This window comes from Cricetulus griseus, chromosome X (assembly GCF_003668045.3).
Source record: "Cricetulus griseus strain 17A/GY chromosome X, alternate assembly CriGri-PICRH-1.0, whole genome shotgun sequence".
Classification (NCBI taxonomy): domain Eukaryota; kingdom Metazoa; phylum Chordata; class Mammalia; order Rodentia; family Cricetidae; genus Cricetulus; species Cricetulus griseus.
This window is the reverse complement of record NC_048604.1, coordinates 105,781,442-105,853,530: the sequence shown is the minus strand read 5'-3', so window position 1 is coordinate 105,853,530 and position 72,089 is coordinate 105,781,442. Positions and strand designations below refer to the sequence as shown.

At 39.2% G+C, this 72,089-nt stretch overlaps 1 pseudogene; it reads left to right on the top strand.

Annotated features, from left to right (window-relative positions):
- Nucleotides 1-34,031: 34,031 nt before the first annotated feature.
- On the top strand, nt 34,032-67,855 carry LOC100751308 (annotated as a pseudogene).
- Nucleotides 67,856-72,089: the final 4,234 nt, after the last annotated feature.

The window sequence follows — 72,089 nt, the reverse complement described above, 5'->3', positions numbered from 1 at the left end:
TGAAGGCGGAAGTCCAAAGACTCTTGACACCAAACATCAATAACAGATGATGTTCTCAAGCAGACTCCAACTCTGTAGATATTCTCTCAACATAGTCCAAGCTGCGCAGCACAATATTTTATTCCATGGATCTGAAGGTCTTGCAGAATGCTGGGGCATATGTTTGATTGCATTGTTTGAAGAGGTTCATAGTATTTTCTTTTCATATTGCATCAGAGGCACCTAAGAGTAAGAAGAGATTATGTGATTATCTCCATATTTTCTATCTATCCCAAGCCCTGTGAGATAGCTAAAATTTGGCCCACTGCATCAAATTTCATCAAGACATAAGGTTGTCCTCCATGTTCTCCTGTAACCTACTTTCTGAATTGCATCTTACTCTTCCACTGCATGATGGCTCTGCACATTCCCTTTCCAGCACTGGGAAGAAGCCTATTTTTATTTTTATTTTTATTTTTATTTTTATTTATTGTTTTATTAGTATCTGTGTTGCATTATCAACAAGCTTGTTTTACATGTGAATCAAATCTCCCTCTGCCTCCCCTCCTCCCCTGCTCCCTACCTACCAAATATCTCATTCCCTTTCTGGCTCTACATGGAGGTTGAGGACTTCCATGGGGATCTTCAAAGTCTGTCATACCATTTGGAGAATGGCCTAGATCCTCCCCCATGTTTCTAGACTAAAAGAGTATCCCTTAGGTGGAGTGGCCTCCTAAAGTCCATTTTTTGCACTTGGGATAAATACTGATCCACTACCAGAGGCTCCATAGATCACCCAGACCTCCAACTGCAATCCACTTTTAGTGAGTCTGGAAGAGTTCTATGCTGGATTCCCTGCTATCAGTATGGAGTTCATAAGCTCCCCTTGTTCAGGTCAGATGTTTTTGTGGGTCTTTCCAGCCTGGTCTTGACCCCTTTGCTCATTGTTCACCGCTCTCTGTAACTAGATTCCAGGAGTTCAGCTCAGTGTTTAGCTGTGGGTGTCTGCTTCTGCTTCCATTGGCTACTGAATGAAGGCTCTATAATGGCATATAAGGTAGTCATCAATCTCATTATTGGAGGAGGGCATTTTAGGTATTCTCCCCACTATTGCTTAGAATGTTAGTTTGGGTCATCCTAGTAGATCTCTGAACATTTCCCTAGTGCCATATTTCTCTTCAAACCTATAATAACTCCCTCTATTGTGGTATCTCTTATCTTGCTCACCTCTATTCTTCCCCGACTCAATCTTCCTGCTCCCTCATGTCTGCATTTTTTATTTTATAATTAACTTTATTCATTTAAATTAAAAAATCTTATTTTACATACCAATTCCAATTCCCTCTCTATACCTTCCTCCCATTCCCCCCATCAACCCATCATCCCCCCATCCCAACTCCATCCACTCCTCTAGGAGTTTGAAGCCTCCCACTGGGAACCATCACAGTCTGTCACAATATTTGGAGCAGGACCTAAGCCCTCCCCAATGTATACAGGCAGAGAGAGTATCCCTTTATGTGGTGTGGGCCCAAAGTCCATTCTTGTGCTAGGGATAAATACTGGTTCAACTTCTAGAGGCCCCATAGACTTCCCAATCACACCAGCTGACACCCATGGTTACAGGGCCTGGTTCAGTCTTATGCTGATTCCCTGAGCTGTCAGAATTGGGCCTTTGAGCTCCCATTTGCTCAGGCCAGCTGTTTCTGTGGTCTTCCCTGGCATGATTTGACCCCTTTGATCATCACTTCTTGTTCTCTACAGCTGGATTCCAGAAATTTGGCTCAGCACTTGGCTGTGTATCTGTAATTCTGCTTCCATCAGCTATTAGATGAAGGCTCTAGGATGGCATTTAAGGTAGTCATCAATCTCATTATAGGGGAAAGAGTATTTAAGGTAGCCTCTCTATTGTTTCTTAGATTCTTACTTGGGGTAATCCTGGTAGTGTTAGACCTAAAATTGAAGTCCAACTCCAGGAGATGCACCCCACTGAGTCATTCCCTGGACACAAGTTTGATGCAAAAGCAAAAGGATTTTATTCCAATGCGTTGGGGTCGTTCCCTGGGAAGTGAACAACCCCGAGTTTCCAAAGCAGACAGTTTTTATGTCTTTTTGGTCACTGGGCAAGGGTATGACAACATATTGATTGGTTATATTATACATGAGTCATTTACTAATTGGTTGAGAACTGAACTTACAACTTTGCCCACAAGGGGTTTGGAATGTTATTTTGGTTTTTACACCTGCAAGGCCATTGGACAGCTAGTGATTTTTCTGGGAACAGAGTGACTTAAACTTATTTTCAAACTTGGGTGCTCTGGAGCAGGGTAACCCATAACAATTTTTAGAAACCAGACATTTGGTGAAGATAATAGAAACTAGTAATAATAACAATCTCCAGAGACTGGTCATCATGACTGAGCATTTCATGTGTTCTTTGTCCCAGAGCTGTGTGTGGCCAGAATGATTTTTACATACATGCTTGTGGGTATCAGGCTGGGCTTGAGTTGGGGTCTTTCATTCCTCCCTTTTTCTTATGGGCCATGATTTGAATCTTAAAATCATCTAGTAGATTCGGTAACTATAGGCTGGCACTGTTGTTTTAACATCATTAATTGTTCTGTATTTATTTGTTCTCTTATAAAGCCCAGAAAGTGATTTAAAATGCAAGGTCCAAAATTAAGTAAGCAATAGTGTAAAAATAATTATGGTCCAAGAATAGTAGAGATTAAAGTAGTCAGCCAAGTGGAAGAGTTAAACCATCCTTCAAACCAGCCTTGGCTTTGTCTGCGTTCTCTTTCTCTCCTAGCTAGGCCTTTCCACACTTTGGCCATTGAATTCTTTATGGCCCCCAAATGATCTATATAGAAACATCATTCCTCTTTTAAGCTGCACATAATCGTAAACAGAAATTGCCATGAGAATCACAGCCTGATTTCTGGGTAACAATGTGTTTATGGCTATGACTTTAAATTTTAGCCTTTTAATTTAAGTACAATTATTAATTTTATGAACATAAATATCCCATAGACTTATAAATTTAAATATTTAAAAACTGTCTTTTAAAAAAACTTAAAAATCTCTTAATGCCCTTTTCCAATAGCTAAAGTGAAGTACCCTTTATATCTTTAAAACCATTATCACCTGGGTGACTGTAAAGTCATCTCTATGTTTGTAACAAAACTTACAAATTAAACCAGAAAACAGACAAAACTTTTTAACAAGCATACATAGTTTTTGAGAAATAAGCAAAACTTTATAACCAAAATTAACCTAATATGGTCAAAATTTTAACTTATATTGTCAATTTTGAAATTTGTATTTATAAGTATGAGAAACCATAGCAAATATAGTTCACATTTTTCTCTGACTTTTAACAGCTTTTCTTCTGACCTTCAACAATTTTCCTCTGACCTTCTTGACTTTCCTCTGACCTTCGACGACTGTCTTTGACCTGCTATAAGTTTTCTTTAGTTTATTTCTGTGATTCCCTTAGACAGTCTTATTTTAGACAACTTTCTCCTTTCCTTTCCCTCTTTATTATTTTAGTCTCTTAACATTTTCTTTCATTTCTCAGTCAACATGAAAACTCTCACCAAAGTCCTTTTTATGGTTTCAACAAATCTATATTCACAAGAATGTATAGCAAGAAACATATTCTCTGCCAATGGTGGTTTCCCAGTATCAGAGACTACTTGTTGTGCTATCTGGGTGAGTTTCTTCAGCTGTCCCCAAGTAGGTGGATCTGTCTTTGTGGTGGATGACAGCGTAGGAAGGGGGGAGGTGATGAAGCCTGAGGAGGAGAGAGGCCAAGCTTCTTCATTCCCCATTCTGGATTCTCGATAACCTGGCACGTTAAGTCAGAGTTAGAACTGGGAATCATATCAAGGGGAAGCCCCAGCTTAGCTAGCGGGAGTGGGACCCCATAAAGTATTTCGAATGGGGTCAATCCCAACTTAGTAGGAGTGTTATGAGCCCTAAATAGGGCCAGGGGAAGGAGCAACATCCAGTCTGTTCTGCCAATCTCTATGGACAATTTTATTAAAGCCCCTTCTAGTACTCTATTTATTCTTATAACTTCCAACTAATCCCGAAATATTTGGCAATCCCCCTGACTTACCTGGGATATAAAGGCTGGTCCATTGTCGGACTCTATTACCTTGGGGACACCATACTTGGGGAAGATTTCTTCCAGGATCTTCTTTGTTACAACTCGGGATGTTTCTTTCCTGGTAGGAAAAGCGTCTACCCATCCAGAAAAAGTGTCAACAAAAACCAAGAGGTGTCTGTTTTCATATCTTGCTGGCTTAATTTTAGTGAAGTCTATCTCCCAGTGCGCTCCTGACCTACTTCCCCTTAATCTTTTTCCTAGTTGGTCTGAGGGTGGGCTGCATTGACTTGTTGGTGCACTGTGTGTACCTTGCACTGAGGGTGGTCCTCGCCTGGCTGCCTGGTGAATGGCTGCTTAGCTTCTGAAACTGGCCCAGAGGCGCTGGTAACAGAAGTGGTGGGCACACTTGGAGCAGGTACTGCTGTAGGCAAGTTTGGAACTCCGGACACACGGTGTGAGAACCACCAGGCACGGCTGACAGCTGACCATTGTCACCCATCTGCATGTGAGGCTGCACAAATTGGGGCTGCCCAGCTCCAGCAAGCTCCAATCCTGGCTGCACCAGCAGCTGGGGCCACTCCCACCGGCAGTCCAGCCTGGCAGGGTCAGCAGGCCTGAATGAGGATGGAGGGCAGGGCGCAGAAAGGTAGTCTCTGCCTCCCTGCTCAGGATCCTCTGGCCAGGGGCCACAGCTGGGTGCTTCCCGATGGGGCTGGAGGTCTGTAGTGGGAGGCAGCCCTCCATTCCCAGCTCTAGCCAGAGCACAGCCCCGGGGGTGGGGGCAGCGAAGGGCAGCAGTCTGGCCTCCCTCAGGGAGCCCAGCCTCCTCACAGCTCAGGTGTGTAAGGGGGTGGCAACAGCTTCTCCTTGGTAGGGCCGGCTTGTCAAGCCCGGAGAAACTGAAATTCAAACTGCTGAAGAAGTTGCTGCAGCTCCCTCTCCACTGCCAAGATGGGGCTGAAATTTTGCTTCTCCCATAGCCACAGTTTCTGCCCAGCCTTGGGGCAATTTTTGTAATTTAAGAGTCAACACTGATAGGGGGCTTCCGTGCTTGGCTGTTACCTGAGGTCCATCAGGGAGGAAGTAGATCTGGGCTCCAATTTTGGCCAAAATGTCTCTGCCTAACAGTGGGTACAGGCAATCAGGGATGTCTAGGAATGAGTGGGATACCTGGCCCACACAAAGGTCCACCATTCTTCCAGTAGTCCATGAATGATCTTTATTTCCAGTGGACCCTTGCACCCAGGACCTCTTGCCGGACCTGGATCCTACGTCCAATAATAAAAGAAAATGTTGCGTGCCTGTGTCAACTAAGAACTGGACAGTTTTCCCTCCACAGTGGCAGTTACAGTGGGCTTGGGGAGGGCCTCTGAACCCCATCTCCCTATTTGCTGTCTTTATCCAGAGTTAGAAACTTAGTTTTATTCTTTTTCTTGGGGCTTTCTCTTGTCCAGTGTCCCTTCTCTTTGCAGTAAGCACATTAATACCTAATTAAAGGTCCATGCCTGTAGCCTGGTAGTTTCTCTCTGACTGCTCTAGGCTTTCGACTCTTACTACAGTGGCCAAGATCTTAGTTAAATGCCTATCTTGTCTTCTTTCTTTTTGTCTCTCTCTTTCATCTAATTCCTTCTGTTCCCTTTCCTTTTTCTCTTCTTCTGTCTCCCAATGGTAATATACCTTTTCTGCAATTTGCACTAAATCTTTTAAAGACTTACTCTGAAGCTCTTCTAACTTCTGTCACTTTTTCTTAATGTCTCTTACTGACTGATCTATAAAAGCTACTGTTACTCTGGCTTTATGTTCTTCAGCTGTTGAGTCATAGGGGGTGAAGTGGTGATAAGCCTCCATCAGTCTTTCTAGAAAAGCAGACAGGGATTCTTTCAGCCCTGCATGACCTCTTACCTTGGCCAGATTGGTGGGGCACCTCGCTGCTCCTCATAGGCCTGTCATTAGAGCCTGGCGATAGACCTTCAGATGCTCTCTACCTTTGGGTGTGGGGGAAGAAGGGGAGAAGCCTGAGGAGCAGGGTAGGGTGGCGGGAATTCCTGGAGAAGGAGATCCCTGTCTGTAGCCTCCAGGTTTTCATGATCTTCCTCCTGAAGCAGTTACAGCCAGCATGACATTTTCACTTTTGGTTCCTGAAAGAGAAAGAAAGGACCAGACCCACAGGTGGAGATATTACCAAATCCTCCCAGACAATAATATAGGCTATTTGGTCTGGGTAACCATGGGATCCAGGGTTGAAAATCTTTTCTTTCTGATCTTAGACAAGTCAAATGTCCATTTACTGGTTCTTTGCCCTAACACTAACTTCATTCCAGTGGTCAAGCTTCAGAGTCAATGGAGTAGACATAGACTGTCCCATGTTACGTTCCTTCCAGAAAAGCTTCAGTCCAAGACAGAAACCAAAGAGACAAATACACAGAAACACACAGACATGACCAGGCCTGGATTTCCACACCAATTGGACGGACTCCGTCCCAGAATATTGCCTTTCCAAGACTACCCTAGATTGGAAGAGGATCATCTCAGATCCAACATCCCAGAATGATTCTGGAGCATCCTCCAGAATCTGGGGCATGTGGGTCCCAGCACATCAGCCTTCCACCTGGTTTCCCCTTAGATGAGGCCCCTCAAGAATAGGGGACTCGAGACTGCCATGGTATAGTAGTTCAGAAGCTGAACAGAAAACAACACAAAAATAGAGCAACATGAACATAATCCCAACAACCTGATCAAGCATATCTACGAACTTGTTCACTGGTGGGGTCTGAGGGATGCATCGATTCCCGGTCAGGGAACCATATGTTGGACCCAAAAGTGAAGTCCAACTCCAGGAGATGCACCCCACAGAGTCACTCACAGGAGACAACTTCAATGCAAAAGCAAGAGGATTTTATTCCAATGCGTTGGGGTCGTTCCCTGGGAAGTGAACAACCCTGAGTTTCCAAAGCAGACAGTTTTTATGTCTTTTTGGTCACTGGGCAAGGGTATGACAACATATTGATTGGTTATATTATACATGAGTCATTTACTAATTGGTTGAGAACTGAACTTACAACTTTGCCCACAAGGGGTTTGGAATGTTATTTTGGTTTTTACACCTACAAGCCCATTGGACAGCTAGTGATTTTTCTGAGAACAGAGTGACTTAAACTTATTTTCAAACTTGGGTGCTCTGGAGTAGGGTAACCCATAACAATTTTTAGAAACTAGACAGCTGTTGAAGATAATAGAAACTAGTAATAATAACAATTTCCAGAGACTGGTTATCATGACCGACCACTTCATATGTTCTTTGTCCCAGAGCTGTGTATGGCCCGAGTGATTTTTAAATGCATGCTGGTAGGTATCAGGCTGGCCTTGAGTAGATACCTGGAGATTTCTCTAGTGTAAGATTTGTGGTTAAACCCATAATGTGTCACTCTATTTTGGTACTTCTTTCCTTGATTGTCTTCTCTGTTCTTCCCCAACTTGATCTTGGTGATCCCTCATGCTCTCCTCTTCCACCATTCTCCCTTATCTCTTTATTCCCTCCATCACCCTCCCGAAGGCTCCCAATTTTTTCAGGAGATCTTGTTCCTTTACCTTTCCCAGGGGATCATTGTTTAGTGTCTTCCTTGTTTCTTAGCATTTCTGGGCTTTTGGATGGTAGGCTGGTTATCCTTTGCACTATGTCTAAATCCACTTATGAGTGAGTAAATACCATCTTTTTCTTTCTGTGTCTGGGTTACCTCAATCAGGATGGAGAAACCCATTTTTAAACAGAGCATCAGGAGTAGTGTTGGAAAGACATAAGGCAGTGGCTTGTGCCTTGGTTGCTTCCAGATCCAGTAGGCATCTTCAGTCAAATGTGTAGAGTTGTAGATTAATAGGTCCCTTCAGTACTTAGTCCTCTTCTATACTAATCCTCCAAATCAGAGGTATTTATGCTTTCCAAGATATTGATGATAAGCATGTTAAGCTAAATTTTCATACTAATATTTTTGAGATTTCTGCTTTGGATATTATAGTATAAAAACCAATGAGTTATAAAGAAATGTATGAAAGAAAACAGTATCTTCTCCTTTTTCAATTCTCTGATCACTTTATCCATCTGGTTCATTTTACCTATGAGTTTAAGCCATGGGGCATTTTTTCTCAAGTTTTGAATATTGCTAAATAAAATTATTGTTAAACAAAATTGCATTCATTTACAATTTTCTGTGCAAACAATAGGCAGTCATGATTAAATATGCTATAGAAAGCAGAAAGGTAGACTTATTTGTCACTGAAACAATACACACCAGAGGTTCTGCAAAACAGACTTTCAAAATGGAATCTGACTCAGTGTCTCAGATACTAATTGAATTCTAGGTGGGTCAAAATGGTACAAGGAAAGGAAAACACTGTACCTCTATTGTAGAACATCTGTCATCTACTGTGGAATTCCATGTTTAAAAGAAAATCTTCTTTCTTATGACTCTCATAATTTTTAGTGACCACTTGGTGTTAGGCTATCATCCTGAGTAATGTTACATTGGCCTCAAGAGACAAATACTGCATGTTTCCTCTTGCATGTAGATGCTAGATTTTAAGCTTTTTATGTGTGCTTCAATCCAACAACCACAGAATAAGCTAGTAAAAGAACAAAGGGAAAGAGAACACCACCCAAAAAGGGAAATACAGGATCTTGTAGTAAAGTGATAAAGAGGAATCTATGATAGGAGGGGAATGGGAGAACAAGGTAATGAAGTAATATTATAAGGTACAAACAACAATGGATTATAACTGGGCATACTTGTGGCATTCCAGCGCAGTCTCTATGGCCTACAACAGTTGTCCAATGAAAAACTTATGCTATGTGTTGATTTTGCATTTTTGTCTTTCTAGTATTTTATGTTTCTTTCAGAGAGAGAGAGAGAGAGAGCACAGTGGTTGAATGTTTAGAGATGAGAGAAATAAAAGGAATAGAAAACAGTCTAGAAGGGGAAAATATTGATCAAATTATGATGTATGAGAAAACATTTTAAATTAAAAAATAATTAAGTTAATTATTCCTTTAAAACTTTTCACATATGATGGGGATATTAACTAATGTGGTTTTACTAACATTTGAACTTTATAGATGAGACAGAGGCAACTATTTTATGTTATTTATATAGTTTTTATTAATCCCATTCAATTTCACACAAAAAAGAAGGACTAAGATACCACTGATAATAAGATTAATCTCTTCTTTGACGTGATTTGCTTGTGCATTAATCCTGCTGAGTATTGGAAGTGCTGGGAATCCCTGGGAGTCTACAAGTGCTCTTCAGTCTGTACTGACGTGTACACTGTTTTGGGTTCCTGAAGTTGAGCAGGTGAATTAGATTCTTTGTGTTGTTCTCCTATCTATAAAATGGGGTCATGATTGTGTGGATCTCATTGGATTGATGGTAGTATCAGGTGGGATAATATCCTTGGTACAAAGAAGAGGCTTCAATGACTCAAAGCAGAGGAGAGTAAAGGATAGGTTTGTGTGAACCAGGGGTTGGTTGGTGAGATAGTGTTGTGTACTAAAATACATGCCTACTCGAATTTCTGTTGCTGAAGGTGATTTAACTTTTCTGTGACTCCTTGTCTCCTCATTTTTCCTGATATTTATAAGATATTTATGATATCAGCATCTTTCAAATGGATATCCTCACCACCAATGATATACCAAGGTCAAAACTAAAACTGAGATTTATGGCCAGTTTTTTAATTGGATCTCTCTGAAACAAATATATCTCCTACATGGGATTCAGACAAGCACAGAACCAGATCTTTTCAGGCTACCTCATTTGTCTGTCACAACGGCATCCTCTACCCAAATTCTAGTTGTGCTTCAAATGGCACTGCTTTTGTACTCCCTGCCTTAGATCTGCCTTGTCAAGGAAGAATTCGAGGCCAGGGATTACAAAACACCATCAGATGTAAAACTCATCTTGCTGATGTAACTTCCCTAGTAGAAGAGCGCTTCCTTCTCCCTGTTAGGAAGCATATTCCACAGAGACTATAGAGCAGGTAGTAGCTGGTAAGGAAGTTTTCTTGGCAAGGAGTGGCATTATCAGTGACAATGTCATTGTTTACATGTCTTAGACTTCTATCTTTCTGCTCCAGTACCCAATTGTATCCCTCAGGGCATAGATTTTCATTAAGACTGCATCCAAAGATTGAAATAGAAGGTATCTAAACAAGTTTTATAATGCATTAAATTCAGTTTTGATTTTGTGCAAAAGAGTATATTTGTTCAACAAGGCAGGATACTTTAAATATTTCAACCATATGAAGCAAATTTTCTGAAAGTAGAAGTTTGAGTAATTTATGAGAAATGATGGAAATATACATCTGTCCTCATGTTTTCCATATAGATTTTAATTTTATGGTACAGAAAAAAGAACTCAGGTTTTCACATATCTTCATTAATTATACATGCAGAAGCACAACCCTGAACATATATAATATAATTTTGACTTCATGTTACTGGGTGTACAATGTGAAACATTTGCAATTTTGCTTGGTTCTTTCAGTATCTTTCAGCAGACAATATAGTTGAGTTCAGTTTATTTACAATACTTGTTTCCATAGTTTAGAAATGAAATTTTTCTGGGCATTCTGCTACTTATTGCTTTCATATAAGATATTTATCATACTTGTGCAGTGCAAACTTATGCTGAAATAGTCATCACATTAAATATAATATTGAAATCTTTTTACTATTAAATCTAAGCATTAAAATACTTAGGTAACAACAGTGGGCTGGAGAGATGGCTCAGTGTTTGAAAACATTGACTGTTCTTCCAGAGGACTTGGGTTCCATTCCCAGCATCCACATGATAGCTCACAACCGTGTGTAACTCCAGTTCCAGGGGATCCAACACCCTCATGCAGACATGCAGGAAAAACACCAACGCACATAAAATAAAATAAAGTTAAAAACAACCATAGTTGACAGGCATTGGTTGCGTATGCTTTTAATACCAGCACTCGGGAGGCAGAGGCAGCTGGATCTCTGTGAGTTCGAGACCAGCCTGGTCTAAAAGAGTTAGTTCCAGGAAAACCTCCAAAGCCACAGGGAAACCCTGTCTCGAAAAACACCAAAAAATAAACATAGTCATAAGCTTGTAAATTATATATTACTAGAAAATATTATTTTTCATACACCATGGTCTTACACCAAGAGATTTTCACCCTGTCTTGATTAAGTTCAGATCAAAAGATCACCAAAGTTTGGAAGAACTTCTACTCTTTCATGAGTTCTCATAATTTCATAAATATTGACTCCTCTAATGTCTTCAACCTTTTAGGGAAATCTTTTGTAAAGCCCATGTTGTTTCCTACTAAGTTTGACTGTGTAGTCTAGGCAAAGATAAATCTTCCAAGAACTCAAATTTATAAATATTTTCAGAGGAAACAACTGTTTCCAGAAATTTCTTCCTGGAACAAGTCTCTCTTCTATATCGACAAGCTTTTGTTATTGTTCACTAATACTTTGAAACAATTTGAAAATTAATCTATTCCTACATATGTAATAGAAAGCTGTGCCATAAAATATGGTTTAATGTTTATGACTTGGCTAAGTGCCTAGAGACTGTTTATTTGGGTGAGTCTGTGGGGATTTTCATCACAAAAGGCAGACTATTCTTCCTTAGAAAACTCAGGGCAGGGTGGAAAGATGGCTCAGAGTTGAAAAGCACAGGCTGCTCTTCTTGAGGTCCTGAATTCAATTCCCAGCAACAACATGGTGGCTCACAAACATTTATAACAATATCTGGTGCCCTTTCCTGGCATATAGTCAGAACACTGCATACACAGTAACTAAATAAAAATCTAAGAATTCACAGGGCATCAGTCACACGCACAAGGAATAAATAGCATCCAGTGACACAAATATAGATGTGGGCAAACTTGAACTTCACACCTGCATTATATGTTAATTTATTTAAGATCTGAGTTTTTTCTAATAGTCATAATAAATAATCAATTTGTAATTCATAAAAATCCAAGTTTTTCAGTTTGGGAGGCCCTTTTCCTAGATTTGGCTGCAACTGTAAATACTGCATTATCTAGTTTACAATGAACTCTCTGCAAAGCAAGCAGTGTGATTTTCAATGTTTCATTGTAATCCATAAAGATCTAAAAAGCAATGGCTTAGTTGACTGTAGCATATATAAGCAAATGTCTTGATGTTATTTAAGGTTCACTAACTTTTTAATCAAAGTCATAATTTAAGTATGATTGTGTTCTGAACACTCTTGAATGTTTTCTTGGATATTGTTTTGTTAGTTATCTTGTACTTTTAACTGTTAGGAGAAAAAGAATGGGTGTTTTCCTTTTTTTAATCACTGACATTATTTTTTATTTAAATTAGAAACAACTTATTTTTCATGCCAATCCCAGTTCTCTCTCCCTCCCCTCCTCCCCTTCCCCCCTTACACAAATTATTCCCTTACCTTTCTTTTCCCCAGGGAGGGTGAGGCCTTGTATGGAGGATCTTAAATGTCTCTTATACCATTTGGAGCAGGGCTTAGGCCCTCCCCCATGTGTCTAGGCTGAGAGAGTATCCCTCTATGTTAATAGGCACCCAAACTCCATTTATATACTAGGGATAAATACTGATCAAACACCAGAGGACCCATAAGAGTGCACAGGCCTCCTAATTGACACCCATGTTCAGGGAGTCTGGAACAGTCCTATGTGTGTTTCCCAGCAATCATTCTGGTGTTCACAAGGACCCCCTTATTCAGGTCAGCTGTTTCTTTGGGTTTCTTAAGCCTGGTCTTGACGTCTTTGCTAATCACTCATCCCTTTCTGCAACTGCATTCTGGAGATCAGCTCAGTGTTTGGCTGTGAGTGTCTGTGTCTGCTTTCACCAGCTATAGGATGAAGGCTGTTGGACGGCATATAAGGTACTCCTCAACCTCATTGTCAGGGAAGGGCATTTGAGGTAGCCTCTACAGTATTGGTGAGAATGTTAGTTGGAGTCATCCTTGTAGATGCCTGGACATTTCCCCATTACCAGATTTCTCTTTGAACCTATAATGGCTCCCTTTTTATGGTATATCTTTTCTTGCTCTCCTCTTCTTCCCCTGACTCAATCTTCATGCTCCCTCATTTCCTCTTTTCCCCTCCTTTTCTCTCCTTCTGTCTCCTAACTCCTTCTCACATCCCCCATGCTAACAATTATCTCAGGAGATCTTGTCCCTTTCCCCTTCTCTGGGAGAACAAGTATGTCTCTCTTAAGGTCCTCCTTGTTCCTACCTTCTTTGACTGTGTGGAATTGTATGCTGGTACTCCTTTGCTCTATATCTAACATCTATATATGAGTGAGTAAACTCCATGTTTGTCTTTTGTGACTGGGTTACCTCACTCATGGTGGTTTCTTCTAATTCCATATATTTGCCTGAGAATTTCAAGATTCCATTGTATTTTCTTTTTCTGGCTGAGTAGTCTCAATTGTGTAAATCTACCACATTTTTTTATCCATCCTTCTGTCATCTAGGTTGATTCAAGTTTCTGACTAATAAAAATAATGCTGACATGAACATGGTTTAGCAGATGTCCTTATTGCATGAATGAGCTTCTTTTGGGTATATGCCTAAGAGTGGAATTGCTAGGTCTTGTGGTATATTGATTCCAATTTTCCTAAGGAATAGAATACTGATTTCCAAGGTGGCTGTACAAGTTGGCACTCCCACAAGCAGTGCAGGAGTATTCCCCTTTCTCCACATTCTCTACAGCATAAATTGTCATTTGTGTTTTTGATTTTAGCTGTACTAACGGGTGTAAGATGGTATCTCAGAGTAGTTTGATTTGCATTTCCCTGATGGCTAAGGATGTTGATCAGTTTCTTGAGTGTCTTTCATTTATTTTGTATTCCTCTATTGAGAATTATCTATTTAGTTCTGAACCCTACTTTTTAGTTGAAATGTTTGTTGTTTTGATGACTAGCTTCTTGAGTTCATTGTATATTTTGGAAATCAGCCCTCTGTCAGATGTGGGTTTGGTGAATATATTTTCCTATTCTGTCAGCTGCCTTTTTGTCTTGTTGACTGTATCTTTGGCTTTACAGAAGCTTCTCAGTTTTAGGAGGTCCCATTAATTTATTGTCTATGTCAGTGTGTGTGCTACTGGTATTATATTCAGGAAGCAGTCTCCTGCACCAATTGGTTCAAGGGGACTTCCCACTTTCTCTTCTAAGAGGTTCAGTGTGGCTGGATTTATGTTGTGGTCTTTGATACATTTGGTCTAAGTTTTGTGCATGGAAATAGATATGGATCTATTTGCAGTCTTCTACAGTCCCACATCCATTTTTGCCAGCACCATTTATTGGAGATGCTTTTTTCCATTGTATAATTTTAACTTCTTTGTCAAAAATTAGGTGTTTGTCGGTTTGTGGGTTAATATCAAGGTTTTCAGTTTGATTCCATTGGTCTACTGGCCTATTTTTGTGCCAAAACCAAGATGTTTTCAGGACTATAGCTCTAAAGCACAACTGGAAGTCAGGTAGGTTACACCTCCAGAAGTTCTTTTATTGAACAGGGTTGTTTTTTTCTATCCTGGGTATTTTGTTTTTTCATATAAATTTGAGTATTGTCGTTTCAAGGTCTGTGAAGGATTGTGCTGGGATTGCATTGAATCTGTAGATTGGTTTTTGCAAGACTTTTATTTTTCCTATGTTAATCATACCTATCCAAGGGCATGGGAGTACTGTACATTTTTTTGTATCTTCGTTAATTTCTTTCTTTAAAGACTCAAAGTTCTTGCTATACAGGTTTTTCACTTGTTTGGTTAGCATTACCCCAAGATATTTTATGTTGCTTTTGGAAATTGTAAAGGTTGATGTTTCTGTGATTTCTTTCTCAGCCCATTTATTGTCTGTATATAGTAGGACAACTGATTTTTTATTTAATCTTTTATCCTGCCACTTTGCTGAAGGGGTTTAACAGCTTTAGGACTTCCCTGAAAGAATTTTTTGAGTCACTTATGTAAAGTATCTTGTCATCAGCAAATACTGAAAGTTTGACTTCTTCTTTTCCAATTTGTACCCTTTGATCTCCTTTTTTTGTCCCATTGATCTGGCTAGAAATTCAAGTACAATATTGAAGAGATATGGAGAGAGTGGACAGCATTGTCTTCTTCCTGATTTTAGAGGAATCACTTTGAATTTCTCTCCATTTAGTTTGATGTTGCTGTATGCTTGTGGTATATTGTTATTATTATGTTTAAGTATATTACTGTTATCCCTGATCTCTCCAAGACCTTTAAAATGAAGTGATGTTGATTTTGTCAAATCATTTTCAACATTTAGTGAGATGATCATGTGATTTTTCTTTCTCAGTTTGTTTATATGGTGGATTAAATTGATGGTCATTTGTATGTTGAACCATCCCTTTATCACTGGAATGAAGCCTAATTGATCATGGTGGATTATTTTTCTGTTGTGATCTTGGATCTAATATGCCAGTATTTTATTGAGTATTATTGCATCAATGTTCATTAGGGAGATTGGTCTGTAATTCTCTTTTTAGTTGTGTCTTCCAGTGGCTTGGTTTCTGAGGTAATTGTAACCACATAAAAAGTGTTTGACAATAACCCTTCTACATCTATTGTGTTGAATGTTTTGAGGGAAATTAGTATTCGCTGGTCTTTGTATTTCTTGTAGAATTCTGCAATGAAACTCTGGCCCTGGGTATTTTTTGTTTGGGAACCTTTTGATGACTTCTTTTTCATTAGGAGTTGTAGGTCTAATTAAATTGATTATCTATTTTTATTTAAATTTGTAAGTGATATCTTTCCAGAAAATTATTTATTTTCTTTAAATTTTTAATTTTGTGAAGTACAGGTTTTCAAAGTATGACTTGATGATTTTCTGGATTTCCTCAGTGTCCATTGTTATGTCCCCCATTTCATTTCTGATTTTGTTAATTTACATGTTCTCTTTCTGTTTTTTGGTAAATTTGAATAAAGGTTTGTATATCTCTTTGTTTTTCTCAAAGAACCACTCTTTCTTACATTGATTCTTTGTATTTTTCTTTGTTAATACTTCATTGATTTTAACCCTCAAGTTGATTATTTCCTTGCATCTACTCCTTTGGGGTGAGTTTTCTTCTTTTTGCCCTAGAGCTTTCTGTTATGCTGTTATTTCTCTATTGTGACTATTCTCTAGTTTCTTCATGTGGGCACTTAACACTATGAACTTTCCTCTTAGTACTGCTTTCAAAGTGTCCCATAAGTTTGGGTATGTTTTGGATTTATTCTCATTGAATTCTAGGAAAACTTTACTTTCTTTTTTATTTCTTCCTTGACCCAGGAATGGGGCAATTATGCATTGTCTAATTTCCATGGGTTCATAGATTTTCTCCAAATTGTGTTGTTGTTGAATTCTAACTTCAAAGCATAGTAGTCTGATGAGATACATGGGGTTATTCTAATTTTTTGTACCTTTTGAGGTTTTCTATGTTGACAAGGATATGATCTATTTTAGAGAAGGTTCCATGTGGCAATGAGAAGAAGGTATATTCTTTTTTTGTTTTCATATCTGTTAAACCCAATTGGGTCCTAACTTGTATAAATTCCTTTGCTTCTTTTTTAAGTTTCTGTCAGGTTGTCCTGTCTAGTGGGGACAGTGGGGTGTTGAAGTCTCTCACTATAAGTGTGTGAGATGTTGTGTGTGAATTGTGTTTTAGTATTGTTTCTTTTACATATGTGGATGCCTTTGTATTTGGGGCATATATGTTCAGAATTGAGAATACATCATGATGGATTTCTCCTGTGATGAATATGAATTGACCTCCTTCATCTCTTTTGATTGATATTAGTTTAAAGTCAAATTTTTTCATATTAAGATTGATACCCCCACTTGTTTGTTTGGTCCATTTGATTGGAAAATATTTTCCCAACCCTGAACTCTGAGGTACCATCTGTCTTTGAAGGTGAGGTGTGTTTTTTGCAAACAGCAGAAAGATGGATCTTTTCTTTCTATCCATTCTGTCAGCCTGTGTTTTTTATAGGCAAGTTAAGACCATTAATATCACGAGATATTAATGACCATTGATTGTTCATTCTCATTTATTTTAGTTTGTTTTTGGTGGTGGTATTGTGCGTAGATTTCCACCCCTCCTTTCTTTTTGCTCTTAGTAAAGTGGAATTGGCTATTGCCCATGTTTTTGTGGGTATAGATAACTTCCTTGGATTGGAGTTTTCCTTGTAGAACTTTCTGTAGGGCCGGGTTAATGTATATGTATTTTTAAGTCATGTTTTGACATGGAATATCTTGTTTTATCCATCTATAGTGATTGAAAGTTTTGCTGGATATAGTAGTCTTGGCTGGCATCTGTGGTCTCTTGGTGTTGTAAGAATATCTATCCAGGACCTTCAGGCTTTCAAAAATTTGATGGAGAATTCAGGTTTAATTCTGATAGGTTTTCCTTTATATTATACTTGACATTTTTCCTTTGCTGCTCTGGATATTCTTTTTTATTCTGTATGTTTGTGGTCTTTATTATTATTTTGGGAGGGGACATTTTGTGGTCCACTCTGGTGTCCTGTATGCTTCTTGTACATTCATTTGCATGTCTTTATTTTGGAAAAGTTGTCTTCTATGATTTTGTTGAATATGTTCTGCACCTTTTAGTTGGGTATCTTCACCTTTTTCTATACCTATTATTCTTAGTTTTGGTATTTACATGGTGTTCCATATTTCCTGGATATTTTGGGTTATGGATGTGTTGGACTTAATATTTTCTTTGGTCAATGAATATATTTCTTCTAGAGTACCTTTCACACATGAGATTCTCTCTTCCATCTCTTGTATTCTGTTGGTTATGCTTGCATCTGTAGTTCCTGATCATTTACCCAGCTTTTCTATTTCCAACATTCCCTTAGTTTGTGTTTTCTTTATTGTCTCTATTTCAATTTTCAAGTCTTGAGATGTTTGAATTGTTTCCTTAATCTGTTTGATTGTTTTTTCTTTGCCTTATTTAAGAGATTAGTTTATTTCTTGTATGTTTTGGTTTGGTTTCAATTCTATTTCTTTTAGGGATTTTCTCATATTCTTTTTGAGGGCCTCTATAATTTCCATGATCTTATTTTAAGGTCATTTTCTTCTGCTTCATCTACATTTGGGTGTTCAGGTCTTGCTGGTGTAGAGTCCCTAGACTCTGGTGGTGTCATACTGGTTTTTCTGTTGTTAATAGCGCTTTTATGTTGTCCTGTTCTCATACCTAATTCTAGTGGGTGCAGATGTAGTCTCTGCCTTTCCTGGTTGGGACAGGTACATGGTTATCTTCTGGTGGGTACCATCAGGTCCAGTACTCCAATGGCTCTGCTCTTTCCACTGGTGGAAGCAGGAATCATCCCATTGATAGAGGCTGGACTAAGACACTGGCAGACTTTGGATGGGTGGTCCGCCGGGATGAATTCCCCAGTGAGTAGTCCCCAGGTCTCAGGAAGCTCCAGCAGGTCACCTGAATGTGGCCTGGAAACAAGTCCATGCTTACCTCCTCCTGTGGGTACAGCGTGGACTAGGTTTCTGACTGTCCCTGGATGTGGTGGTCTGCTGGCATGGGTTCCCAAGGGCACAGTCTCAAGGTCTCAGAAGGCTCTGAGCAGGGCACCTGAAGTGGGTGGTAAACCTGTCACTGACCTTATAATCTCTTATGTATTCTTATTTTCTTGATTCAGCAGTTTCAGGCTAGATGTGAATGTGATGACAAGTGGATTTTATTAGGATGTTACTGTCAGACACCCACAAGGAAATAAAGCTTTGATCTATTTTGTTGGGAAGACAATTCCTGTGATTAGGTGGAGATGTGTGTAGTGGTAGCTCTAGTGGAAATATGTTGAATACTTAATCCAGTTCACACTTTCAGCAAAGAGTTTTAAAGAAAAAAGTAAATAATTATACACACAGAGGTTTTGCTTTTCTGGAGTGAGTTCTGAGTAGCTTTCCTTGCTCTTTTACAATTAATGAGGATGCTTAGGAGAATAGATTGGGATTTACTTGGAATGTTGTAAAATCATTGTCTTTTGTGGTTCTCAGCAGGTGTATTTAAAATCTGTCTTTTGATGAGGGGACAGTTTGAGTGCGCTTTCTATATTGAGTTTTCACCTAAGCAAAGGCTAAATACAAAGAGATAGTGAAATAGCTATTGACTCAACCTTTAAATTCTCATTAAAATTGCTTTTAAAATTGTGTTACATTCAGGGAGCTCTTGGCCCATAGACTGATAGCTGGGATACCAGCACTGGACTTATCCAGACCCCAGGAACATAGGTTTCAGTGAGGAGACCTCATAAATCTATGGGACCTCCTGTAGTAGTTCAGTACTTATCCCTAGCATAGATGTGGACTTTGGGAGCCCATTCCACATAGAGGAATACTCCCTGAGGCAAGACACACGGGTTGGGCCTACACCCTATCCCAAAGGATATGGTAGACTCTGATGACATCCTATGAAAGGCCTCACCCTCCCTGGAGAGCAGAAATCATATTTAATAGGTGTGGTTTTAGATTGGGGCAGTGGTAGTGGAGGGGGAGCAGGTAGGAACTGGGATTGACATGTAAAACAAATTTGTTTCTAATTCAAATAAAAAATGTGTTACATTTGGGCAGGCACTCAAGTTAGGAAACAAAGACAGTAACTGAATGAAGCAGAAGCCATGGATGAACACGGCTTACTGACATGCCCCCATGACTTGCTCTACTTGCATTTTTATACCATCCATTACCAGAGGCCCAGGTTTTGCACTGTCCACTTTGGGCCAGCCTTTCACACCTCAATCATTAATAAAGAAAGTATCTGGTAGAGTGATTCCCTTAATTGAGGTTCTTCTTCCCAGGTAACTCTTGTTTGTTCTGAATTGACATAAATCTATGTAAATTTATACAATTTTGTTTCTTACTATGGTCAGTCTTTGAGAACATACCATACTGTAAGCACCATTAAAATGAACCAAAGGGTGGGAATGAGCAGGAAACAGAAAAAAGAAAGATGTGGTTTTCTTTTTATCTCTTTGTACCACATAATGTATTTGGGGAATAATAGCCAATGAAGCAAACCCAATGATATTCTTTGTATAAAATCTAATTTAAGCTACCTGATATGAGGTAGGCAGACAACTCAGTTAACAGCATAAGACACTCTTCCAGAGAACTTGGATTGAATTTCCAGAACCAGCTTGCTAGCACACAGCTGGCTGTAACTCCAGTTTCAAGGACTGTGACACCATCTTCTGTCCGCCACAAACAGCACATACAGGATGCACAGATATAGTCAGACCAACACCCAAAAATAAACGAAAATGTCAAGCAAAACTAACTGATTAATATGAACCATTTTGAATAAGTAAAAACATCTGTGATTTGGATGATTACAGCTTTGGTGCAGTGAGGAAAGGACTGGAGTGACTGGGTGGGATTCAACTCCACACACTTGCTTGAAGGATGTTTACCACACCTGACAGCATGCAATGTACACACCACTCCCTACCAGCTTCACAGATATATTCATGATAATCTGTTTAGAATAGGTTTCTTCTCTGTAGTTGATAGTCCCTAAGAAGGGTAAGGTTCTTCCCTGTTGATCTCATGGTTTGTGATGTGAATGGGATCCAGGTTATTTTGGAAAAACCACTAGCCCTTCTTATGAAAGGTTAGCTAGAAGCACTGCTGAGATTCTGTGTGGCTGAGACCAGTCTTCACAGTAGTGAAGGTGTGAGTCTCTCCACTATCACTTGGGCTCGAGCTTCTGGTATATCTGACCCATTAGTCACCAAGCAACCCATCTTCAGTTGTCCACCATGATGATCATACCATCTGCAAGGCCCTTGGCCATCCTCTGTTCTACTTTTTATACCATTTAATTACTCTTCAATACCTTGATAATATTCAACAATCACATAGCTATTATTTTAGTACAGTGAATGCATCAGAGCCAAGGTTGTTCTATTAGTGATGCAGGTCCAATGTGCAGGGCAAAGTGAGACACAGCTCCAGAAAGTTTGTAAGATACACAGGCCCAAGCATAGGTGCTCCTGCAGTGGCTTCTTCTGCTCAGCCTTGTAAGATAACTTAGAAAACAATATCCTGTCTCTAGGACCTTTCATTCAATGCACCAAAATTGTATCTACCACTAAGGCCTTGGAGTTGACAAAGCATGTGGAGGTAATCATTGACATAGATTCTACATATATTTCCATACTGTTATATGTCAATGACTTACTATAGAAAAAAAGAGAATTATTAAAATCCCAAATATCTCTATCAAATATATTCCAACTATGTATTGAAGCCTTCAGGGTGTGTGAAGTGGATTACTGGGCCACAAAAGTTGGGATGTGTTGGGAGAATATCTTTGGAAATGGCCTCAAGGAGTGAGGCCACATCATCTAATCCAGCTATGCTGTGTTAGGATTCTTTTGACTTCTCCCTTCAGTGTACTCATGTATCTTAAAGATCATCACGATCCTTTAATTTCACCAGGGCAAGTTATGCATAACCTACACTTTTTCCTCAAGACAACTTCCAGAACCCACTGAGACCACAACTAGAGTGCATTTCCTAGAGTGAACTGTGGAGATCAATGGGGAGTGCATCAAAATCTGCTTACAGGAAAAGAGAAGAAAAGAATGTTTCATAAAAAGCAAGGCGTAGCCCTACTGTAGAAATTTGTGTGCTGTTGTCTTTCTATACGTGGTCAACACCACATATTCCACATCCTGCCAACTTGGATTAAGGAATGCTAGCAAATGATATACAACAGACTCTATTGGAAATAAATGTGACTCGAAAAGCATCATTTAGGTGTTCAGGAACCTGGTAGAAAAGTCAGCTGACCATCATGATATGGTGTATGAGAGCATTAATACCAGCACCGAGGAGGGAGAAGCAGGCAGATCTGTAAGTTTTCTAGGACATACTTGTCCACATAGTGAATTCCCAGAAATCCAAAGGTACACAGTGAGATCAAGTCTCACAAAATAAGACAATACTAAGATTGCTGGCATGCACTGCATGACTTTATTTGAGATCTCTGTTAAAGCTGCAATGGTGGTTGTGCTCTCTACTTTTGGTCAACTTGAAGCACAGTAGATTCTGTTGAAAAAACTTCAATTAAGGGATTGCCTTAATCAGACTAATTGATTAATGACTGATGTTAGAGAGACCAGCCCAATCTGGGTAGTGTCACACCTGAGCAGGTGGTCCTGCATTATATAAAATAGAATTGAGCAAGCCATGTAAAGCAAGCTAGTAAGCATGATACTAATTTGTGTAATGTTTGTTCCTGTTTTGAACATGGCCGTTTGCTCACTGAAAGTCACAGAGACTGGAATTGAGATTGGGAGTCCACAGGGTAAATACAGATTTCTTTTCTGAGGGTTATATCTTCTACCTCTTTCTTTTTCAAACATCATTTCTATGTTCCCAAAATAAAACTGATTACAAAAAGGATTTTTGTCATGATCAAAAGCTACATAGCTAATACATTATAACCATAAAAGGGTATTTTTTATAGAATAGATCAAATTCTGATACTCAGAAGTCTTGGCTGTGTGACACTTCCTTGATACTATCTTTTAGCCTCTGCTGCTGCTGCTTTATCCGGGATGGGCCCAACATTATATCTGAATTTTATCTATGTGAATTTTCCCATTAAAATACCTTTCTCATAATCCCTTACTATTTTGTAAAAACCCTCAATCATCAAATCTTATTTAAACTAGCACTATTATTATATAAAATCATTACCTCAAATAGAACAACAAAATTTAGGAAGAAATCATCATCATCATAATCAACATATAAAAATGCCCAGTAGAATGCGATATTTCCATGAGATGATCACAATACATGAATGGAAATGGAGAGCCTCCCATACCTTTTCTTACCATGCCACATACCAGAGTACAATGGCAGTAGCAATCATGTAAAGCAGAGCAGGATCAAGTGTCATTCTGATGCTAAACTCCTAGGGGACTTTCTATCCAAGATTCACCCATCAGAGCCATGAACTCTGTTCAGTCAAACACCTGAAGCTCATTTGACACCTGTACTCCTCTGCCATGGTGCTGGCCACTGCTCTGATTTCCTTTTGTGGTTGATTGTGAAGGGGATCCGTAACCCAATAAACTCTTTAATTGTAAGTTGGTTTTGGTCATTCTGTTTATCACAACAACAGAGAAGCAAAACATGACATAAATGACTGTTTAGAAGTTGTATTTGTCATTGACTCATAAGCTGGAAAGAGACACAAAAAATTAATGCTTAGTCAATCCCTGATAACAGAATTAGCCTACAATACCACTGATACTAAATAACAGTGTTGACTGTTAAGGGTCTGATTTCAATGGAACAAGCACTTTTGAAGTTGACAGTGATGAGATGTATGTGTATCATCCTGAAGCTGTTACCATTGTCATCCTTTCTTCTGTATTTTGTATCTACTTGGTCAATTTTGACACCAAATCCCAGCAAAGGAAAGGACTAATCTTCCATGGGAAATCAAAAAGGAAGCAAAGATAGAATAACTCAAACCACCTTTCCGGTGAACCGAATGAAGGCACCTCAAGTCAGCATAATGGGGAATGGAAGTTTCAGTCCTGGTTCCATCCCGCATTCCAGGAAGAGTAAAAGAAATACTAGTAGGAACACATATGCTGAAAATGCAGGAAATAGTTAATGTAGTGGCTTATATTTATTGTTATCATTAAGCACTAAAAGAAAGAATTAAGCACTAATGAAAGAATCTATTTAATGAAAACAGGAGGAATTTATTTTAACTATGAACTTACTTTCAATATGAGATGTTTTAGAGAAAACTTAGAGAATACTGAAGGAAACTGCTCCAGTCTAATGCAGATAGCAAGCATGTGTTTCTATTGTCCCTAATTTTCTCTTCATTTGAAGTCAAGTTTTACAGTCAATGCTATATTAAATCTGCACTTATTTGTATTTAAGCCCTGAAGACATACCTCACCCTCACATTGCCATTAGTTTACATGAATATCTATAATGACATTGTTGGATTTTTTTCAAATTTTATATTTTATGGCCACAAGAAACTATTATACCTCAGTAGGAAAAATTGGTTAAGTATTATTTACTATAAAAATTAGTAAAACATAAGTTAAGACAAGAAAAACATCTTGTCTGCCCTCCTTGTTGAAAGGAATATTTTTATAAAATTACCCTAATTATGTCCTCTTGAATGTCAGATTTTCTATAATGAAAATATCACACTTACATGTGAAGTTATTATCAGAAATTGAATGTAAGCCATGTAATTTAGATAAGGTGTTCACACTGACCATAATTTACAGCTAGCATTCCGTAGCAATCTTAAATGAAATTAAGCCCAAAGACATTTTATTTAAATATATTTAGAATATGGGAAGCAAATGAAACCTAATTCAAGTTACTATTGTTGCTACTTAGGGAAATTAATCTTTTTTACTAAATCATATAATAAAGACTAAATTGATTTATGAATATTTTAGAGTAAAGTTATGTCTCAAGTAATTATTATATTCATAATGGTTGTTTGTTTGGTTTGAAAGATGTCTCACTCTATAACCCTTGCTGGCCTGACCTTCACTATGAATATGAGGCTGGCTTCAAACTCACAGATAATCTGCATGCCTCTACATCCTGAGTGTAGGGATTAAAGGCAAGTGTTACTATGCTCCCACAGTATAACAGTTTCTTAAAGAATGAGTTTGTTCTTTTTTTTTTCAAAACTTTCAACAGCTTATGAAATTAATGGCTGTCAAGCACATCTATATTTTTCAATGCAATTATATTTTTCAAAAGCAATGGAATCATTTCTTTTTATAAGATGTTAATAGCATCATTTATAGTCTTTTGACAAGACTTACCTTTTCATATTAGTATTCATTAGTTTTTAAATATTTATATTTATTTGTAACAATATGCCACTAATTATTTTTAGTATGTTTCTCATTTTCAAGTGACACCTATCATCTGACAAGGTAAGTCCTTTAGACATATTTCAAAGTATTTATAAAAGATTTCATTAACTGTTTATACCATTTCCTAAATGGTGATAACTAAGGTCTAGTCATTAATTTTAAGCACAAATTGAAAATTTTGTACATGCCTAAATTTATTTCAACCATGAATTTAATTAAAATAGCAGATGAGTTAGAAAAGAAAATCATAGCCTAAGAAAGCCAAAGGAAAGTAATTCACAATCCAATGTGTTTAGCCAGGAATAACAGTGCTTTATTGGAAGTAAACTACTACTCGTAATTCATGATTACTTATAAAAAGTAGAATGGTAAGTAGTTTTTTCTGTAAATGGTTACCCCTCCAGTCCTGTGAGAGCTAGTATTCAGGGAGGGGGTGTTACGATAAATCTTTCCGCCAAAAGCCGCCCGAGCCCTACTGCCACATGGGCGGTCTCCGGTTCTACCGGCAGCGTGGATGGACAAAATAATACAGAGACATATTAGGTACAAAGCTGCTTGGCCAATGACTAGGATTTTTCATCTGTTAGCTCAGTCTTAATTATCATAACTCTATATATTTTATAAGACTTATCTTATAGAGGATGTCTTTCGCTGGTGCCCTCTCTAGCCGGTGGCTCACATCCCACTGCTGGAGGAGACGAAGGGAAAAAGGGGACACTTCCTGTTTCTCCTTTCTTAAATATGAGTCTCCTTGCTATGTCACTTCCTGCCTGGATCACCACTTCTCTACTGCATTTCCCAGAATCCTCTTTGACTCCTGGTCCCCTCTAACTTGCTCTCTCATTGGCCAAACAAGTACTTTATTCAATAATCAATAAGATGAACATACACAGTACATTCCCCATCAAGGGGGCTTCTAGGTAAGATCCTGTTCAGTTGCTTGTCATCTGTCCAAAGTATGTGATGTCTTCAGCAATCTGCTCTTACCTTCAAAATCTGGAAGAGAACCAAGGTCAATGATAGCAATCTATATAGTTTGGGGGCTCTGGTGTACTCTCTGAACAACTTGAAGGGAATTTTCACAAGTCTAGCATGTTTTGGGGGGTGTTACATGGTTTGTGGTTCTTGGCAGAGCATTACCACCGCAAGAGGTGTAGCTTCATTTAAATTATGTATGTGTATGCACATTCACTTACATGTATTATTGTGTGTGTGTGTGTGTGTGTGTGTGTGTGTGTGTAAACATAAAATAACTTTTCCCTGTGACTTTTTAAACAACTTTTGTTATTTATTCTTCCTTGCCTTATAGTCTCATCCCTAGCCACAGGGTTTAAATTGAGTTCATGGATACTATTCTCCTCTGTTGGTGCCCAGAGTACATTCCAGTACCAAGAACTCTATTCAGGAACACCAAAGTTTCCACTTAGGCACCAACTCAACTTCTTCATGTTGAATGAGACATTTAACGGTTGTCTTCAGTATTAGAGCATTGCTATCAGTGTGTATAGCAAAACCAAACTACAGGCCAGCTCTTGTCACATTCACAAGCTGTTACCTTCGAATCCTATTGTATCATTTCTGCATCTTCATCTTCGAATTCTAAGTACTAGATAAGCACAGACAGACTCTGTACATGTTTGCTAGATGAGCTTTGCTGAATCTTGCCTAACAGCACCACCATTACCCTGGAATGTATAGGTACTGCACATAGTGCTTACAAATTCTATCACTTCTGACTCCATTAACTCACCTTGCTTTCACCCTCCTCATGGTCCCATGTTTAGCTTTCCATCCATAGAACAAGCACACACATTGTCTGATGTACTTAACTGAACCTTGATTAACCCAAACAACTATAAATACCCAGGAATACCTAAGGTCTCAGAGCTCCTAAAGTGTATTTTTTCATGAGTTATACAGAAATTATATTGTTTTGCCTGTTGAACACAACCATGGCCTAGCTATCATGCAAAGATCTCATACTGGGTTTCAAATGAATTTAACAAGAGCGTTGCTAGTTGGCAGCATTTAACATTCTTAGACTTCTTGCCTTAACTCTGACCATTCAGTTCCTACATTAACTTTCCTTTTGGATACTCATAATGCTGAGTGTTCCCTCTGTCCTGTGTTCAATTGTTGCTTTCCTAACCGAAGCACCCAAAGTCCAAATTACTCCAAAAACATGATCTTGTATATCACAGCAATATCCTAGACCCTGATACCAACTTCTATCTGAGTCAGAGTTTCTATTGTGAAAAGTCACGGTGAGCACAGCTCCTCCTTTATGAAAAAAAAATTTCATTGGAGTGGCTTACATTTTCAGAGGTGTAGCCCATTACCATCATGGTACAACATGATGGAATACAAGCATACTCTATGGTACTGAAGAAGGAACTGAGAGTATCATATCTTGACCTGCAGTAAAGAGTTAGTGATCTGAGTGTCACATTGAGTAGAGCTTGAGAAAAGGAGACACCAAAGCCCATCCATACTGTAATGAGAAGTTACTGGTTATGATATCTTTATTCAAACAATACTGGCCAAGCACAAGCCAGAGTGTGCCCAGAGGCAGCAAGCTAGGGAGGCCAGAGAGAAGGGGTCCCCATGTGTCTGCTGCTCCTTAAGAACTCCCCACGCATAATCCTGAACCTCCCCTGACCACGCCCTGACAGGCATAGTCAAGCACACAACCTGTTCCTCGAACACTGAATGTACATAAGAATAGGAAAGGTTGCAAAGTGGGAAAGGTGATAGAAATTCAGCCATATTTACCAGTGAAGTCATCTCCAGATGTAGTAACCCCTTTTGACCAGGAGGTGGCACAGTTGCGTTTATTTTGAGTAGGACCTGAGATTTTTCTCAAAAATACTAGGTACTGTGAAGCCTTCAGAGCGCACCTGGTGGAGACAAAGCCTGGCCAGTGTAGCTGGGCTGAGGCCGGCCCCCGCTGGTGAGCGCTAACTAGAATCAACGCCTCCTCACTGACTGTGGAACTGTGGAAGTGAGCGAGTGGGCAAGGCGGGTGGGAAAGTGAGGCTGGCGGTGCCGAGATCTGGGTGGGTAGCAGGAAAGCCTCAGTCTCTGGGTTCCTGCTGGGGAGGTGTAGGGCTGCTTTTCGGGAGATAGTGTGCAGCCACAGGCGCAAGGGGGAGCCAGTGGGCAGGGCGCAAAGGGCTGGAGGCGGTGCGGTGTAGCAAACCAGCAGGTCTCAGCAGAGGCCAGTGCAGCGGCGCAGCAGCGTGCATGCGTGGGATTCAGTTTTAACTCACCAATCAGCATGCAGAATAGCAGAGTAGCGGGAAGTTGTCACACAGTAGTGGGCAAAGATACCGGGTGGTCCTCCATGTCACAGAGACTCCAAGCACCTCCGGTGGCCTTTCATGGCTGAAAGCAGAGGCCCCTGTGGGATTGCAAAGAGCTGGAATGGGTCATGGGTTTCAGTTGAGGTTCGAGGTACAAGGAGAAGTTTCATATTATGATATCTTTATTTAAACAATACTGGCCAAGCACAAGCCAGAGTGTGCCCAGAGGCAGCAAGCTAGGGAGGCCAGAGAGAAGGGCTTCCCACATGTCTGCCACTCCTTAAGAACTCCCCACGCATCATACTGAACCTTCCCTGACCATGCTCTGACAGATGTAGTCAAGCACACCTGTAGCTAGCTCCTAGAAAGCATGGCTACACCATACAGTGACACACTTCCTCCAAAAAGGCCATACCTACTCCAACAAAACCATACCTCCTAATAGTGTTGCTCCCTAGGCGTTTTGGGGGGACAATTAGATTCACACTACCACAAAAATGGTCCACAATATGGGACACAAAGCATAAATTAACAAATTAAGTATATTGAAATAATTCCATGTTTATTACCTGGCCATAAATCAATAAAAGCTTGAAATCAACAGCATAGTAATCCCAAGTATTTATTCACACTTGTGGAGATTAGCTAACACCTTATTGAATGAGAACTTCCAAGAAATCAAGAGAAAATGAAAACACATATTCACAACAAAACTTCTGACACACAGTAAAAACAATCCTCACAGGAAATTTACAGCTCTAAGCACCTGAATTAAAAGTAGAAATCACACATAAATGGCATATGAGACCCAGCAGAAATTACTGAAACACAAGAGCAATTCAAGTGGAAATACAGTTGATGAGAATAAATAATAAAAATCACAGCAGAATTGAATGAAATAGAAATAAAGAAAATAATACAAAAATCAGTGAATGGAGGAAATGGTTGCTTGTGAAGTTAGGAGTACTATATCATTGCCATAATGTACTGGCTGGTTTATGTGTGTCAACTTGGAAAATGTTAGAATATTCACAGGAAGTAGCCTCAGTTAAGATAATGCTTTGATGAGATCCAACTGCAAGGCATTTTCACTTTTAGTGATCATTGTTGAGGGTACAGTCCACGGTGGGTGGTGCCACCTCTGGGATGTTGGTTCTGGGTTTTATAAGGAGGCCAGCTGGGCAAAAAATGGTAAGAAATAGAATAAGCAGCACCCCTCTATGACCTCTGTATCATCTCCTGACTCTGGGATCATGCTGTATTTGAGTTCCTGTCCTGACTTCCATCAGTGATGAACAGCAATGCTGAAGTGTAAGCCAAATAAACACTGTCCTCTAAAACTTGATTTTTGTTTATGGTGTTTTGTCACAGAAATAGAAACCCTAACTAAGACAAATATTATTCTAAAAAATAACAAAGAGACTGCAATTAATAGAATTGAATACATACAGAAGACATTACACCACACACCAAGGAAATTTTAAAAAATTAACAGGGAATACATTAAAGGCCTATACGCCATGAAGGAAGGAAATCCAAATGATTTTAATGATGTTCTAGAGTCAGACAAAGTTATACCAAAGAGAGTTTATCATCTTGAACAAACTCTCAGCAAATAAAAACATCAAAACAGTAATAAAATGCCTTTGGCTTATAGTAATAATGACACTAGTTTTTAACAAGTTGGGTTTATCTCGATTCTAAGATATCTAATATTCATTATTTATTTTCATATTATTTAAATTTTTAAATGGAATATATTTTAATCATGTTTTCCCATCTCCAATTTCATCTTTCTCTCGCTCTATTTAAGAATAAAAAGCACACAGACAAGCTTCCCCAAAACACAAAAAGGGAAAGCACACAGCATAAGCCAAAAGCCAGTAAGTCAAAAATTTCCCAAACAAAGCAAATGAGACAATACTTTATTCAATTGTTTCTGAATTCATTTGTTATGACCAAGTACTTCTGCACATGGGGCTTATCTGAAGTATGATTAATAAAACCAGTAACACTCCACTGCAGAAAACAGATTTTTCTTTGCCAGTTGTATACATTGCAAACAGTTTCATTGATTGGAGTGGGAGTTTCTGTTTACTTCCCATTTTCAATGCTACGAATCCATCTGTATTGTGCTTATGTAGGCCTGCTGCCACATTCTCTGTGACTTCATTTGTGCATTTGTCCTGTGAGCTTGGAAGACATCACTTCCATTGAGTTATTCATCCTATCTGGCTCTTCCAGTCTTTCTGCCTTCTCTTCTGCATAGATATCTCAGACTTTAGGACAGGTATTTGATGAAGACATCCCATTTATGGTCGAGAGATGCTAAGTCTCTCACTGGCTGCACATTGTCCAATTATGTGTCTGTGTTAATTGTCATCAACTGGAAGAAGAAGCTCATCTGAGGTGTACTGAGTGAGTTACAGACCTATGAGTGCACCAGAATGTCACTAGAAATCATTTTATTGCTACATATTTTTACAAAAATTATAGTATTGATTTTCCCTTAGTCTCATGGAATAAGAGATTTCAACAGTGTCAGGGATGGGTTTCATCTTCTGGTAAGGTCCTTAAATCCAAAGAGGAAATGATTGGTTGTTACTAGAACATTTTGGCAAGTCACTATTGTCAGTTGCAAGTTTTTGGACTGGGTCTCTGATTACCATCCTCTTATTGTAGGGTTCCAAGACCATGACCACTACTCAGTATTGGTGAAGCTTCTTAGTACTTTAAACTTTTCATTTTTGATGGGATATATAAGTATTGAATAGAGTAATCTGGCCCTGATGTCTATTTGTGGGGAATCACCAATAGAAATGGCACCAGGTTCTGATAATTAGGGGTTTCTAGGACTCCCTCTGGCCAAGGATTCAAAAACATGTAACCCAGCCTTGACACTGGAGATTTTTCTGGGTATCATAAGATGTCTAGTTTGAGCAAAGCCTCTGCATTTACCTAGTGACTTTATACTACTTTCTCATGTGTACATATTTTAGAAAGCTTCTATAATAGTAGGATTCAATATGGTTTTTATAATGATGTTTAGTGCTAGTTGTCCCTCTCCATATTTCCTTCTAAATGCTTCTCTTCCTTCCAACTCCCTATTTGCATATTCTATTTTATTTTCTCTTTTGTCTCTCCATAACAATATATTCTCCATTCCTGGAGAGAGCCTTCCCCATATAGCCAGTCCTTTACTACTTACCTAAACTCTGTGATTATTCAGATTAAAGCATATATAATGAAGTCTTTTTTCAGATAAACATCATAGATGGATTATTCGTGCAAGAATTAATAAGGATAAATATAGCAGTTAAGTTAAATGTTATGTTTTAACTTATTGTTAATTTTTAATTTAAATTAAAAGCAATCCAATCTCAGTTCCCCCTCCCTTCTGTACTCCCACTACCCCCACAATCTCCTAATCCCAATCCCTTCCATTTCTCCAAGAGGGTGAGGCCTCCCTTGAGGGTTCATTAAGGTCTGAAACATCATTTGGGGCAGGACCAAGTACCCGACCCCATGTGTCTAGGCTGAGAGAATATCCTTCTGATAAAGATCAAACAAGGGATAGGTTATTAACTTGTAATTAACTAAGAAGGGATACTCACACGAATAGTCAATAACCAGATTTGGCACTCCGATTAGTTTGGTCCCAGATGCCTCCAAGACCTGGCCTGAACCCTGAGAGAGAAGGAGCACCTCCTCTTCTAGGCATAGGTAACCAGGGTCTCTCCCTACAATTCCCCTTTTAGTCTAAAAAAGTTTTAAACTTGAAACAAAACTAAGTTGTGTACGAAGTTTCTTAACATATATAAGAGCATATATCATTGTAAGTAGAGAGAAGACTTTACACAGTAAATGATATGTGATATACAAATTATAAATAAGTTACATCATACAAGGATCTATATCAGTGTATGACCCGTCCAGCAGGCCAGGTTATTGGTGGGTCTCAAGGGGGTATCACCTAGGAGTCAATGGGGGTGAGAGAGAAAGGAGACCAGGCGCATAAAGAAAGGCAGAGTCAGTCTGAGTCACGTCAAGGTCTAGTTTATTGAAGGGTAAAGCTTGCTTATATGCAGGGGATTTTTGCTCAGGGCGGGGTAAGGGAGCAGGAGGAATGGAAAATTTTCAAGAGGAAGTAGAGACAAGGTAGGTCCTGGCCCATGGTCCCGTGGTTAGCGAACCGCAGCCATTTCTGAGAAAAGAGAGAACATTTTGCAACATGTTTTGTGCAGCCTATCCGGAAGAACATCTTGTGGTCGCAGCAGATCTGGCCAGGACATCTGGTAATGATTAACTCTTGACTCAGTATGAGGCCCCTTGTGGCCCTCTACAAGTGTAAGTTGTCTATAGTTAAAAATCACTAAGATGTAACACAAAAAGATATAATCTACTTATATCTCATCCTAACAATATCTATCCCATCTAAACTCTAAAATCATCTGAAAGAGATGTGCAAGCCTGAACACCTCCTTACAAACACAACCCTAAATGACAGAAAACTAACCCTAACCAGGTGTACATTATCCTTAATGTAAACAGTGGGGAAAGGGGGAGTAGTATTCACAGAGTTACTTCTTGCTGAAATGGGACAATGATAGCCTCACGGGGTCCTGTTAGAAGAAAATGTTAGAGTAGTGAAAGTCTTGAGTGAAGTAGCTACAACATTTGTTCCCAGTCTCTGTTTGTCAGGAGATGCTTGATGAAGCTATTGATAGAAGTTTTTACCTTGATTGAAGTCCGTCTTTTGATTGAAGCTCTGGCCTGAGTATAATTAGAACGTGAACCATCTCAGTTAGCTACGGTGAAGTTGTCGAGAGTGTGTAGTCCCAAACCGGTTTTAGAGTGGTGATTGACATTTCAAATGCATCAAGCAGGAGCCAGTGGAATCGACGAGACCGGGCCCTATTTTCTTTCTGGGGCGTTCAAAGATTGTTGTTAGGAAATTCTTTATTCATTAAAGAATTAATATCATTAATTAAACATTAATATCAACATTGAAATTTCAAATTTTATACGCATGCATACCGGAAAGGGCAACAATAGGGAAGATTATAATTATGGGGGAATTTAGACTTTCAGCAAAAGAACTGAGAATAGACAAATGACAGTCCCTTGATTTTTTTCTTTGTCCTACATCAATTGGATTCTTGATATAATGCAGAAACTGTGAATTGTTTTAACAACATGCTTGGATTTAGAGGAGGAGAGCTGTCGGGAGCTGAGAACAATTCCATTAGAAAATTCCTCAGGGTCCAAACCTCTGGTTCCAGTATCAGGGAGTTCTGTTCTGCATTGTATTGCAGATGCTAGCTGATTTACTGTTAAATGGCATAGCCTCAGTGGAGAATGTCCCCTAGTTTTGCATCTCTACATAACTAAGCATTTGAATAGGCATGCATGAGGGGAGAGGGCTAGGTCTAATTGAGTAGAGACTGTTTTGAGATATCTGCAGATAGGGTCTAGAGATGTTGAAGAGAAATGGTCTTGGGGTCAGGGAAGAATGGCTAGAAAGCAGCTGAGAAATATGCTGGAATAAATGGGGGACTCCAGTTAACAGCATGGGACTGAGAACTCTCCAAAGATGACAAGATTCCCGTGTCTGGTCTTTATTGCCACTGGGTTGCTAGGAATTTCCAAGTCCAAGTTCCCCCCTCAGGCTGGACCTTGTGGCTTCTGTGGTATGAGATTGAGACATGCCAGGCTATGATAAAATGATGCCCAAATTCGGCACCTGGGAATGGGGGAAGAAGCCATGGACACCACAGATAAATGGACACCAAAGAAGTAATGGACACAGCAAAGGAAACTATGAAGAAATAGGTGTTGCAGGCAAAAGGCTCAGAGAAGAAGCTTGCACAGAAGAAAGAAAAATGAAGTGGTCGACTGCAGTGAGTGAACAGCGTTACGTCAGGTATAAAACTGTATAAAATTGTAGAAATAGGAAACAGATATATCTAATATAAAATAGGAAAATATTAGTTAACAGCTGACAAAAAAGGTAAAGTGGATTATTTAACCCTAAAAGTGGAATTGTGCACAAAAGTAAATATATGACAGAAATATCAGCCAGCAGCTGGCAAAAGAGGTAAAGTGGGTGATTTAACCCTAAAAATGAAAAGGTGCACAATCATAAATATAGGACAGAGACAGGTCAGGCAGCTGCTGACACAAAAGGAAAGTGTGTTATTTAGCCCTAAAAGTAATAAGGTGTACAAAGTAGATGTGAGAATAAAATGTCAGTTAGATGACAAAGAAGTAAAATGTAATGAGTTATACTCCAGAAAGAAAAATTTAGATAATTGTAAATATGAAATATCATCCATATGATAAAGAGAAGTAAGTTAGCCTAGAAAGTAAAAATGTATATAGTTAGAGAGATGAGACAGAGAATTGTTAGTCAGATGATTGTATATTTACTTGGGTATATTGAGTAGCCAGAAAAACTGAAACAAAGCAAAAGCAAGCACAGAAGGTTTTAGAGTTAAAGAATTTTGAAAGGATCCATCCAGATCACAATAGCCACTGACATGACTCTGTCAAAGGTGTGCCAGGGCTAGGGGAGACAAAGGTGCAGCCTTGCATACTTGCAGGATTGCAGGAGATATCTAGTAATGTAATAGGGAACAGAAAACTCCATGCTTAATAAAGGGTGGCTGGATGATAAAGAATATACAGGACAAATGATTAGGATGAGAATGAAGAGAGAGTTAATAAGTATTGTTAGATCCCAGGAAAACTCAGGCTTCCGGGGTCTCAGCCCAGGACCTCAGTCACCCCAATCACCAGGCAGATTCGAAAGCTTGCTGCAAACTGCATGAGGCTTTATTGTTGTTTAATGAGCTAACCCCATGTTAGCTCGGGTCTTTCGCCCACCCCCCATGGTGGATGGCTAGCAAAGACAGCTCGAAGGGGCTTCATAGAGATCTCGTAGTGTAGCGTAAGGGGAGAATCTAGGGGTATGCACAGGATCAAGATTGGTGTGCCTCCAGGCTTGGAGGGCTTGCCCTGTATTGTTTGGCCAACTGGTTGTTATGGCCCATAGGCCCTCCCAGGGTGGCTGCTATGCTCTGCGTGCCATTGCTGTGTACTTGTCCGTAAAGCAAACCCAGAGCCGTAAAGCATAGCACCACCAGCTAACTTCTGATTGGTTCCTTGTCACCAGGCAGGCACCTAACCTCTAGTGGCCAAGGCAAGGGCAGAAAAGCACGTGTTACTGTCATGGCTGTCGAAAGGGGCAGACATCTGACCTTACTGACTAAGACAAGGTCAGACAAATACGTGTTCAGCAGTTATGGCTGCCGAAATAGGGAGCTGGTCCCAACAGCATCAAGATGCAGGGTTTCACCTCACTCATTTTTTACTAGAAAGGCAGAAAGGCAATAAACTAATGACAAAATTCAGCAAGGGCCAAATTGCTTGAAAAAAATTTAGTGAGATCACTGTCACAGGAGATAAGAAATTAACAGATTTCCTCAGATCAGAGAGAGGCTCAGAGAAACATAAGCAGGATGCATTCACCAATACTATTCAAACAGCTCAAGAAAGTAAAGATGGCTTATGTCCATTATAGACCAACAGCAATTTTTACCCAGATGCTGATAGGGAGAATTGCTGTAGAAGCCTCACCCCTAGGAAATTGAAAGCAGGTAGCCAAGGCCTGCCAGTCAGGAGGAGATTATTTGTTATAGAGAGCAGGCAGGGAATGGGGCGTTAGTTCAGAATTTGTATCTAGGCCTGTGTGAACATTATCCCAAAAGGTTAGAGACACAGATTTGAACTTTAGATTGTGAAACAACTAGACCTTTGATTGTGAAACAATTAGATTATGAGATGCTAATACTACATGTCAGGCCATGCTAAGGCCTCACAGGAAGAGGGCTGACATAGGCGAGTCCAATAAGATTGGTTCAGATATTAGACCTAGATTACACTCAGGGATTAGCAATGGTGGCTGCCTTACAGGAACTTCAGTTAAAAATATGTTATTCCTACAGAGAAAGCAAGGCATATGGAGGAAGAAAAGCATAGAGCCTTTTTAGAGAATGCTTTGGACATGGTCAGGAAAGGCACTGGGTCAGATAGGGTCCCAACAAAAGAGGAAATAGGGAATCAGGCTTATGCACAAGATGCAGGAGAGGAAAGCAGCCGCAGACTATGTACAGCAAGTCAGATGACATAAGGCAAGGAAGGCCAAGGTCAAAACTTGGAAAACTTGCAGCCTTGGGAGATGCCACCATGGCTGACACCCAGTCAAAAGTATAGAAAATGCTATTAATACAGCCAGTCAGGAACTGTTTTGAGACCTTATGGAGAAGAAAATGCAACATAGATAAGCTTAGATCTATTCAACTTTTGGATGCTTATATATCAAGGATTGTCTATAGCTTCTGTGTTAGGAGAAATTTCAATTAAGGAGTTTTCTTTTCAACAAACTAGTCATAACCTAAGCAAAAGGAGAGATATGAGATGTATACAAGTTATGAATGTATGGTGTGGCCACACCTGGATGCATGATATGTGATTGTAAATGTACATGAATGTGGACAAAAGGAAATGCCTAAATTGCCTTGGGTATGATTAGAGAGATAGTTATGTTACCTCAGATATAGTTAAAAAGCTACCAAAATCACTCTAACTATAGTCAAAAAGAGTATCCAGTGAATGTCTTAACAAGAAAAATCAATGATTTGAGCCCTAGGAGTCAATAAAAAAGATAGCAAAATCCTATAGTGTTTACTTAGGGGCAGGAGGAATCTGTGGATGATTCTGTAAAATGTGGCAGTGGAGAGGATACAGATCCGCCTAAATTTTTATGGTTAAAGAAGAAAATCTGAAAAGTAAAAGTTGATACATGATTTTTTTTTATTTTTTTGATTTTTTGTTTATCACTTTTATATATTTTATTAATTAATTTTTAAAGTTTTTCTCCATTTTAAAATTTTAATTAGAAACAAGATTGTTTTACATGTCAATCCCAGTTCCCTCTCCCTCCCCTCCTCCCCTTACTAATATCCTACCCTATCCTATACCCTCTCTGTTCCCCAGGGAGGGTGAGGCCTTCCATGGAGAATCTTCAGAGTCTGTCATATCCTTTGGGATAGGGCCTAGGCCCTCCCCCATGTGTCTAGACTGAGAGAGTATCCCTATATGTGGAATGGGCTCCCAAAGTCCATTCCTATACTAGGGATGAGTACTGAACTACTACAAGAGGCTCTCTTTTGTGTGTGTGTGTGTGTGTGTGTGTGTGTGTGTGTGTGTGTGTGTGTGTGTGTGTGTGTGTGCTGGGTATTGAACCCTGGACCTTGTGCCTATGAGGCAAGTGCTATTCTAATGAGCTATACTTGAGTTCTTTTTTTTCTATTATTATTATTAGTAGTAGTAGTAGTAGTATTAGTATTATTATTATTAATTCAAGTTAGGGAACAGTCTTGTTTTACATGTACTTCCCCTCTCCCTCTCCCTCCCCTCACCCCCATTCCTTCTCCCCCACCTCCAACCTACCCCCCACCCCATCCACCCGCCACTCCCCAGGCAGGGTAGGGCCCCCAACCAGGGCTCCACCAAGTCCAACAAATCTTCCTGTCCTGGGCCTAGGCCCCTACCCATGTGTTCAGAGACAGAGTGAATCCCTTCAAGTGGGATGGGCTCTCGAAGTCCCCGCCACCCACCAGGGCAAAACGCCAGTCCACCTCCGGAGGCTCCCAGGAGTGCAGGGGCCTCTCCATTGGCATCCATAATCAGGGGGCTGGATTCCGTACTGGCCTCCCAAAGAGCATCTGGGGTCGATATGCTTTCCCTTTTTCAGGCCAACTGTTTCTGTGGGTTTCTCCAACCAGGTACAGACTCCTTCGTTCTTCATTCCTCCCTCTCTTCAACTAAGTTCCAGATTTCAGCTCAGTGTATTTCTGGGGATGTCTGTCTCTGCTTCCATCAGCCACTGGATGAAGACTCTAGGATAGCATAGAGAGTAGTCATCAATCTCATTCTAGGGGAAGGGTTTCTAGGCCATCCTCTCCTCCACTGCCCGGACTGTCAGATCGTGTCATCCTTATAGGTCTCTGGAGATCTTCCTAGTTCCAGATCTCTTCTCGGACCTATAGTGGCTCCCTCTGATATGGTATCTCTCATCCTGCTCTCTCTCCTCTATTCTTCCCCCAACTCAATATATCTGCTCCTCCATTTCTTCTCCTCTACTCTTCATCTTGTGCTCTTATTGTGGCAGCACCCACTCCCCTACCCTCATGCTCTCAATTAGCTCGGGAGTTCATGCCATTTCCCATTCCTGGGGTCCATTTATCCCTTAGAGTCATTCATGATTTCTAGTTTCCTTGGGGTAGAGGATTATAGGCTGGTAAACCTTTGCTCTATGTCTAAAAATCATATATGAGTGAGTACATACCATGTTTGTCTTTTTGTGATTGGGTTACCTCACTCAGGATGGTTTCTTCTAGTTCCATCCATTTGCCTGCGAATTTCAAGATTCCATTGCTTTTTTCTGCTGAGTAGTACTCCATTGTATAAATGTACCACATTTTCTCTTTCCATTCTTCAGTTGAGGGGCATCTAGGTTGCTTCCAGGTTCTGGCTATTACAAACAATGCTGCTATGAACATGGTTGAACATATGTCCTTGTTGTATGGACATGCAGTATTTGGGTATATACCCAAGAGAGGAATGGCTGGATCTTGAGGTAGATTGATTCCCATTTTTCTGAGCAACCACCATACTGATTTCCAAAGTGGTCTTACAAGTTCACACTCCCACCAGCAATGGAGGAGTGTTCCTTCTTCTCCACAACCTCTCCAGCATAGGTTGTCATTGGTATTTTTGATTTTAGCCATTCTGACAGGTGTGAGGTGGTATCTCAGAGTTGTTTTGAGTTGCATTTCTCTGATGGCCAAGGATTTTGAGCACTTTCTTAAGTGTCTTTCAGCCATTTCAGATTCCTCTGTTGAAAAATCTCTGTTTAGTTCTGCACCCCACTTTTTAATTTCATTGTATGGTGTTTTGGTGGCTAGCTTCTTGAGCTCCTTGTATATTTTGGAAATCAGTCCTCTGTCAGATGTGGGGCTGGTGAAGATCTTTTCCCATTCTGTGGGTGGTCGTTTTGTCTTACTGACTGTGTCCTTTGCCTTACAGAAGCTTCTCAGTTTCAGGAGGTCCCATTTATTGATTGCAGACCTCAGTGTCTGTGCTTCTGGCGTGATGTTCAGGAATCGTTCTCCTGTGCCAATTTGTTCAAGGGTTGTTCCCACTTTCTCTTCTAGAAGATTCAGTGTGGCTGGATTTATGGAGAGATCTTTGATCCATTTGCACTTAAGTTTCGTGCATGGTGACAGGTATGGATCTATCTGCAATTTTCTGCATGTCCGAATCCAATTGTGCCAGCACCATTTGTTGAAGATGCTATCTTTTTTCCATTGTATGGATTTAGCACCTTTGTCAAAAATAAGGTGTTCGTAGGTGCATGGGTTAATATCTGGGTCTTCAATTCGATTCCATTGGTCTATCTGTCTATTCTTGTGCCAATACCAAGCTGTTTTCAGAACTATGGCTCTATAGTAGAGCTTGAAGTCAGGGATGGTGATGCCTCCAGAAGATCTTTTATTGTAAAGAGTTGTTTTGGCTATCCTGGGTTTTTTATTTTTCCATATAAAGTTGAGTATTGTTCTTTCAATGTCTGTGAAAAACTGTGTTGGGATTTTGATGGGGATTGCGTTAAATCTGTAGATTGCTTTGGTAGGATTGCCATTTTTACTATGTTAATTCTGCCTATCCAAGAGCACGGGAGACCTTTCCACTTTCTGGTATCTTCTTTAATTTCTTTCTTTAAAGTCTCAAAGTTCTTATTGTACAGGTCATTCACTTTTTTGGTTATTGTTACCCCCAGATATTTAATGTTGCTTGTGGATATTGTGAAAGGTGATGTTTCCATGATTTCTGTCTCATTGAGTTTATCATCTGTATACAGTAGGGCTACAGATTTTTTGAGGTAATTTTGTATCCTGCTACCTTGCTGAAGGGGTTTATCAGCTGTAGGAGTTTCCTGGTAGAGTTTTTTGGGTCACTTATGTAGACTATCATGTCATCTGCAAATAGTGAAAGTTTGACTTCGTCCTTTCCAATTTGTATCCCTTTGATCCCCTGTTCTTGTCTTATTGCTCTAGCTAGAACTTCAAGTACAATATTGAAGAGGTATGGAGAGAGTGGACATCCTTGTCTTGTTCCTGATTTTAGAGGAAAAGCTTTGAGTTTCTCTCCATTTAGTTTGATGTTGGCTATTGGTTTGGTGTATATCGCGTTTATCATGTTTAGATATGTTCCTGTTATTCCTGTTCTCTCCAAGATCTTTATCATGAAGGGATGTTGGATTTTGTCAAAGGCCTTTTCAGCATCTAGTGAGATGATCATGTGGTTTTTCTTTTTCAGTTTGTTTATATGGTGGATTACATTGATGGTTTTTCGTATATTGAACCATCCTTGCATCCCTGGGATGAAGCCCACTTGATCGTGGTGGATGATTTTTCTGATATGTTCTTGGATTCGATTAGCCAATATTTTATTGAGTATTTTAGCATCAATGTTCATGAGGGATATTGGTCTGTAGTTCTCTTTCTTAGTCTTATCTTTGTGTGGCTTGGGTATCAAAGTGATTGTAGCCTCATAGAAAGAGTTTGGCAATATCCCATCTGCTTCTATTGTGCAGAACAGTTTGAGGAGTATTGGTATCAGCTCTTGTTTGAATTTCTGGTAGAATTCTGCAGTGAAGCCATCTGGTCCTGGGCTTTTTTTGGTTGGGAGGCTTTTGATGACTGCTTCTATTTCATTAGGGGTTATGGGTCGATTTAAACTGTTTATCTGATCTTGATTTAATTTTGGTAAGTGATATTTATCCAGGAAACTGTCCATTTCCATTAGATTTTCGAATTTTGTGGAGTACAGATTTTCAAAGTATGACCTAAAGATTCTCTGGATTTCCACAGTGTCCGTTGTTATATCCCCCTTTTCGTTTCTGATTTTGTTAATTAGTGTGCTCTCTCTCTGCCTTTTGGTTAGTTTGGCTAGAGGTTTGTCTATCTTGTTGATCTTCTCAAAGAACCAACTCTTTGTTTCATTGATTCTTTGTAATGTTTTCCTAGTTTCTACTTTATTGATTTCAGCTCTCAGGTTGATTATTTCCTGGCGTCTACTCCTCCTTGGTGAGTTTGCTTCTTTTTGCTCTAGTGCTTTCAGTTGTTCTGTCAGTTCTCTAATGTGACTTTTCTCTAGTTTCTTCATGTGGGCACTTAGTGCTATGAACTTCCCTCTTAGCACTGCTTTCAGAGTGTCCCATAAGTTTGGGTTATGTTGTGTCTGCATTCTCATTAGATTCTAGGAAGTCTTTAATTTGTTTTTTTATTTCTTCCTCAACCCAGGAATGGTGCAATTGGGTGTTGTTCACTTTCCAAAAGTTTGCAGGTTTTCTGCCATTTGTAATGTTGCTGAATTCTAGCTTTAATGCATGGTGGTCTGATAAGATAGAGGGGGTTATTTCAATTCTTTTGTAACTGTGGAGGTTTGCTTTGTTGCCTAGTATGTGGTCAATTTTAGAGAAGGTGCCATGTGGTGCTGAGAAGAAGGTATATTCTTTTGAGTTTGGATGGAATGCTCTATAGATATCCGTTAACCCCAGTTGGGTCATAACTTCTATCAGGTCTTTTGTTTCTTTGTTAAGTTTTTGTCTGGTGGTCCTGTCTAGTGGCGTAAGGGGGGTGTTGAAGTCTCCTACTATAAGTGTGTGTGGTTTTATGTGTGGTTTAAGCTTTAGTAATGTTTCTTTCACAAATGTGGGTGCCTTCATATTTGGAGCATAGATGTTCAGGATTGAGATTTCATCTTGATGGACTTTTCCTGTGATAAGTATGAAATGCCCTTCTTCATCTCTTTTGATTGATTTTAGTTTAAAGTCCATTTTGTTCGATATTAGGATTGCTACACCTGCTTGTTTCTTGAGGCCATTTGATTGGAAATTTTTTTCCCATCCTTTTACTCTGAGGTATCGCCTGTCTTTGAAGTTGAGGTGTGTTTCTTGTAAACAGCAGAAGGATGGATTCTGTCTTCGTATCCATTCTGTTAGCCTATATCTTTTTATGGGTAAGTTAAGACCATTGATATTTAGGGATATTAATGTCCATTGTTCGTTGGTTCTTGTTTGGTTTGGATTTATTGTTGGTGGTGTCATTGTGTGTGGATTTTGCCCTCCTGCTTCTTTTTGTGTTTGGCAATATTAGATTATCTATTGCCTGTGTTTTTGTGCATGTAGTTATGTTCCTTGGGTTGGAGTTTTCCTTCCAGAACCTTCTGTAGTGCTGGATTTGTGGATATGTATTGTTTAAATCTGTTTTTGTCATGGAAAATCTTGTTTTCTCCATCTATAATGATTGAAAGTTTTGCTGGGTACAGTAGTCTGGGTTGACATCCATGCTCCCTTAGTGCTTGTAGTGTATCTATCCAAGACCTTCTGGCTTTCAGAGTTTCCATTGAGAAGTCGGGTGTGATTCTGATTGGTTTGCCTTTATATGTTACTTGGCCTTTTTCCTTTGCAGCTCTTAATATTTTTTCTTTATTCTGTAGATTTGGAGTTTTGATTATTATGTGTCGGGGGGACTTCTTTTTGTGGTCCAGTCTGTTTGGTGTCCTATAAGCTTCTTGTACTTTCATAGGCATATCTTCTGTAGGTTGGGGAAGTTTTCTTCTATGATTTTGTTGAATATGTTTTCTGTACCTTTGAGCAGTGTTTCTTCACCTTCTTCTACACCTATTATTCTTAGGTTTGGTCTTTTTACGGTGTCCCATATTTCCTGGATATTTTGTGTTAGGGATTTGTTGGTCTTGAGGTTTTCTTTGGTTGATGAATGTATATCCTCTAGCGAGTCTTCAATAGCTGAGATTCTCTCTTCTGTCTCTTGGATTCTATTAGTTATACTCACATCTTTAAATCCTGATTGTTTATCCAACCTTTCCATTTCCAGCATCGCTTCATTCTGTGTTTTCTTTAATGTGTCTAATTCAGCTTTCATGCTTTGAACTGTTTCAAGAGCTTCCTTCACTTGTTTGGTTGTTTTATCTTTGGTTTCTTTGGCTTCTTTGAGAGATTTGTTTATTTCTTGAATTTTTTGGTTTGTCTTTTCCTCCATATCGTGTAATTTTTTGCTTGCTTTTTCTTCTATTTCTTTAAGGGATTTTCTTGTTTCCTCTTTGAAGGTCTCTATCATCTTGCTGAGATAATTTTTGAGGTCCATCTCTTCTTCTTGCACTATGTTGGGCTTTTCAGGTCTTGCTGGAGTGGAGTCCCTAGATTCTGGTGGTGTCATATTGGTCTTTCTATTGTTGAGCGAGTTCTTATTCTGTCTTCTTCCCATATCTTTTTCCAGTGAGTGCAGGTAGGATCTCTCTATCTCCTCTTGTTACTCTGTAGTGTGTGTGGGCCAGGAATTCAATGTCCGAAGCTCTGGATGGTCTTGCCTCTCCTTATAGCCTCCTCACTCTGAAGGAGTTAGGCCTCCTGGCGGATCAGTCACCGGGAATGGAATGAAGAGTGGCCTGTACCCAGATTCAGGGAGCTCCTCCCTGCCTGGGTGTGTCTGTTTCAAGCAGGGACAAGCCTGGAGGGATCAGGGTGAATGGCGCTTAGGACAAGAATTGGGTAAAAGCAGGGGATGGCTCACCTGGTCTGCGATGAATCTACAGAAAGGGAAGGAAGGGTGGCCTGTACCAAGCCAGATTCAGGGAGCTCCTCCCTGCCTGGGTGTGTCTGTTTCAAGCAGGGACAAGCCTGGAGGGATCTGGGTGAATGGCGCTTAGGACAAGAATTGGGTAAAAGCAGGGGATGGCTCACCTGGTCTGTGATGAGTCGACGGAAAGGGAAGGAAGAGTGGCCTGTACCAAGCCTGATTCAGGGAGCTCCTCCCTGCCTGGGCGTGTCTGTTTCAAGCAGGGACAAGCCTGGAGGGATCTGGGTGAATGGTGCTTAGGACAAGAATTGAGTAAAAGCAGGGGATGGCTCACCTGGTCTGCAATGAGTCGACAGAAAGGGAAGGAAGAGTGGCCTGTACCAAGCCTGATTCAGGGAGCTCCTCCCTGCCTGGGCGTTTCTGTTTCAAGCAGGGACAAGCCTGGAGGGATCTGGGTGAATGGCGCTTAGGACAAGAATTGGGTAAAAGCAGGGGGTGGCTCACCTGGTCTGCGATGAGTCGACGGAAAGGGCAAGTTGATACATGATTTTTAAGGAGGGTTTGTAAGAAGAAGCCTCAGGAGATAGCCACACTGTTAGATTCACAGACTGAGTGTGTCGGTGTAGATGCAAATTAGACCATATCAACTAAGATGCAAATGAGGCCTTGCCACCTATGGGAGCTTTGAATGTTAGATTGGTAAAGACTGCTCAGAAACTTTAAATTAATCTCAAAAAGTTGTTTGGGACATATGTAATATTCTAAAGAAATTAGGCTTAAAAATAAAAATTAGAAAGGATAGTTTACAATCTTTGAATGATTTTTAGAAGCTTTTAAAAACTATCCAATGGTTTTGTCCCTTTTGGGGGGCATCTAATGATAATTTAAAACCGTTAAATAAGATTCTATAAGGAGATAGTATTACGAGAAGATCTATAGTCTGTAAGGTTAACATAACTTTATTTAGATAAACACCAGCCAAATACAAGAAACAGCATGCTAGGGGCAGCAAGGCAGGCAGGCCAGAAAGAACTCCCATGTGCTTTGCAGCCCCTAAAAACCCTATCATGCATCCTCCTGACCTCACCTTGACCACGCCCGGACAGGAGTGGTCAGGCACACATGTAGCCAACTTCTAGCAGGCATGGCTTACACTGCCCCCTACAATTCCTCTTTTAGTCTAAAAGAGGATTAAGACTTAACAGTGTAAAGTATACAAAATTAAAAATCATAAAGGTGAAATACAAGAAGATACAATAATCTGTTATGACATATCCTAACTATGTCTATATCAGCTAAACCCTAACGTCATCTAAAATGAGGTGTCCAAGCCTGAATGCCTCCTTCCAATCCCAACCATAAACAATAGTAAGTTATCCCTAACTAGGCATGCACTACCCTAATAGAGAATAATGGGGGAAGGGGCATAGCATCCTCCAAATTATTTCCTGCTGAAGTGTAATGGTGGTAACCTTGTGTGGCCCTGTGGGAAGAAAATGTCAGTATAGTGAAAGTCTCTAATGGATTATATCCAGTCCATGTTAGATGGGATTTGCTTGATTGAAGATCTAGGTTGAAATCCTCAACTTGATTCAAGTCAGTACCCGAAGCTCTGGTCAGACTGTCAGTTGAAACGGAGTAAGTTGTATCCAGTGCAATATAGGAGTTATGGCTCAATTTCCTTTCAGAGCATCCAGGGATTGCTGTCAGGTGGATCTTCATTGGATGTGTGGGACTCAGACATAAGTGTTAGCAGATAAATGTTTGCTTGTACATATATGCATGCTGGGAAAGGCAACCATGGAAAAATAATGATTATGAGACGTTGTACACCTTGAAGGAAAGATCCAAGAAAGACAAAGATAGTCCCCAAATTCTTCTCTCGTTCTGTATTACATCAATTGGCTTCTTGATACAATACAGAAACTCTAAAGTTTAGTTAAACAATGTGCTTGGATTTGAGAGGAGGAAAGCCAGATCCACCTCCAAATCCAGCATTGATTTAATTGAATAAGGACTAGAAAAATAAAGAGAAATAGATTTAATACATATTTTACCATATGGCAGATTCCTTTTGTTTGATGGTTATAGCTAACTTCTCTTCTTAAGCATCTATCCATGCAGTGTTCTTGGATGTCTGGAGATGAGTTTTCCTGTGAAGTTAGAAGCCAAACACTCTCCTTTCCTTTGGGAGGTTTCTGTTTAGTTTACTAGATATGCCTAGTAAAATACCTGTCACTTGTCCTTGTCGAGAGGTTTGTCTTTTTCCACTCGAATCTTGATCAATTTTGATGGTATTCAAAGTTTTTCTTCTTCTGTGGAAACAAATGCAAAACCCCTACCCTAGTGTAACACATGTCCAGGCTTCCATACCGAGGTTAGTACATCTTTGAAGTATATTGGTTGATTCAGTTCAGCAGCTTTTTCCATAGTTCAGTGTCTTTCTGCAGCTGTTTGTCCTTTTTCATTGGCATTAAGAAAGTTTAGTGTCAACAAATCATTACACAACCTATGTTTGGTGGTTTTATCTTCCCAGCCTGTCTATGGAGTATCTCCTTAAGTGTTCTGTTAGATCTCTCAACCACTGCTGTCCTGTAGGATTGTGTGGTATACCAATGACATGCTTTAAGTTATAATATTTGAAAAACTGTTCCATTTTTTAGTAATATATGATAGAGCACTGTCAGTGTTTGTCTGTGCAGGTATACCCATAAATGTCATCACCACTAGCAGGTGTGTAATAACAAAATCATATTTTTCAGAGGTGGGAGCAGTAGCCCATTGGAACCCTTAGAATGTGTCTATAGTATGATACACATATTTCAAATTTCCAAATTCTGTAAAGTGAAATATATCCATCTGCCAGACGTCATTCCTCTGAATGCCTTTAGGATTACAGCCTGCTGGCAATGGACTTTGGTTATAAAAAGAACAAGTAGGACAGGTTCTCATTATCTCCTTGGCTTGTTGCCAAGTGATGGAGAAGTCATTTTTTAAACCTTTGCTATTCACATGATGTTTCTTAGGAAATTCTGAGGCTTCTAGCACACTTCCAATTAATAAACAATCAATGTAGTCATTGCCTTGTGCTATTGGTCCTGTCAGACCCATATGGGATCTGATATGTGTAATGTATAGAGGATTACTTCTGTTTATGATTGTTTCCTGTAACTGTAGAAACAATGAGGTTAACTCTATATTATCAGGATCAAATTCTGCAGTCTCAATGTGTAAGACGACTCTCTCTGCATATTGGTAATCAGTAACTATATTAAGAGGTTCTGTAAAATCCATAAGCACCATGAGAATTGCATATAATTCTGTCTTCTGTACAGATGTGTATGGAGTTTGAAATACATTACTTACCTCACCTGCTTTATAACCAGCCTTACCTAATTTGTTAGCATCAGTGTAGAAAGTAAGAACTCCAGAAATGGGAGTTTGCCTTACAATGCGTGGAATAATGCATACTGTCTGTTTTTATGAATTTAATTCTGTCTGTTTTGGGATAGTTGTTACTAATTGTTCCAAAAAGTCAGTAAGAGCTATTTGTCAATATTCATTATCCTTCCATAAGGAAGAAATTTCATCATTAGTTAAAGGTACTATAATTTCTGCTGGATCTTTTCCAGTCAGCTGATGAAGTCTTAGTTTGCCCTTTAAAATCAAATCAGAAATCTTTTCTATATCCGTCTTTAACTTTTTCTTCTGCTTACGAGGCAGAAATATCCATTCTCATATAGTGTCTTCCCTCTGCATCAGGATTCCAGAAGGATATTCTTTGGATTGCAAGATGACCAGAATGCAGTCTAAATTAAGGTTTATCTGATCTACATGAGCATCCAATATTCTCTTTTCTTCCCATTGTAACTCTTTTTCTGCCTCAGCAGATAATATTCATGCACGGTTTAAGTCCTTATGACCTTTTAGCACCATCTTTAAATGCTTTAAGTCATGTCCTTATACACCAATAATTGTCTGTAATTGAGAACTAGTAGCTTCTGAAGACTGTTAAGAGTTTGATAACGGTCCCTTCTAATTTGTACCTTCTGTGGTCTAATTCTTTGTAAGTCTATCTTATATCCTAAATAGTTAATAGAATCTCCTCTTTGTATCTTTTCTGGGGCAATTTGTAAATCTCATCTAGGCAGAACTTCCTTCACCATTTCAAACATAGTTTCCAAAGTTTCCTAATTAGAATCCGATAAAATGATATCATCCATATAATGATAAACAAGGGATTGTGGAAATTTTTTACGAACTATTTCCAAAGGTTGTCATACAAAGTATTGACACAAAGTGGGACTATTTATCATCCCCTGAGGAAAAACTTCCACTGGAATCTCCGAACTGGCTGTGAGTTATTAAGAGTTGGCACTGTAAATGCAACTTATTCTCCATCACTTTCTTGTAATGGTATAATGAAAAAGCAGTCTTTCATGTCAATTACTATGATCGGCCATCCTTTAGGTATTAAGGAAGGCAGTGACATTCTAGGCTGTAGAGAGCCCATAGGCTGAATTACCTTATTTAAGGCTCTCAGGTCTGTCAGCGTTCTCCAGTTACCTGACTGTTTTTGATAACAAATACATTAGAATTCCAAGGGCTGGTAGACTCCTCTATGTGTACAGCCTCTTGATGTTCCTGTACTACTTTTTCTAGAGCCTCTAGCTTTTCAGAGGCCAAAGTCCATTGTCCTACCCATACAGGTTCATCTGTAAGCCATTTTAATGGCAGAGCCTTTGGTTCCTCTGTAGATCTATCATTTGTATTTAGTTTCTGTACAGACTTGATGGTTGGTAACCATTTCCCATATCATCTTACCAAGTCTTTTCTACTATCCAGTGATTGTACATAATTCATATATGACACACGAGGGATATTAATATGAGTTTTCCATCGCTGTAAGAGATCACGACCCCAGAGTTTTACAGTTATATTTGCCACATATGGATTTAGTCTCCCTTTCTGTCCTTCCAGTCCAATGCAGACCACCGTTTGAACACTGTGTTGAACTCTACATAGAGTTCCAATTCCCCAAAATTGTACATTTGCCTCCCTGAGTGGCAACTCCTGCAGTCAGGACTTTTCTGTAATAAAAGCGACGTCAGCGCCTGTGTCTAAAATGCTGTTAACAATCTTATTATTGATTTTTACTTTTAAATTAGGTATTTTATCTTTGATGGAGATCTGCCAAAATATGCACTTTTGTTCTTGTGCAGTCTTATCTGAGTCTTCATTGCTAGTCAAACTACCATCTATAGCAGTGTCCTCTTTCACAATGGACAAAGAACTATCTATTCGACCTGTGAGAGATTGTCTTCCACTGCTACTGGAAATGACAGGAACTTTTTCAATGTGGGGGCCTTCTTGAGTCCCCCTTTGGAGTTTCTCGGCCTTAATTCGAATGTCCCTGGTTGATCTCCATTAATTAGTCTAGAGTCTGCCCTTACCACATCTCCTACACAATCCAGAAGGCAGTGGCCTTTTGAGAGAGGGATCGTTAGAATTTCTTTGCCTACAATTTCTCTTTACATGTCCCATTCTACCACATCTGAGACATCTAGGTTCCTGATGCTTTCGTGGTCTCCTGAAATGGGCTTTTCCTACCCGAAGTCATGGTTCATAGTAGTGATGAACCCTGACCTCTTGGTACCTATATTGATCCCTGTAAGGTGTTTCTCTTTCTTCAGTCCTCCTGTCATCACCTCTGGAACTCTTCATCTCCTTCTGCCTTTTGAAACTTCTTGGGACAGCTTCTCCTGCCCAGACTCCAGCATCTTGCACACTTTAGTCAATGTGGGCTGTATGCAAAACCCATTCTTCTAGTGGAGCTGATCTGATATTTAAAAGCAAAAGTATTCTTTTACATATTGGGTTTGAATTTTCATAAGCTATTGTATATACAGTCGAATGTCTTACTGCCAGATCTGTTACTTGTAATTATACTGCCCTGGTTAACCTTTCTAAGAAGTCCTGGAATAATTCTGTTCGTCCCTGTTCTATTCTGGTATAAGCTTCCAGTCATTCCCCTGGGTCACGAACCTTATCCCAGGCATTTAGTGCTGCTTTCCTGCATAGGGACAGCATATGGTCATCATATTCAGCCTGAATCTGTGGGTCAGCATAAATACCCTCGCCAAGAATCTTATCCAGGGGTGCTTCATAACCGTCTCTTATGCCCTGACACTCAAGATGCTTTTCTCCTTCCATTACCAAAGCTTTCTATTGGATTTGACAAGCATTTTCAAGTACAGCTGATACTAATCCAACCCAATCTTCGGGAGTCACCCTGTTATAGGTTGCCCATGAATGTAATAACTGTTTTATGTATGGGCTATGAAGACCATATGAGACAACTGATTCTTTAATAGTCTTAAGATCCTTTAGCTGTATAGGTTGCCATACATAAGCCATATGTCCCTAGGGTGTTTTTTAGTAGGTGGCTTTTCTACCATTGTTGCTTGGTAGACAAATGGTGTACGCATAACGACTTTAGAATGATCAAGATACCTGGGTGGAGTAGGTGCCTGGGATTGGAGTGCTTCTGTCTCCGAGTCATCCCAACTCCCTTGAGTCTACTAATGATATCCTCATGAAAAGTTTCAATCTCCGTAATCATAAAAGATTCTAGGCATGACAGTGAATCTGCAAATTGCTGTAACTGCTCTTCCACACAGTTTTCTAGGTGTTTGATACGTTTGTATCTACCTAGCATTTGGGTGGCATGAAAACTGCTGTCCAAGAATTGAAGTTTAGACTTGAGGTCATGATTTGCCTCAGCAATCGACTTGATGGACCTCTCTAATCTGTCAGCCCTGTTCTGTAGGTCATCTTCCATACATTCAAATCTAGATTGAATTCTATCATTTGTATTTTCAGCCATTTATTCAATGGCATTATCCGATTGTTTTTTAACTCTATTCTGGGTATCTTGCATCTTAGTTTCCAGATTACAGGACAGAGAGCCTATCTGAGTTTCCAGTTGGCTACATATATTCTTTAGTTCATCACGGTCCTCTGACCACTCTGCCTGTATCGCATAAGATATAGACCAAAGCCTATCATCCAGCTTCTGTTCTACATGCTGCATAAACATGTCATGGATCAGTCTGGTCTCCAAAACCTCATCATGTTAAGCTTGTATATGCGGTAGGCAGGTGGTGAAATTAACTTTATACCTGTTCCTGAGGACTCTGGCTAGTGATAATGTGTGCATTAGCACACTAACAGCTAGTAAGGTATACAGGGCAATTAGTGGCAGATCAGCATCTTCTTCGAACATTGAATTTACATAAGAAGTGAAAATGTTACCAATTGAGGCAAATGATAAATATTTGGCCATATTTGCCAGTTAGCTTCTACTCCAGATACGGCAAGAGTTTTTCAGCTAGATGAATCAGGCTGCTTCTACTCCAGATGCAGTAACCACTTTTGACCAGCAGGTAGCGTAGGTGTCTAATTGTGGTTGTTTTGTGTTGGACCTGAAATTTCCTGAAAATCCCTTACAGAGCATGTTAAGAATGGATTGTGGGTGTGTGTAGTAGGTATGGGAAAAACCTTCGAATAGTACCTGGTGGAGACCAAGCATTGCAGATGGATCTGTATACGGGCTTGTGGCTGAGCCGGCATGGCTGGCCGCACAGCTGTAGCACAGCCTCAGAACCGGGAGCTATGGGGGCGGGGAAGCAGCAGTGAGCATTCTCTGTGGAGAAAAGCTGCAGGAAGACAGGCAGGCGGCTGGCAGGCAGGTGGGAGACGGAAAAAGTTTAACTCACTGTTTCCAGGATGAAAGCGTATAGGATTACATGCATGGGCAGGTCGAAGCAGACCTGGAGCACAGCAGTATCCTAGAGCCCACTTGGGTCACTAAGCTTCTGTGCTGGTTCTTTTGGCTCCAGGAGCTGAGGCCCCAGTGGGGTTTGCACTGAGCACTAATGGGTCATGGATTTCAGGGCACCAGCTATTATGAGATCTGTAGTCTGTAAGGTTAAGATGTCTTTATTTAGACAAACACCAACCAAATGCAAGCCATAGTGTGCCAGGTACAGCAAGGCAGGAAGGCAAGAGAGAAGGAGCTCCCATTTGCCTTGCAGCCCCTTAAAACCCTGACCTGTCCTCCTGACCTCACCTTGACCATACCCTGACAGGCGTGATCAGGCACACCTGTAGCCAGCTCTATCAGGTGTGGCTTGCACTGTCCCCTACAAGATAGTGATCCCAATTTACCCAGATAGCTAACTAAGAAGGTAGACAAGTCCTTCTACCATTAGAGGATTTGATTCAGCATCAACAGGTAATTTATATTGACTATGCAAAACCATGGGAAGCTTATGTGCACCCCACAATGTGTAGTCTGATTTCTGTTCTGTGGCAGGAGGGACCATTACTGTGGGTACACCTACCTGTCTTGCCAGCCAAAGTATTAAACTCTTATTTTAAAGCAAAAAATGTCATGTGGATTCTAGGAGATATTTTAAAAGAGAACCAAGTATGATATATGTCCCTTATTCCAAGCAACAGGTTGACTGATTGTTTCAAAACAGTGATTCATGGACAATTGCCTCTGCTCAGTTTTCAGGAAAAAATGATAATCAGTTTGCAGCTTAAAGGCTGTTGCAATTTACTCTAATGCATCATTATATTCCCCAAAATTATAAAAAGCAGTCCTATAAAAATGCTATGTTAGTTTTTACTGATATCTCCTCTAGTGGCAGAGTGACTTATATTATTGATGGAAAGGAATATGTAGAGCAGATGGCTCCGGCTTCAACTCAAATAGTTGAATTATGAGCTGTTGTAATAGTCATTCAGCTACTAGTAAATAATTCATTTAATTTGTATAATGATAGTCACTTTGTTTTTAAGGCTCTTTAAGTAATGGAGACAGTTCAGTACATAGGAAATAATAATGATCAGATGGAAATATTGTTTGGGCAAATACAAAATACTATTTACCTGAGAGAATTGCCATGGTTCATGGGTCACACTGGGGACCTATTAAATAAGGCCTTTCCCTGGTTACTGGCCAAATGAACCAGTTAACAGATTAATTAAAAAATTGGTTGATTTGACTTAAACAGAGAGAGCTCTACAGTCTCATAACTTTCATCATTAAAATAGCAAAAATCTAAGAAAGCAATTTGGTGTAAATACAGAGATTGCTCATCAAAATAGCCAAACAGTAAAATATAACCACAATGTTTACCTGTGGCTAATTTAGAAATGAACCATAAAGTTCCACTTCCCAATCATCTATGGCAAATTGTTGTTACTCATATTACAGAGTTTGGCAAGTTGAGATACGTACATGTGCGATTGACACATATTCAGTTTTCTTAATGGCTACTCCACAAACCAGAGAAGCCACCAAACATGTTATAAGTCACTGTATAAGATGTTTTACTTACCATGGGAGTGCCAAAAGTAATATAAACAGACAATGGCCTGGCATTGGTGGCGCATGCCTTTAATCCCAGCACTCGGGAGGCAGAAGCAGGTGGATCTCTGTGAGTTCAAGGCCAGCTTGGTCTCCAGAGCGAGTGTCAGGATAGGCTCCAAAGCTACACAGAGAAACCCTGTCTCAAAAAAACAAACAGACAATGGGTCTGGATATACTAGCAAAGCTTTCCAACAATTTTGTGCTCAATGGAAAATGATCAAAAGACAGATATTCCTTGTGATCCTCCAGGACAAGGAAATATAGAACATGCTCACAGCTCCTTGAAAACCCAGGTTCTAAGAATTAAAAAGGGGGAGCTGTGTCTCCAGTCACCACATGATGCATTTTAAACTTTTAAATATAAATGCCAGTGAGAAATCTGCTGCAGACAGATTCTGGCATGATTGAACTCAAGCAAATGTCACTCAGGTCAAATGGAGAGATCCATGCACCAGACAATGGTGGGGACCAGACCTGGTAATTATCTGGAGTCAAGGGATTGTCTGTGTTTTCTCTCATGTGAAGAAAGAGGCACCCTGGCTGCCAGAATGGTTGGTGAGATGTGTGGAACAGAGAAAAATCAGACCTGAGACATCGGGAGACTGTATGAAGCAGCTGGAATGAAACACTGAACCAGTGTTCCTGAACCTTGAGGACATCCCACATACAGTCAGAGGAGGAAAAGAGACAGAAACCGAGTTCCAGTTTCATAATGCTTTCCAGAGCCCCAGCTTCCCTACAAACAGACTACACCCACATCTCTGAATCCATGAGTGCTCATCTCAGAGCTGACTAAGAACCGAATGACAAACAGCTAGCTTTCTTGCCACAACCAGAGACACAGAACTGTTTTGCCAGTTTTTCTGTTTTGGAAAAATGACCCAGTTAGGACATTTGGACACTGGTATAAACCAGAGTGGGTGACAGAAGCCCCTTCACAATGCTTAAATGAGACATGGACAAAAGACTTTTCAGATAACATTCAAAGACTATGATATTACAAACATTATTTCAGAATTTTACAGACAAGAGAAATTTAGACTTTAAGCAATAAATATTAAGTTTCAAAGGACACTGAGCTCCAGGCAGGGGAAAAGGAAAAGGTTTAGAATTGTGAAGTTGTTCATACCTCACAGATCCTGAGAAAATTTTATTGTCCTGCAATTATTGTAACTCAACCTAATGTATGTTCATGATGAAATTGTTAATGTCTGTGACCTTGCTATATGTTTTATGAAAATGTTATTAGAAACTAGAAGTCAGAGTTCATTCTAACAGGAATGTAATGTGTAATGCACAAGCCTTAGTATAGACGTATGTTTAAGACAGCAAACTTAAATCATGTCTGTACCAGAGGCATTGGAGACATTCCCACTCAGGTTTTAAAAAGCCATTTTAACTCTTTTCTGTCTCTCCTTCCTCCAGAAGAATGGTTGCAACTGCAAGAGATCAGGTAAAAATCCCAGTGGATTTTTTTCATTCATGATCAGACAGAGCTGGACCATAGCCCCATTAACCATCTTTGTTACAGCAACTGGTTCTTGTCAGAGACGGCAATGTTTTTTTCTTGCCTCCAGGAGTTCTTATGACAGAACATGCATGACAGAATGCATGGTTCCAAGACGGGCCCCCCTGGTAGATTGAAGGGTGCCATCTAAGATAGGCACATTCATCTGTACAGAAGCATGGGTTTCTTTTTATTAATTTAAGAGAGGGGATTGTTGGGAACCGAGAACAATTCTGTTAGAGAATTTCTCAGGGTCCAAAGACGATAAGATGCCTGTCTCTGGTCTTTATCGCTGTTGGGTTGATAGGAATTTCCAAGTCCATGATCTCCCACTCAGGCCAGACATTGTGGCTTTTGTGGTTTGGTACTGAGACATGCTGGGCCATGACATAGTGCCAAATGCAATTCTAAAATCAGTGTGAATTCGGACTAAAGTGTACTAGGAAATAGAGAAATAGATTCTTGTATATAAATTGTTTTAGAGTTTACCACATGATAGATCCTCCTTTGTTTGATGGTTCTCTTTGGATAGCTATTGTCTCTTTTTTATGTATCTACATGTTCAGTATCTTGCATTTTGGAAAAAGGTTTTCCTGTGATGACAAGAACAAAACACTGCCGTTTCCTTTGAGAGATTTCTATATAATTCATGAGATATACCTTGGTGGATGACCTATCATTTCTCTCCATCAATAGGTTTTTTCCATTTCCACATGAATCTTGATCAACATTGATGGCATCCAAAGTTTTTCTTCTCCTGTGGAAACAAAGGTGAAACCCCTTCCTCAAAGTAATACTTGTCCTGGTTTCCACACTGAGGTCAATCCATCTTTGAGGTAAACAGGCTAATTCCATTCCAAAGTTTTTTTCTGTAGTTCAGCATATTTTTGCAGCTGTTTGTTTTTTCTCATTAGCACTAAGAAAGTTTAGTGTCCATAAAGCATTATATAATCTGTGTTCGGGGGTTTTAGTTCCCCTTCCTGTTTATGAAGCATTTATTTTAGAATGTGGTTATCTCTACTACTGCTTGTCCTGTGGGATTTTGTGGTATACTGGTTATGTGCTTTATGTTATAATATTTAAAAAAGTTCCAATTTTCTGGAGACATATGTTGGAACATTGTCAGCTTTTATTTGTGCAGGTGTTCACATAATGGCCATTAGCTCTAATAGGTTTATTATAGAGGAATTACCTTTTCAGAGATAAGAGTAGTAGCCCATTGAAACCCTGAAAATGTGTCTATAGTATTGTGTACATATTTTAATTTTCCGAATTCTGGAAAGTGAAATATATCCATTTGCCAAATTTCAGTTCTATGAATACCCTTGGGATAAGTGCCTGCTGGTAATGGAGCTTGATTATAGAATGAACAGGTAGGACTGATTTTTTAGTATCTCCTTGGCTTGTTGCCAAGTGGTGGAAAATCATTTTTTAAACCTTTGTTATTTACATGGTGTATTTTATGAAATTCTGAGGCTTCCAGCATGTTTCCTACAATAAACAATCAATCTCATCATTGACTTGTGCCAGAGGGTCTGTCAGACCTGTATGGGATCTGATGTGAGATATATATATATATATATATATCCCATGAGACCTATTCCTGAACATTTCTTGTAATTGTATAAACAGTGAAGTAAATTCTATATCTTCAGGAATGAATTTCACAGTCTTGATGTGTAAAATGACTCTTTTTGCATATTGGATGTCAGTAACTATATTGAGAGGCTTTGTAAAATCCATAAGTATCATAAGACTTGCTTACAATTCTGCCTTTTGTACAGAGTTATACAGACTTTGAAGTACTTTACATATATCTCCTGATTTATATCCTGCCTTATGTGATTTGTTTGCATCAGTGTAGAAGTTAGGGACTCCAGAAATAGGTGTAATTTTTTTACAATACATAAGAGTATCCAAATTGTCTTCTTTATAAATTTAATTCTGCCAGTTTTGGGATAATTGATAATTTTTCCCAAAAAGTTACTATAAGCCCTCTACCAATATTCATTAACTTTCAATAAGAAGCAATTTCCTCATTAGTTAAAGTTACTATAATTTATTTTGGGCCTCTTCCAATTAGTTGATGAAGTTTTAATTTTCCTTTTAGAATCAAATCAGAATTTTTTTCTGTAGATGTATTTAGTATTTATTCTGTTTGTGTGGCAGGAATATCCATTCTAATATGATATCTTCCCTCTTCATTAGAATCCCTAAGGGGTATTTTCTAGATGAGAAAATAACCAGAAGACAGTCTAGTTCTGGATCCACATGGTCCACATGTTCATCCAGTATTCTCTTTTCTACCCATTTTAATTCTTTTTCAGCTTCACCTGATAATATTCATGGACTGTTTAAGTCCTTGACCCCATATAGGGCCATTTTTAAATGCTTTAAGTCATGTCCTTCTACTCCAATAATTGTCTGTAATTGAGAAATTTCTCCCAGTAATTTCTGAAGATCATTGAGAGTTTAGTAAGGATCTCTCCTGATCTGTACTTTTTGTGGTCTAATTTTTTTGTAGATTTATTTTATAGCCTAAATACTTAATAGAATCTCCTCATTGTATCTTTTCTGGGGCAATCTATTATCCCCAGGGAGGTGAAACTTCCTTTACTGTCTCCAAAATATTTTCCAATGTATCTTAGAGTCAGTGAACAGTATGTCATGCATATAAGGGTATATTATTGATTGTGGAAATGGTTTACTAATTATTTCCAAAGGGTTTTGCACAAAATATTGGCACAGGGTAGGACTGTTTAACATTCTCTGTGGCAAAACCTTCCATTGAAATCTCTTAACTTATTGAAAATTATTATGAGTAGGCACTGTGAAGGCAAATTTTCCCTATGTTTTTCTTGTAACAATATGTAGGGAAGAAGCAATCTTTTAGATCAATGATTATGATAGGCCATTTTTAGGTATCAAAGAAGGCAAGGGCATCACAGGCTGTAGAGAGCCCATAGGTTGAATTTCTATGTTGACGGCTCTCAGGTCAGTCAGAAATCTCCATTTTCCAGACTGCTTTTTTATAACAAATACAGGAGAATTTAAAGGGCTAGTAGATTCTTCAATATGCCCAGCATTCAGCTGTTCCTGAGCTAGCTTTTCTAAAGCCTCTAACTTCGTACAGGTCATAGGCCATTGATCTACCTGACAGGTTTATCTGTTATCCATTTTAAGGGTAGCATTTTTTTTCTCTGCTGGTTTACCATTTGTAGTCTGCTGATGTACAGTCTGGATGTTGGGAATCTAGGCCTAGGAGGCCAAGACCATTGGTTTATAATAGTTATGTCAGCCCCAGCATCTACCAAACTGATAATCACTTTATTATCCATTCTTACTTTTAACTGAGGCCTCTGATCCTTTTTAGAAGTTTGCCAGAATATGCATTGATTGTTTCCTCCAGTCACATTTGATTTCTCCTCACTAGGTAAACTACTGACTAGAGTAGTATCATTCTTTACAATAGAAAGTGGATTTTCTATTCATTCTGGGAGAGGTTGTCCTCCACAGTGACTTGGAATGACCTGAATTTTTTTGACATGGGGGCCTTCCCAATTGTAAAGGGTTTCCTTGTAAGTATCTGGTCGATCTACATTCATTGGTCCAGTGTCTGCCCTTACTACATCTTCTATATAATCCAAGAGTTGGAAACATTCTATTGGAGACATTGTTGGAAATGCCTTGCCTACATTTTTTTCTAAGATGTCCTATTCTGCCACAGTTAAAACATCTGATATTTTTATTTCTTTTTGACCCTTTGGAGATCGCTCCTCCTATGCATGCTTCTGCATCAGTACAGTTAGAGCATCTGGGCTCTTGGTGTCTTTTTAGAACTTTGGAAATTTCTTCACTTACCCAAGCTTCTGTATCATCACATTTAAGACATCTGGCATCTTGGTGTCTTTTTAAACCTTTGGAGATTGCTTCTCCTAGCTTCTGTATCATTGTTGTTATATTCAAAACTAGCTGTATATAAAACCCACTCTTCTAGTAGTGCTGATCTGATCTTTAAAGGGAAAAGTATCCTTTTGCATTGTAGAGTCACATTTTCATAAGATAGAGATTTTATGATTATTTTTCTAGAATCTGAATCTGTTACCTGTAATTCTATGCCCTGAATAGTCTTTGTAAAAATTCAGTGAACCATTCTCTCAGTCCCTGTAAACTTTAATATAGAGTTCTACTCTTTCTCCTGGTTCATGAATCATATCCCAGGCATTCAAGAGTGCTGTCTGGCATAGGGACAATGTGTGCTCAACATATGCAGCCTGAGTCTGTGGGTCAGCATAAAGACCCTCACCAAGAATCTTATCATGGGGAGGTTCATAACCTTTCTTTAAGCCTTTAAGCTCAAGGGATTTTTCTTCTTCCCTCCATAAAGACCTCCATTATATTTGAGACAAATTTTCAAGTACAGCTGATACTAGATGTACCCAATCTTTAGGGGTCACGCTATTTATGGTTGCCCATGATGTCACCAATTCTTTGGCAAAAGGAGAATGGAGGCCATAAGAGACAACAACTTTCTTAATTCCCTTTAGGTCTTTTTAGCTGTACTGGTTCCCATTGACATGTGATATAGCAATTTGGGTCTTACTTTGATGGTGGTTTTTCTGACATAGTCACTGGGAAAAGCATAGGAGTGGGCGTAACATCCTTAGGAATATCTTCTGGGTGTCTAATTGGTATAGGTGATTGTAATTCTATTTGATATCCTGCTATATGTACATGAGAAGTATCAAATTCTGAAGCAGAAGATTGAAGGTTTCTAAGGCCTGTAATCTTTCTTAGGGCCCTCCTTGTTTCCTAGCATGCCTGAGGTTGTGGATTGTATGGTTGTTACCATTGGCTCTATTTTTAATATCCACTTATCAGTGAATACATAACATGTTTTTCTTTCTGTGTCTGGGTCACCTCACTCAGAATGGTTTCTTCTAGTTCCATCCATTTGCCTGTAAATTTCAGGATGTTTGTTTTTACAGTTGTGTAGTACCCCATTGTGTGTATATAGCACATTTTCGTTATCCATTCTCTAGTTGAAGGGCATCTAGGTTGCTGCCGGAATCTGGATATTATAAATCATGCTGCTATTAACATAATTGAACAGATGTCCTTGTTGTATAAATGTGCATCCTTTGGGTATATGCTTAAGAGTGGAATTACTCTATATTGAGGTAGTTTGATTCCATTTACCAAAGAAACCATCATACTGATTTCCAAAGTGCCTGTACAAGTTTTTATTCCCACTGGCAGTGGAAGAGTGTTCCCGTTTCTCCACATCCTCTCCAGCATAAGCTGCCATCAGTGTTTTTGATTTTCGCCTTTCGACAAGAATAAGATGGTATCTCAGCTGTTTATATTTGCATTTTCCTGATTGCTAAGGATGTTGAGCAACTCCTTAAGTGCCTTTTCACCATTTGAGATTCCTCTCTTGAGAATTCTCTATTTTGATCTGTATCCCATTTTTAATTGGATTATTTGGTGTTTTGATGATTAGCTTATTGAGTTTATTATATATTTCGGGGATCAGTCATCTGTTGGTTGTGGGGTTGGTGAATATCTTTTCCCATTCTGTAGGCTGCTGTTTTTCTTGTTGAATATATTGTTTGCCTTACAGAAGTTTCTCAGTTTGATGAGGTCCCATTTATTAATTGTCTATCTCAGTGTCAGTGCTACTGGTATTATGCTGAGGAAGAGGTATCTTGTGACAATGCCTTCAAAGGTACTTCTCACATTCTCTTATAAGAGTATCAGTGTGGCTGGGTTTATGTTTAGATCTTTGATCCATTTGGACTTAAGTTTTGTGCATGGTGATAGATATGGATCTACCTGCCATCTTCTACATGACAACATCCAGTTATGCCAGCGCCATTTATCAAAGAGGCTTTTAATCCATTGTATAATTTTAGGCTTCTCTGTCAAAAATAAGGTGTTCATCTGTGTATGGATTAATATCAGAGTCTTCTAATTGATTACATTGCTTCACCTGTCTATTTTTGTGCCAATACCAAGCTATATTCATTACTATAGCTCTATTGTAGAGATTGAAGTCAGAGATGTGGATGACTTCAGAAGTTACTTTATTGAACAGGATTGTTTTTCAGACATCCTGGGTTTTTCTATATAAAGTTGAGTATTGTTCTTTCAAGATCTGTGAAATATTGTGCTGTGATTTAGATGGGGACTGCATTGAATCTGTAGATTGCTTTTGGTAAGATTGCCATTTTTTACTATGTTGATCATACCTCTCCAAGAGCATGGGAGATCTTTCCCTTTTCTGATATCTTCTTTAATATATGTCTTTAAAGACTTAAAATTCTTATCATTCAGGTCTTTCACTTGTTTTGTTAGAGTTACCCCAAGATATTTTATGTTGTTTGTGGCTATTGTGAAGGGTGATGTTTTCTTATTTCTTTCTCTGCCAATGTATCATCTATATGTAGGACACCTAATGATTTTTTAGATCATCTTGTATCTTTCTACTTTACTGAAGGTGTTTATCAGCATTAGGGATTCACTGGTATCATTTTTGGGTCAGTTATATAAAGTATTATATCGTCTACAAATTGTCTTCTTCCTATCTACTTTGTATCACCTTGATCTCCTTTTGTTTACTTATTGCTCTAACTAGAACTTCAAGTACAATGTTGAAGAGATATGGAGAGAGTGGACATCTTTGTCTTGTCCCTGATTTTAGAGGAATCACATTGAATTGCTACCCATTTAGTAGATGTTAGCTGTTGGCTTGAGGTATATTGCATTTATTATGTTTAGACATGTTCTTTCATCCATGAACACTCCAAGACCTTTATTATGAAGTTGAGCTAGATTTTGTCAAAGGCTTTTTCATCATTTAATGAGATGATAATGTGGGTTTTTTTAAGTTTGTTTATATGGTAGATTAAATTGACAGAAATTTGTAAGTAGAACCATGCTTGCATCTATTGGATGAAGCCTATTCAATAATGGGGATGATTTTCCTGATGTTTTCTTGGATTGGGTTTGCCAGTATTTTTATTGCATATTTTTGCATCAATGTTTTTGAGGGAGACTTTTCTGAAGTTCTCTTTCTTAGTTGTGGCCTTGTGTGGCTTGGGTACCAAGGCAATTGTAGCCACATAAAAAGAGTTTGGCAATGACCCTTCTGCTTCTATTGTGTGGAGCAGTTTGAGGAGTATTTATATTAGTTCTTCTTTGAATTTCTGGTAGAATTCTGCACTGAAGCCATCTGGCCCTGGGCCTTTTTGCTAGGAGATTTTAATGACTGTTTCTATTTCATTAGGGGTTATAGGCCTTCTTAAAATGCTTATCTGTTCATTATTTAATTTTGGTATGTGAAAACTATCCAGAAACTTGGCCACTTCCTTTTAATTTTCCAATTTTGTGGAGCATAGGTTTTCAAAGCATGACCTGAAGATTCACTGGATTTCCTTATTGTCAGTGGTTATGTTTGCCCTTTCATTTCTGATTTTGTTAACTTGCATGTTCTCTCCCTGCCTTTTGATTAGTTTGGATAAAGGTTTGTCTATCTTATTGATTTTCTCTAAGACCCAACCCCTTCATTCATTGCTTCTTTGTATTATTTTCTTTCTTTTACTTTACTGATTTCAGACCTCAATTTAATTATTTGGTGATGTCTTCTGATCCTGGGTGAGTTTGCTTCTTTTTGTTATATGGCTTTCTGAAGTGCTGTTAAGTCCCTAGTATGAATATTCTCCAGTTAAATGTTATAGGAACTTAGTGCTATGAATTTTCCTCTTTTCATTGCTTTCAAAGTCCCATAAGTTTGGGTATATTGTACATTAATTTTCATTGAATTTTAGAAAGATGTCAATTTCTTTATTTCTTCCTTGACCCAGGAGTGATACATTTGAGCATCATTCAGTTTCATTGAGTTTGTAGGCTTTCTGTTGTTTGTGTTGTTTTTGAATTCTAACATTAGCCAATGGTGATCCCATAAGATATAGAGGTTTATTCCAATGTTTGTGTATCTAATGAGTTTTGTTTTGCTGCTGAATATGTTGTCAGTTTTGGAAAGGTTGCATGGCATACTGAAAAAGAGGTATATTCTTTCCTGTTTGGAGAAATGCTGTATAGATATCCGTTAAAACTAATTATGTCATAACTTCTACTAATTCACTTATTTCTCTGTTAAGTTTCTGTCTGGCACTTCTGTCCAGTGGTGAGAGTGGGATGTTGGAAGTCTCCCACTATAAGTGTGTGGGCTTTAATGTGTGATTTAAGTTTTATTAATGTTTCTTTTACAAATGTGAGTGCCTTTCTATTTCGAGCATAGATGTTCAGATTTGAGACCTCATCTTGATAGATTTTTTCTGTGACAAATAAGAAATGACCTTCTTCATCACTTTTGATGAATTTTAGTTTGGAGTCTAATTTGCTAGATATTAGGATAGCCACACAAGCTTATTTCTTAGGTCAATTTTATTGGAATATCTTTTCCGAACCCTTTAGTCTGAGGTAAAGTTTGTATTTTAAGTTGAGGTGTGTTTTATCTATGCAACAGAAGATGGAATCTGTTAGGCACTAACATCTCATGGTGGGGGTGGGGCCAATGCTCCAAAAGCAGCAGATGTCATTTTGTGTCTGAGTTACCTCACTCAGCATCATTGTTTTCTATCTCCATCCTTTTATTTGTGAATTCCATAATTTCATTTTAATAGCTGAATAATATTCCATTTTATAAGTATAAATAGATTTCATTAGTCATTTAACACATGATGGACATCTAGCTTGTTTCCGTTCTCTGGGTATTTTAAATAGAGCAGAGATGAACATGTTTGAGCAAGCATTGATATGGTACCATGTAAAGTCCTTTTGGTATATGCCCAAGGGTTGTATAGTCTGATATTGGGATAGATCTACTTCTGTCCTTCTGAGAGCATGTACACATGCTCTCAGATTTCTACTGTGCCTGTAAAACTCTGTAATGCCACCTTCAATGAATAAGTGTTCCCCTTTCCCATCAGCCATGCTAGCATGAGCTGTCATTCGAAATAGCTCAATTTTTCTCTTTGGCTCTTTTGAACCTCCACTGGCTAGTGGTCATGGTGCTTTAAGGCACTCCAACTTATATGTCTATAAGTTATACTGGTATAACAGTGTCACAAATGTTTTGGGAGTAACCAGACACATTTTTATTGCATTCTATTTCTACTATAAAAAAGGAAACCATACATGACACTGATGAAATGGAAATGCATTGTGTATTGCATAATCCACAAGGCTAGCAGAAACCTATTATTCACATAAAGGAACACTGAAATAAAATGAATCCTAAAGAAATATTTTTGTACTAATGACTTACTGCCCCACTTAAACCATATCATAGAAACTTGTTCTTCCAGTAGATGATAATAAGTGAAAGGACCCACAAATGGAAAATGTGCAGAATATGAGAGACTCAGTCCTGAAAGAGATCTCTTCATCAAGCCCCTCCCCTTTGTGCATAAGAATAGAAAGAGGAAAGATTATATGATCCAGAAGTGGTGGATGACTCAAAGGAAACAGGGTAATCCAGACAAAGCATTACTGATACAATATGAGATGTCAGAGAGATTGTAACAACACATACACAAGACCTTCACAAGCTCAAACCAGATACTATTTGGGCACCATAACAGGGTATTGGACACAAAGGCTTATAGATAACCAAGAAACTATTTGATATTGATACCTACTTGGAAGAGGAATGTTAGTTTTTTTCAATGTAGTATCACTAGGATATCAACTACATTTCAGCAAGTCTCATGACCAAGAAGAACTAGCCAAGAGGGATCACTTTGTTTATATCATTCTACAGAGATGATTTATTACTGGTCTGTTTATGTATTTTTGTGTCAGTAGGCTTTTGTTAGTTTTAAGATTTTGCACAGAGCGTGGGCCATGAGCAAAGACCCATGCAGTTGGGTGAGTATGCAGGTAGGGAAGAATTTTGATGTAGGTGGCAAAGGGGAAAATCAAATATTATACTTTATAATCAGATCAAATTACAGTGTATGAGGAAAGTTTTCATATTATAATGCATAAGTTAATTATTCCTTTAAACCTGACATGTGAGATGGATAATAACTAATCTGGTCCTTTAGAGCTATGTGTCATTACACTGGTTCATTGCTCATAATATGCCGTACACCTCAGGCAGCCATGGAAACAGGAGCATTTCTAGAGTCACTCATCTTACACTTGGCAATCACTAATACTTGGACTTCATGGAAGAGACAGAGGCAAGCATATTATGTTTTATATGTAGTTTTTATTAATCTCATTCTTTTTACAGGACAAGGACAAGCATGTCACTTATATATGATCAATACATTGTTTGATATGATTTTCCTGTGAGTAAATCCTGCTGAATATTATCAATGCTGGGAATCCCTAGGTGTCTGTCAGGGCTCTGATGCCTGTACAGACCTTTATCCCTGTGTGGATTCCTGAAGTTGAGCATGTGAATTAGACTCTCTCTGTTGCAATTCTGTCTATAAAATGGGGCAATGATTGTTTGGATCTCATTGGAGGGATGGTAATATACGATGGGCCAGTATACCTGAAGTATATAAATGAGGCTCCAATGAAGCAAAGCAGAAGAGAGGAATAGGTAGGTTTGTGTGAACCAGGGGTTTCTTGGTGAGACACAGTTATGTGCTGATATATGTGTAACACATATTCTTTTACTGAAGGTGATTCACTTCTTATGCATCTCCATGTGTCATCAACAGTACCTGTTGTTTGGAAGATATTTATGATCTTACCATCTGTCAAATGGATCTCCCCACCACCTAGGTAAACATCCACAGGTAAACCCTAAAATTGAGTTATATGGAGGGTTTTATATTGGATCTCTCTGACACACAGGTATCTATTCCATGGGATTCAGACAGGGACAGAAACAGATCCTGCCAGGCTAGCACATTTGTCTGTTACAATAGTATAATCCACCAAAATTCCAGCTATGCTTCAAAGGGCACTGCTCCTTCAGTCTAGTGCCTCAAATCTGCCTTGACAGAAAGATGGTGCGGGCAGGGTGTTAGGCAAGCCACCATCAAATGAAAACCCATTTTGCTGATATAACTTCCCAAATAGTATAGCAACTGTCTTGTCTAAGATACAATGCATGTGCCATAGGGACTGTGGAGCAGTGATTAGCTATAGGGAAGGAATATGAACAAGTTGATCCCGTTTACAGACCCCTGAAACTTCTGCATGTGCAGCGGCAATGTCATTCTCCATATGTTGGAGGCTACAAAACTTTTCCTGCTTCCTTTCTAAGTACTCACTGGCATCCCACAGGGCATAGTTCTTCATGAGCATTAACATCACATGCATAGGTTTGAAATGAGAAGTGATTTAAATGTGCTGCTGCACACAGCAAATGTAGAGTCTTAGTTTTGTGATAAAGAATATAGTTGTTCACACATATAATCAGGATACTTAACATACAATAATCATATGAAGTAGGTTATGAGAAAATTGATATCTTAGTAAGTTCTGGATCAATGATGGAAATGTCCATGAATCCTTGAGTATATGCATAGATTTTTATTTTTGGCACACAGGAATAGAATCATGGTCTCCAAAGAACATATATTTTGAAGTATATGCTCACTGTGGCTTTAAATTTAAAATAAGTATAGATATTTTTAACTGCAAATTTCAGAAAATTGCACAAATAAAAAAGCACTCTACACTGCTAGATTCGTCCACCTACAACTATTTTAGGGGTATCTTTTATGTGACCATCTGTGTGTGTATGTGTGTGTCTGTGTGTGTGTGTGTGTGTGTGTGTGTGTGTGTGTGTGTGTGTGAATGCCTTTGTGAGTGTACGTATGTGTATACGCATGTGTATATACATACATGTATAAAAATAGAGTTTAGACATGAATGGGAGGAACAAGAGAGATTTTCAGAGAGGACTTTATCAAGATGAAATGAAAGAGAAATAGAGTAACCACACAGAAGGCTGTGTTTCCTTATTTATCCCTTAAAGAGTAAAGTCTAGACGTAACCACATTTGTGGATTTTTTTGCATACCACAGTGCTGACTGAAGGATGGATCCTCCAGTTAGTTATACTAATACATAGACTATTTAAATACAATTATCTTTGCTCTGTGAACCAAGACTTATTCTGATTTTCCATCCTTCCTTGTGTTTTTGGTTTGACTATATATTTATTCAATCTCGTCTTCATATATGCCAATGGGAAGAAGTGCATCTTCAAGCTGACTGGCCTCCTGAGTAGCCTATAAGCTTTGGTGTTTGAAATAGTCATTGGGAACAGCCAAAATACCTGTGGGTATTTGACAACACTGTTGTGCAATTTGTTTCCTTTGGACTGTGGGAAGCTCATTACCCTCAAAAGTTTAATGTCTCAGGGACTGTAATCAAGATGCTGGTGAATAACTGTCGTACTCTCCTGGATCATTTCACATGAATTTCATTATGCAATAATCTGATAACATGGACCATCTTCATGAAGCCTGTAGATCTAGTGTTCTGTGTAATGGCCTTCATGATCAGCTGCATGAGAGACCGATTCATCGAAATGCAGGTATATTGCTACAAATTATCTGCCTTATTTTTGTGTGTTAGCAGCCTCTTCACATTTGTTTCTGTGAGCTGGAACTACAAGGTAGGTCTTTATGGCCAAAACACACTTGACTTTCCTCCTGACTTTCGGGTTAAAAAGGAAGTCATGATAAGCAAACACTTTGCAGCCATCTTCACATTAGGGTTCCTGACACCCACCATGTCACTGTTTGGAGTGACTATGTTTCTCGCTGAAGAACGCTCTTTCAAACTACAGAGTCATGTGAAGGCACAAAGTGCTTGAATAGGGGCCAATCAAGAGGCCTGAAATAAGGGCTCTTTCATTTGCAGCATCTGTCAGAAGGTTCCTTGAAGAAATTTCCTATTCATACACAAAACTCATGTAGTCATAAACTCATTCTAATTAAAACATCAACAGGGTTCACTGGGTCTGTCTAAATTACTTATTCTTCTATCTGTCTAAGGTGTTCCTTTCTTTAAATATTTTTACATCTTAACTCTGAATGGTCATGATCATGTATTCAGATATTTCCCACCATCAGTAACAGGCAAAAATACTTGTGAAATGTATTTTGCAGAAAACCAAAACCAATACCAGGTGAAAGCATTTTTTAAAGAAGCTGACACATCAACAAACAAAAGAAAACACATTCTTTATGTAATGAGGTAAGTCTCTGTATCCATGGCAGAGCTGGACTTAATAATTTTGCCTCTGCAGACAGTGGGTCCTATTTCATGGAGTAGGAAGTCTATGTTGTACACTAGGCAAACCTTTATGTTTGTGAAATTTACAAATGTCCAGACATTTCCAGTGTGATCTGGTCTAAAGTGGTATAGAGAAAACAGCTTACCTAAATTTTCTTTTTGGTTTTTTTCTAAATCAAAACATTCAAATTCACATTCTTTTGACAAACATCATTACTACTGGCCAGTTCCACTAACATGAAACATGCTACTTTTAATCCTTTGTTCCCATAGAAGTAAGGTTATCAAATAGTGAAAACTTAATTTTTGTCATGTTTGTTATCCATATTCCTTACCATTCACAAGACTGTGCAGTTGTCCAAAGTTTCTTTGGTGACTCAGTGCAGTTTTTCAACTGTGAGAACTTAGTCAATCATAAATCAAATCATACTTCTAACATAAAGGGTAAAGATAGGAAATGGAGTAAAGGGGACAAATCAAGGGTAGAGGTGACAGAGAAAGACCTAATCCGATGTATGAAGTTAAACCCTGAATTCAGCATATCTGCGCCTCTCATCTAGTAGTTTCAGGCATTCATTCTGACTTCAAAGAGCTTAAAAAGTCTTGTTCTTCTATCAGTGCTTGCTGTGAATAAGCCATCAATTTCTTGAGCTGTCTGTGTTACACACATGCATCTTTCCATGAGAGGTACTTCATGTTTCTGGCATCCTATTTATCCTGGGTATGCAGTGCAGGATGGACTTCTCCTTTAGGTATTCATGCAGAAGCCTTTCTGGATCCCCATGTAGGAAATTTAGCTCTGACACATTTTATCTCACGATGTCATTCAAACTCTATTACCCGATTTCCCTTTTTGCAAATTTAGTACCATGAGGAGCATGCTGCCATGTTCTTCGTCCAACTTCATATGTGCCTGGTCGTGATTTATTTTTCTTGATGGTGGACTGACAAAGAACCTGAGAAGTGGGAAATCCTAATTGAGAAAATGCCTTCTGAATTTGGCCTGTAGGAAAGACTATAGAAAATGTTTTGATTAATGATTAATCTTGGCATGCCCAGGGCACTGTGGGCAGTGTCACCTTGAATACTTCATCTTGGATTGTAAAAGAATGAATGATGTTTTAGCCTCAGGGAACAAGTAAGTGAATGCAATTTCTCCATGGTCTCTACATGCATTCTTGCTCTAATTTCCTTCCTTGATTACTGATCAAAGTTTCTTCCATAATGGACTGGCAAGTTTCTGCTCTGGCTTTCTCTGGTGAGCACCACCCTCTCGAGAATCAAGCCCAAGTCTGACATATCCACAGTAAACAGAGTAGCATGGGATATACAGCTCACACATCGTCTTTGTAGGATGAGCTCCCCAGATCCCTTCCTACTAGAGCTACCACTATTCTGCCTGCCTAGATCTTGTCACACAGATCCTCCATTGACTATCTCTGGTGAATTGCTCCTGAACTAAACCTACCTGTGCCATTGCTGCTTCCCAAGCCTAATTTGCAATGTTGACTGCTCACTATGCTTTCCTGGAGATCTTTTGGGATCACTTCTGCTGACACCACCCACACATTCTCAGGCCTAGGATCCATTGTACAGCTCATGCTCATATTTTCACAGTTTAGTTCTCTGAAACCCAAGCTTGACTATTTCATTACTATTCTCCTGGGCCTGTTTCTGATAGGCAAATCATTTACCAGCTTTCCATGATGAGATCCACAGACCTTTGTTTACCAGTGTAATGTCACCATTCCATGCCTGACTCCAGCCACACAGCTCCTTTTCTGGGTTTTGTCATTTGCAGTTTCCATGGTAAGAGGCCTAGAGAAGTGTGTGCAGGTCAGTCAACATGTTTCCTTTCTGAGGGTTCTGAACCTTTCCCTCCATGCATATATCCTAATCATAAGTTCTGCAGAGATCACAGTTTCTGATAGAACTGCCTATGGACAATTCCAGAGTCAAGCACACTTTTGTAGTCTCTGTACCACCGTACCTAGCTCTGGAGGTGTAGTTTGTCACCTTCTTTTTCTTGCTATCAAGCTTTAACCTTGCTTGTCAGTGTCACCCCTTCACAGATAGGCCTAAATGCTGTCATTCTTGTATTGCACCTGATTTCCTGACCATGACCACGTCTTCTTAGGCTAAGCTCACACTCAATGGTCTTGCTCTGAAATTATAGTTAATGCACGGGACTTGACCAGTGAACTCCCATGAACCTTTGCTGCCAGGGAATACATCATACTTCCATGGCTAGCTTTGGTGATGTAGCTCCTGTATACACTTTTACTAGTAAATTCCCCCAGGAAATCACGACCAACATTTTTCATGCCCATTCTCCCAGGTCATTGTTTGTTTCCTCTCTACTACATTTCCCAGAATCCTCTTTGACTCCTAGTCCTGTCTAACTTGCCGTCTCATTGGCCAAACAGGACTTTATTCAACAATCAATAAGACAAACATACACAGAAAGAAGGATAAACAAAAAGAAGGATAACTTATCTTTTATAATAAATAAAAAAATATAAACATAACTATCTATCTTTAACTCTATCAAAGACCCCAGAAGGATAATATATAAACTCTAGAATTGACAGACATCTCGCTACCTGGACAGTCACCCAAAGTTCCTCTGTAACGTTGAGGCATCCATCTTCAGCCCATAGGCCATAGTGTGTCTGGCACACTTCTCCATTTAACAGGAACCCTTGTCTTGTTTAGTAAGTTTACCAGTCACTTTCTTGTGGGACCTGCATGTCCAGTTTATACACTCCTGACACCATTTTGTTACGATAAATCTTTCTGCCAAAAGCCATCCAAGTTCTACTGCCACGTGGGCAGTCTCTGCCAGCCTCCTGAGTTCTGCCGGCTGTGTGGATGGACAAAATAATACATAGACTTATAATAGGTACAATGCTGCTTAGCCAAAGACTAGAATTTCTCATCTGTTAGCTCAGTCTTAATTATCATGAATCTATGTATTTTATAAGACTTATCTTATAGAGGATGTCTTCTGCCTGCTGGCACCCTCTCTTGCTGTTGGCTCACATAGAGCTGCTGGAGGAGGCACCGAGGGCAAAAGGGACACTTCCTGTTTTTCATTGTTTAAATATGATTCTCCTTGCTATGTCACCTCCTGCCTGGATCACCATTTCTCTACTACATTTCCCAGAATTCTCCTTGACTCTTAGTCCTGTCAAACTTGCTGTCTCATTGGCCAAACAGGACTTTATTCAACAATCAATAAGATAAACATACACTTCCCCCATCACTTTCCTTTTTCAGGTCCACTGCATCTTGCCTGTCAGATTTATCTACTCACTCCTATGCCTACCACCTTCCATGCAATAATAGCAATACCTTTCCCTGGTACTTATTAAATCTGCCATAGTCTAAGGCCCATATCTGGATGTATAAATTGGAGATTGGTCTTGACCTGCATCACTCCCAAGAAACTAACTTTCTCAAGCTCAGATCATGTAGTTGCTTCATTAGTTTTCCCAAATGATGCATCCTAATACTAAGCACACCTGTGTCATCTACAAACACCAATTGCTGCATTGGAATGAACAGATCACACATTAGGCTTGCCTGATGACACATCTGTAAACCTCAATGTCCAGAGTCATCCTCAACCTCCCTTGAGTAGATGTCTGGCTCATGATACATAAATCTCATAACAGGTTGCCTTTGAGCTGCAAAGGAACTTGCATTCTTGCATTAGCCCCCATAACCCTGGAATTAATCTTAGTCATACAATTTTCTCAGTGACTTTTCTTGGTCAGTTCTTGAAGAAATGAGCTCCTCTGTGCTTTGGT